At 39.8% G+C, this 72,089-nt stretch overlaps 1 protein-coding gene and 3 pseudogenes across 1 annotated transcript; all 4 read left to right on the top strand.

Annotated features, from left to right (window-relative positions):
- Positions 1-222: 222 nt before the first annotated feature.
- On the top strand, positions 223-1,194 carry LOC143540092 (uncharacterized). The gene has a single exon (XM_077033244.1). The coding sequence runs from the start codon at positions 223-225 to the stop codon at positions 1,192-1,194; it is 972 nt and encodes a 323-aa protein (XP_076889359.1).
- A 29,240-nt stretch (positions 1,195-30,434) lies between these two features.
- On the top strand, positions 30,435-32,703 carry LOC143540071 (phytosulfokine receptor 1 pseudogene; annotated as a pseudogene).
- Positions 32,704-43,935: 11,232 nt separating this feature from the next.
- Positions 43,936-45,618, top strand: LOC143540090 (phytosulfokine receptor 1 pseudogene; annotated as a pseudogene).
- Positions 45,619-47,518: 1,900 nt separating this feature from the next.
- LOC143540043 (phytosulfokine receptor 1 pseudogene) lies at positions 47,519-49,689 on the top strand (annotated as a pseudogene).
- The last annotated feature ends 22,400 nt before the right edge of the window (positions 49,690-72,089 follow it).

Here is a 72,089-nt window from a genome sequence, read left to right as displayed (position 1 = left end):
ATATAAATTTTATAATATTAACAAAGATATATAAATCGTGTCTCAAATTTCATTCCATTAAAAACTAAATTATATTCACAGTTTATGAAATCTAATTTATGATAAGATTGAATTCAATAACATACATCACCAAAAAAAATAGTATCTATTATACAAGTATTTGTGTTGTCGTCTTATTTTCATAGTATTTAACTCAATTGTATTGCTATTATATAGTTCGCTATGACAAATCTTGCAAAGCTTGAGTTTTTAGCTCTTGACATTACCGGAAAAAATTATTTGTCATGGGTATTGGATGCTGAAATCCACTTGGATGCTAATAATCTTGGTGATACAATTAAACAAGGAAATAAATCAACTATCCAAGTTAAGGCAAAAGCCATGATTTTCTTACGTCATCATATCCATGAGGCTTTAAAAACTGAATACCTAACTATTAAGGATCCACTTGTCCTTTGGACAAATTTGAAAGAAAGGTATGACCACCAGAAAACGGTAATATTACCGAGAGCTCTTTACGAGTGGATTCACTTAAGATTGCAAGACTTTAAGTCTATAACCGAGTATAACTCGACAATGTTTAGAATCACGTCACGACTGATTCTGTGTGGTGAAAACATTACTGATAAGGAGATGTTGGAAAAAACATTTTCCACTTTTCATGCTTTAAATATGTTGCTGCAGCAACAATATCGTGAAAGGGGTTTCACCAAGTATTCAGAGCTTATATCTTGTTTGCTTGTGGCCAAGCAAAACAATGAGCTTCTCATGAAAAATCATGAGACCCGTCCAGTTGGTACAGCCCCATTCCCAGAAGCGAATGTGGCAACATATAATGGCCAAAGTGGAAATCATGGACGCGGTCGTGGTCGTGATTACCAACGTGGTCGTGGTCATGGTCGTAAACGGGGGAATCATCATGGTGTTCAGTTTAGAAACCCAAAAGCCCACCAAAAATGGCATGGTAATGAAAAGAAATCTAATGATGAAAAGGGTAAAAAGAAATGCCAAACTACACCAAATGCATGCCATAGGTGTGGAAGTAATAACCATTGGGCTCGTGCATGTCGAACGCCCAAACACTTGGTGGAGCTTTACCAACAATCCATCAAAGGCAAAGGAAAAGAAATTGAGACACATTTCACATATGATGATGGAAGTGTTGGTACATCCGGTGGTCAAAAAAAACCTTAATGAAGATACTCTCATGGATGTTGGTGACTTTACTAATGATGCAACTAAATTGGATTATGATGATTTCCTTGCTGATCCAATTAATTTGGATTCTGGTGATATTTTGGCTTATACAACCCAGTTGGATGCTTCCAATTTTTTTACATATGAATGATTTGGTTTAAGTTATGTTATTTGCTTGATGTTTCTTTAGACTTTATGTTTGACATTATGTTTTGTTTTGAAGCACACTAGACATTATGTTTTGAGATTTTTTTTATGCTTGAAGTATCTTAAATGTTTTATTTATGCAACTTTTATTTTATTTGAAGCATATGAAGTGGTTAACTAAACACCCTATTAATGGCGAAGATATATGTTTAATAGACAGTGCAACTACACATACAATTCTCAAGAAAAGGAACTATTTTTCTAATTTAGTTATAAAAGAGGCAAGCGTTAGTACTATATCCGGTAGTACAAAATTAATTGAGGGTTTTGAAAAAGCTTGTATTATGTTACCTGGTGGAACACAATTTAAATTTAACAATGCTTTATTTTCACCATTGTCTCAAAGAAATCTAATAAACTTTAAAGATATTCGTCTAAAAGGATATCATGTTGAGACAATAAGTGATGAGCATAATGAGTACCTTCAAATCACAAGTATGAAATCGGGTAAAAAGCATGTATTAGAAAAGCTACCCGTACTTGCCTCCGGTTTGTATTGCACTAAAATTATTGTAATTAAATCTAATATGGTCATAAACAAGAAATTTATGGACAAAGAAAATTTTATGGTTTGGCATGACCATGGTAATGTGTTAGCCAAGATTACACCCACTCGACCTCCAGTCGAGTTTAGAATTGGGTGGGGTTTGTCAAACCCAGTAGTACTACTCAACAGTGACTCGCTATTATACAAATACTAAACGGTTCGATGTTATGAAGGACTTTAGTTGTTTCGTTTGCCACTTAGCCTTACAAGTGATATATAACTAATAACAAAATCTAAAGCGTTTGGAGTATGTTATCTCCCCAAATAAAAAGCGTTTAAAAGAGTAAAAAGGAGACGTGAAACTCACTGTTTGCGAAGAATTCAAAAAAAAATCCGAGAAATGCGCGTCAAAAAAAATCCTCACTAGTGCTCTAAAACAAAAATGAGATTCTCTAAGTATTTAAACTACTATTGAGTCTCTAGACTCGGCACATAATACCTATGCATGAGATACGTTTCGTGTTTCGTTTGTGAATTATGTGTGACTCGACAAACACGTTGGTGACACGTTACATGTGCATACAACTACTTAAGCATCAAATACTAACATTGTACATTACTAGTAAATTATCTCCTCACAAGGGAAATTTAGTCAAAACATGGCAATTATCTATTAACAAACACGTTTCATGTATTTTCACATAATTCAGCAGCTAGTTTTATCAAGACAGATTTCTACTTGAAAGATTACTCTATTCAACAGATCATAACATATCAATTAATTCACTAAAAATCGTCACAAAAGCAAACAAGAGTTAGGTTTCCAGAACTATTTTTATTGTATTTTTATTCCACATAGTTTTCTCACAAAGACCAAAACATTACAGTAAACTCACAGCAGTCAAAATCATGCGCAACAAAACGATATTTGCTATTCCCGTTAAATGGTAAACTCAATTAATGCAAGACCAATTGAGTTAGATTCTTAACTCAATATTTTAACTTCCAGAAGTGGAACTAACCCATTTGGTCTTGTAGTTTATGAGATATGATAATTTCAAAACATCCTAACAGCAGACCTCACAAATCAGACTTGCACTTCAGTTTTGTAAAATAATAAAAGTTAACTTTTACATGTCCAAAAATTACAAACTTGTACTTTTTAGAAACTAGAATCAACCTAGTACACTGTAGTGTTAATAATTTCGACCAATTACCACATTAACATTCAGTTACAGTCGTCTAAACATAAATTTAACAATCTGTCCAGCACCAGTTTACATCAAAACTCAACATAACAACAATCTATGAATCATAATCCATGCATATAACACTCTAGACACAAGATTAACCAACCATGCATATCAATTTTACGTTACACACATAGTTAGGGTTTTACTTGAAAGTTTAAAATCAAAGAACAAGTAATTAACAAGCAATTGTAACACAACTAGTTATCATTTCACTAGCAAATCATCATCAAACATGCAATCAAACCCTAACTCATCTTATTCATCAATTTCGAGAATTAGGGTTTTGATTAACCCATTCAATATTAAAATTAAACACATAGAATGCATAGAGTAGTTGTTAATTACCTTCCTAGCACCTTAATTCTTCAACAAAACTTGAAACAAGGTTGTATGTATGTGTGTGTGTGCTCACGGCTGCCAAAGGAGAGGGAGAGGGGGTGAAGGCCGATCGGTTATGGGGAGGGGGTAGGGGGTTAGGGTTTTGTTATTATTTAATATTAATAATGTTACACAATGGTTCCTCTACTTCTAGTTGTTCAAACTCTAATGTAAAACAATAACTCTTGTCTCTTGCGTCTAATATTTCACATACATATCAAGTAACATATAGGTTAACACATAATTATCAAGTATTTATCGTTTGATATTTTTCGTTTGTTCACCAATGGTTTGAGTCAACTCGTTTGCGTTTCGGTGCAATCCCGAAAGACTACATGTGTAGTGATTGTCGAGCGTCATTTAAAACCCTAGTTTAAATGTAATGAGATGTGCGTTATAGTTATAGTGATCTTAAGTTTGAATTGACGGAGTTTGGATTAACGGAGTTAACCTGAAATTGACGAGTGTCACATCATTCCCATGTTGAAAGAATTTTCGTCCCGAAAATTTGAGTCAAGTCGCGATGGGTGTCTGAAAAAGCAAGAAAAATTTTCAGTTTGTCATATCATACCCTAGTAGAAAGAAATTTCGTCCCGAAATTTAATTCATACCTCTGGTGATTTCTGACGGTTTGACGGCTTTCGCGGTTTTCGGTGTTTGGTCAACCCTTCAAAAATGTGAGGATACTTTTTCATCATTTGGTCCTCGCGTTCCCACGTGAACTCTGGTCCACGTCTTGAGTTCCAACGAACCTTAACGATTGGAATTTTGTTGTGTTTGAGTGTTTTGGTTTCCCAATCCAAAACTTCGACTGGTTCTTCGATGAAGCGTAGCTGTTCATCAACTTGCAACTCGTCCAAAGGGACTGCTTGGGTTTCATCGGAAATGCATTTCTTCACATTGGATACATGGAATACATTGTGTACGATACTGAGTTCCGTTGGTAAATCCAATCGGTACGCTACTGGACCAATGCGCTCAGTTACCCGGTAAGGGCCAACGTATCGTGGATTGAGTTTGTTTCGCCTTCCGAAGCGAACTACACCTTTCCAAGGTGAGACTTTGAGTAAAACTTGGTCGTTCACTTGAAATTCAAGAGGCTTTCGGCGCTTGTCGGCGTAACTCTTTTGGCGATCTCGTGCTGCTGCCATGCGGTTTCGGATTTGAACAATCTTTTCAGAGGTTTCAAGTACTAATTCTGGACCAGTGATTTGACTATCACCCACCTCTGCCCAGCAGAGAGGTGATCGACACTTTCTTCCGTACAATGCTTCAAACGGCGATGCTTTAATGCTTGCGTGGTAGCTGTTATTATACGAAAACTCTACCAAAGGCAAGTGAGGTTCCCAACTTTTTCCGAAATCCAACACGCATGCACGCAACATGTCCTCCAAGGTCTGAATGGTGCGCTCACTTTGCCCATCCGTCTGAGGATGGTATGCTGTGCTCATATCAAGGCGGGTGCCTAGTGCACTCTGTAGTGACTTCCAGAAGTGCGAAGTGAAACGGGAATCTCGATCAGATATGATTGAGACAGGCACTCCGTGTCTAGACACTACTTCTTTCATATAGATGCGAATCAGTCTTTCCATTTTGTCTGATTCCTTGATTGTTAAGAAGTGTGCAGACTTAGTCAACCGGTCAACGATCACCCAGATGGTATCGCATCCCGTCGGTGTTTTGGGTAATCCCGTGATGAAATCCATGGAAATGTGTTCCCATTTCCATGTTGGAAGTTTCGGTTGCTGTAGCAGACCAGATGGTTTCTGATCTTCCATTTTGACTCTTGCACAAGTCAAGCATTTGCTCACGTAGGTGGCAATGTCGGCTTTCATGTTTGGCCACCAGTAAAGTGCCTTTAGGTCATGGTACATTTTATCTGAGCCAGGGTGAATGGAATATCGGGACTTGTGTGCTTCGTCCATCACCAGATTCCTCAAGTCTCCGTATCGAGGGACCCAAATCCGGTTTTCGAAATATCGGACACCGTCCGATTTGGTTTCAAGCTGCTTGTCCATGCCCCGCATGAGTTCTGATGGGTGGTTATCGTCTTTCAAGGCTTCGAGTTGAGCATCACGAATCTGATCATGTAAGTTGGCGTGAATCGTGAGTTGTAATGCTCGCACTCGTCTAGGTTTATCGGTTTCTTTTCTGCTGAGAGTATCGGGCACTACATTGGCCTTGCCAAGGTGGTACTTGATGGCACAGTCATAATCCTTAAGTAGCTCGACCCAACTACGCTGTCGCATGTTCAGCTCCTTCTGATCGTAGATATGCTGGAGGCTCTTGTGGTCGGTATAAATGGTAAACTTGGTACCGTACAAGTAATGCCTCCATATATTAAGAGCAAACACCACAGCTCCGAGTTCCAGATCATGGGTCGTGTAGTTCTTCTCGTGGATCCGTAGTTGTCGAGAGGCATAAGCTATAACTTTCTCGAGTTGCATCAACACGCAACCGAGACCCTGTATCGATGCATCACAGTGCACTTCAAAGTTTTCTGTTCCCTCGGGGAGGGCTAGGATTGGGGCGCTACAGAGTTTGGTTTTCAACAGTTGGAAAGCAGATTCCTGCGCATCACCCCAATTGTACTTAGTACCCTTGTGAGTCAATGCGGTGATGGGTTGAGCAATCTTTGAAAATCCCTCGATGAAACGTCGGTAGTAGCCAGCCAGTCCTAGGAATTGTCGCACCTCAGTCGGAGTCTTAGGTGCTTCCCAGTTTTTGATGGCCTCTACCTTGCCGGGATCGACATGGATACCATTATCATTGATCACATGTCCTAAGAAGTGAATCTCGCGAAGCCAAAATTCGCATTTCGAGAGTTTAGCGTATAGTTGTTCCTTCTTTAGCAATTCTAGGATTAACCTCAAGTGTTCTTCATGGTCGGTCTTGTTCTTGGAGTAAACGAGGATATCATCAATGAAAACAATCACAAACTTGTCAGGTACGCTTACGCCTTGCATACTCTGTTCATGAGATCCATAAATACAGCTGGTGCGTTGGTTAAGCCAAAAGGCATAACCGAAAACTCATAGTGACTGTACCGAGTTCTGAATGCCGTCTTTGAAATGTCTTCTTCGCGCACTCTTAATTGATGGTAACCAGATCTCAAATAGATCTTCGAGTAGTAACTCGATCCTTGAAGCTGGTCGAACAGATCATCAATTCGGGGTAGGGGATAACGGTTCTTGACCGTAACCTTGTTCAGCTCCCGGTAATCGATGCACATGCAGAAAGTCCCATCTTTCTTTCAAACAAATAAGACAGGAGCTCCCCATGGTGATGAGCTGGGTCGGATGAAACCTTTATCCAACAAGTCTTATAGTTGAGTGGACAACTCCTGAAGCTCCGCCGGTGCGAGCCGATACGGGGCTCGTGCTATGGGTGCAGCACCGGGGGCTAATTCGATTTGGAAGTCGACTTGTCAAATAGGTGGGAGTCCAGGCAAATCCTCCGGGATGACTTCCGGAAAATCTCGCACAATCGGTATGTCTTCGATTCGCTTCTCCTCCGTGGGTTTCTCGACAATATGAGCTAAAATCGCCAGATGACCCTTTCGTAAATATTTCTGCTCCTTCATGAGGGTGATGACGCTTGTAGTCATGCCGCTCTTCTCGCCCTGGATCGAAATGATTTCGCCGGAAGGGGTAGTGATGTGGACTATCTAGTCGTGACATATAATCTCTGCTCGGTTCTCGGATAGCCAGTCCATGCCGACAACGACATCGAAACTACCCAGTGTAAAAGGTATGAGGTCGATATCAAAAGTATGACCCGACAGTTTCAACTTACATCCCGCAAGTACATGAGTTGTTTCTATAGACTTACCGTCAGCTAATTCAACAGGAAACTTAGCATCTAACGGGGTTGGAGTTAAGTCTAAGAGTTTACTAAATGCTTTCGATACAAAACTCCCATCAGCTCTAGTGTCAAACAAAACAGAAGCAGAACAGTCGTTCACAGGGAACTTACCGGTAACCATATTCGGATCGCTGCGGGCCTGGCCCGACCCAATGACGAAAGTTCTACCTTTACCACTGCTCCCGCCACTGTTATTGCCTTCATTGTTCTCATTCTGCTTCAGTTTGGGACAATCCTTCCTGAAATGACCCTCCTGACCACACTCAAAGCACCCTTTCGTTGTTGCAGGCTGTTTAAGAGCACCCTTAGTGTAAGGCCCCGTTACCGGTAACCCTACTTTCGTGTTGGATTTACTCATAAACACAGTTCTAAATATCAGAGTTAATTAAAACATTTACGCGGAATATAAAACTTTCATAAAACTTTACATAATTCATAACTTGTCTCAAAACATTTATTGTCTTTCACATTAAAGCATTAAAATTAACACATCATAGGTCTTCAGATGCCAGATTCTTGTTCAGTGCCATGTGTCTCCTCAAGCGAGCTGCCTCATCCTACTCACCTGCGTGCATACTAAAAGTCAGCTACGCTGAGTGAGTTCTAGATAATCACATAATCATACCATTCACATAACATTATATTCTTTCATTCATACTCTTATACTTTCATACTTTCATACTTTCTTACATTCATACTTTCTTACTTTCATACTTTCTTACTTTCTTTTGTATTAACTTACTTTCATATCTTATGTTATAAAGAGCATTACGCCCTACATTCCTCGAGTATTATTAGGGCTCGGTACCCTCTTTCCTCGAGTATTATTAGGGCTCGGTACCCTCTTTCCTCGAGTATTATTAGGGCTCGGTACCCTCTTTCCTCGAGTATTATTAGGGCTCGGTACCCTTCTTCCTCGAATATTAGTAGGGTTCGGTTCCCTAGTTCTCGAATATTAGTAGGGTTCGATTCCCTCTTCGTTACCATACAACCGTACATCATACCTCGAGTATTATTAGGGCTCGGTACCCTTTTCGTAACCATACAACCATACATTATCATTTCTTTCTTCTATTATCTCTATCATGTTCATACACATAAACATACATAACATACTTACCTTATACATAGCGTTACAACCTGACAGTACGTGCAATATCCGAAGATCGTTCACGTACCATCAAGCAATCATTCATACATTTCACATTATCCACATAAGGCGTACACTTATCTCTTAGGATAAGTGTATTAACAAACATGTTGAGTATGCACACAGCCCCGAAAACATAACACATAAATGGGGCTAGAAACTCACCTGAACACGGTTACGTTCTCCGTTGATCGTAATCCCTTTCTTCAGTTGTGCACGGCTGACTGTATAACAAGTATACATATCAATTTAACTATCACTACTTATAACATCTTTCTAGTCTTAATTACTACCCACAACGAACGGGGGTCCGGGGGCAGCGCCCCTGGCAGCGGGGTCTAGGGGCGGCAGCCCCTAGCAGGGTCCAAGGGGCAGAGCCCCTGGCTGGGGTCGAGCTGCCAGGTCAGCTTGGAAAAATTTTATTTCCATTAACTGTCTTAACACATTTTTCATTAGATTTTAAATTTATTTTCTAAACGAACTTGGCTTTAGGCGAAGTTAAACATCAGGCGAACTTAGCTTTAGGCGAAGTTAAACCTCAGGCGAACTTAGCTTTAGGCGAAGTTAAACCTCAGGCGAACTTAGCTTTAGGCGAAGTTAAACCTCAGGCGAACTTATCATCAGGCGAACTTAAACCTCAGGCGAACTTGTCATCAGGCGAACTTAGCTTGCAGGCGAAGTTCATCAGGCGAACTTAGCTTGCAGGCGAAGTTCATCGCTTGAAGGCGAAGTTGCCCAGATGAAGGCGAAGTTGCCCAGATGTCCGCTGTTTCGGTTTCTGATCAACATTTCGGGCAATTTTAACACCCTTGTTAAGGTTCAATACTACCCACTACACTTCCCGACCATTTTCGGTCGTTTATACACTAAAAGCTCGGATCTTTAAACTTCCAAGATCAAGAATCATACCTTTTGAGCTTGTTTGGATCTCGTTATCTTGGTATCACCACTAATCTTTCTCTCTTACCCGGACCTCGCTCGATCCTTCCTTCTTTCTCGGCCCGGCCGGCGGCGGTTTTGGGTGTGCTTGGTGTGTGTGTATGTGTGTGTTTAGGAGAGTGGGGGAAAATGAAGATATTTTGGGATTTTGGGGGTATTTATATCCCTGAAATCCCATTCTCATTTAACCCATCTCAATTAATCCAAGTCCAAGACCCGCTCCTTCCCCGACATTAATCAATTACGCGAAATCACTAAACATAACTTCCTTTATTCATCATTAAAATTTTAGGATGTTACAAGTCTTCCCCCCTTAAAGAGGTTTCGTCCCCGAAACCTAACTATTACATACACAAACTAGGGTAAAACTTGCGCATCTCATCCTCGGCTTCCCAAGTAGCATCTGATCCCTTGCGGTGTTTCCATATTACTTTTACCAAAGGTATAATCTTGTGACGAAGCTGCTTCTCCTTGCGATCAACGATCTCTATCGGTTGCTCGATGTAGTTCAATTGTTCATCAACCTCAATGTCCATTAATGGCACGTGAGACGTGTCATCAGCTAGACACTTCCTCAGATGAGAAACATGGAAGGTTGAATGAATTCCTTCTAACTCATCGGGTAAATCCAGTTTATAAGCTACTTCACCCACACGACCTACAATCTTGAACGGTCCAATGTACCTCGGACTCAACTTTCCTCTTTTCCTAAAACGGATAATTCCTTTCCAAGGCGAGACCTTGAGCATCACATAGTCACCCACGTTAAACTCAATTGGTCGTCGCCGCTTATCTGCATAAGACTTTTGTCTGTCTTGCGCGGCTTTCAATCTTGCTTTGATCTGATCGAGCTTTGAAGACGTTTCTTGAACTACTTCTAGGCTTCCCATTTCTTTTTGACCAATCTCGCCCCAACACACCGGGGTTCTACATCGTCTACCGTAAAGCATCTCAAACGGTGGCATACCAATACTTGAATGGTAACTGTTGTTATAGGAGAACTCTGCCAGATGCAGATGATCATCCCAACTTCCACCAAAATCTAAAACACAAGCACGTAGCATATCCTCAAGGGTTTGGATCGTCCTTTCGGACTGTCCATCAGTTTGAGGATGATACGCCGTACCGATGTTCAACCTCGTCCCCATAGCTTCATGGAATTTCTTCCAGAACCTCGAAGTAAACCGTGTATCTCTATCGGACACGATCGATAACGGTACTCCATGCTTGGTTACAACTTCCTTGATGAACAAGCTTGCTAACATTTCTGACGAGATGGCCTCTCGTATGGGCAGAAAGTGAGCACTCTTGGTCAAACGGTCCACAATCACCCAGATGGTATCATGTTGCTTAGCTGTACGAGGTAGCTTAGTTATGAAATCCATGGTGATGTGTTCCCATTTCCACTCAGGTATCTCTAGCGGTTGCATCTTCCCATAAGGCTTTTGGTGCTCGGCCTTGACTTGTAAGCAAGTTAAGCACTTACTAACATAATCCACTACATCATTCTTCATTCCTGGCCACCAGTAATCTCTTTTCAAGTCTTGGTACATCTTTGTAGCTCCAGGATGGATTGAGTACCTTGACTTATGAGCTTCATCTAAGATTCGACTTCTAAGATCACCATGGCGTGGAATCCACATACGGTCAAATCTAGTTTTAACTCCATGAGTGTTTTCCATCAACTCATCTTGCTGGCCATAAATCCTTTCTTTCTTTACTAACCCTTCGTCTACTAACACTTCTGACTGCACTTTGATGATTTCTTCAAAAAGACTTGAGTTCATGATCAACTTATATGACTTCACTGTTGCAAGGACTTCCTCATTCTTACGACTTAACGCATCAGCGACCACGTTAGCTTTACCGGGGTAATACCTAATCTCACAGTCGTAATCCTTTATCAATTCTAACCATCTTCTCTGCCTCATGTTCAGTTCTTTCTGTTCGAAGAAGTACTTTAAACTCTTATGATCGGTATAGATAGTACACTTAGTACCGTACAGATAATGCCTCCATATCTTAAGAGCATGCACTACAGCTGCTAACTCCAGATCATGCGTCGGATAAGTACTTTCATGGACCTTCAACTGTCTAGACGCGTAAGCTATCACCTTCCCCCGTTGCATCAACACGCAACCTAACCATTGATGCGAGGCATCAGCACAAACAACGAAATCCTCGTCGCCATCGGGCAAAGTAAGGATTGGAGCTTGCGTGAGCCTCTTCTTCAATTCTTCAAAGGCTTCTTCCTGAAACTTTCCCCAACTGAATACTATCGACTTTCGGGTCATACCGGTCAGCGGTGCGGCTATCTTGGAGAAACCTTCGATGAATCTCCTATAGTAGCCAGCTAACCCTAGGAAACTTCGTATATCAGTCGGATTCTGCGGAGTCTTCCAATTCGTTATCGCTTCAATCTTAGCTGGGTCCACGGTAATCCCTTCAGGATTAATCACGTGACCTAAAAATTGCACTTCTCTTAACCAGAACGCGCACTTCGAAAACTTGGCATACAACTTCTCTTTCTTCAGAGTCTCAAGTACCTCTCTCAGATGCTCAGCATGTTCAGACTCGCTCTTTGAATAAACCAATATATCATCGATGAAGACGATAACCGACTTATCCAACATCGGTCGACACACCCTATTCATCATGTCCATAAATGCTGCAAGAGCATTGGTTAGACCGAATGACATTACGAGGAACTCGTAGTGTCCGTACCGCGTTCGGAACGCTGTCTTAGGGATGTCTGCCTCTTTCACCTTCAGCTGATGGTAGCCTGATCTGAGATCTATTCGTGAGAACCAACTTGAACCTTGCAGTTGGTCAAACAGATCATCAATCCTTGGCAACGGATATCTATTCTTTACCGTAAGCTTATTCAACTCACGATAGTCTATGCACATCCTCATACTTCCATCCTTCTTTTTCACGAACAATACTGGTGCGCCCCACGGGGAAACACTCGGTCTTATGAAACCTTTGTCGAGGAGTTCTTGCAGTTGTGACATCAATTCTTTCATCTCGGACGGTGCTAGACGGTAAGGCGCTTTTGCGACAGGTTGGGCTCCTGGTATTAAATCTATCTGAAATTCTATCTCTCGCTCTGGTGGCAACCCCGGAAGATCCTCAGGGAATACTTCTGGGTAGTCGCGCACAATAGGAACATCTTTCATTTCTTTCGTCTCGGCCGTAGCGTTGACGACATACGCCAGGTAGGCACAACACCCTCGCCTTAGCAAACCCTCGGCTTTCATCATCGAAATGACATTAAGCCCAGAACTTTTCTTATCACCATAGACCGTTACCGTGCTACCATCCAATGACTTTAACCTTATAATCCTACTCTTACATACTATCTGAGCCTCAAACTCAGACAACCAATCCATACCCAAAACCACATCGAACCCTCCCAAGGTCATAACGTACAAGGTAACAGGGAACTCATGTCCCTCCAATTCTATCCTACAGTCCTTAACCATTTTCATTATTTTAACCGAAGTGTCACTAGCGGTTTCTACTATAAGGGTCTCAGACACTCGGCAACATTTTATTTTAGCTAGTTTACTAAATGGTGTGGCTACGAAACTTTTGTTTGCGCCCGAATCAAATAATACAGTAGCGGAAACACCGTTCACTAGAAACGTACCTGTGACAACATCCGGAATCTGCTTGGCTTGTTCTTGGGTCAACATGTAGGCTCTAGTTCTTGGCCTAGCTTGATCGGCATCCTTCCTTCTACTACCTCCAGCTTCACTCTCGGTACACTCCCTAGCAAAATGACCCGTCTTACCACACTTGTAGCATGCAGGCTTAGAACTGCACTCATGAGCATAATGACCTGCCTTCCCACACTTGTAGCAAACATTCGACCCAAATTTACATTCTCCGGCATGTATCTTTCCACACTTATGACATGTATCCGAACCCCTTCCCCACCTACACTCACCACTGTGCGCCTTGCCACAAGTCTTGCACGACCTGTTCTCCCAAACTCTCGGCTGCTTGTTCTTAGGGTTCCACATCTGGGTACCGGGTCGTTTAGCAGGAGCGACCCCTTTCCTCTCTTTCTTCTCATCTCCCACCACCACATCATCCGCAACCAAGTCTGCGTAGACCATTTCTGCGAGTTCGACAGCAGAATCGAAAGTAGTAGGTTTACTTGTTCTGACTAACATGCGAACTCTCTGTGGTAATCCCCTCACATAACACTTGATCCTTTTAGCCTCAGTGTTGATCATATCGGGCACCAACCTAGACATTCGATTGAACTCGGTGGTGTACTCACGATGCGTCATTGTCCCAGCTTTCAAATTTAGGAACTTCATCTCCGCCCTTTCAACCTCGGCGTCAGCACAAAACTTCTTCATTACTAACTCCTTCAGGTCGTCCCACTTCATTTCTTTGATCTCTTCACGGGTCTTCCTCTGCTCCACACTCTCCCACCAATACATAGCCTCATCTTCAAACGATTGGGTGGCATAACCGACAGCTTGATCGGGACGGCACTCGCTAATGCGGATAACCTTATCCATGGCGGTTATCCACTGAAGAGTAGCGATTGCGTCTCCTAAACCAGTCAGCTTAGGCGGGTCACAACCTTTGAAGGACTTATAGTTGCAACCGCCTCGGCCCTTCTTCCTATCATCATCTTTCACAGACCTTACCTCACTTGAGTCACCCCTTTCCCTCTCGTCATCCTTCCTACCATTACCACCTGCCCCTTCAACAGTTCTTTCACGGCTTCCAGCAGACCTTCCCGGGGTAATATTTTTCACAGCAGTGGCTACAGCTTGAACAATAGCTGCTTGAATTGCAGGATCCAGTTGAACTCCTTCATTGTTTTCCGGGTTCCTTCCCGCTGCGCTTCCTTCAGCTTCAGTGTTGGAAGCGGTCTCAACCGAAGGTTGCTAGACACGACGAGGCCTGCCGCGTCGTCCAGTGCGACCTCCAGCTCCAACAATGTCTCCGGCTCCAGCCATCGTATTCTAAAAGGGAAAACACAAACATCATCATTCAAGGAACTATTTAGTACAAGGATAGCAAGGCTAACAGGTAATAACAGTGGCCAGCTGTGACTAGCTGATCACATTGCTTTCCGTGTCCTATACACTTCCCTTTATGAGTCTATTTGTGCTGGTTCTACTTAAGTAATTAGTCAAATCAACAATCAATTATTCCTATCCCTTTTGTTCACATATATTTTCTTTCTCATTAACATATATCATTTAATCATACAATTTACCTTTACTAATCTTGCTTGAGCGACACATGGCATTCTTGGACTGGCATCTTCTTTCATTTCTTACTTATATCCCATACTCTGTTCGAGTCTAAGCATGTAGGATGCTTAAATCTCTCGAACTTTGCTCTGATACCAACTTGTAAGGCCCCGTTACCGGTAACCCTACTTTCGTGTTGGATTTACTCATAAACACAGTTCTAAATATCAGAGTTAATTAAAACATTTACGCGGAATATAAAACTTTCATAAAACTTTACATAATTCATAACTTGTCTCAAAACATTTATTGTCTTTCACATTAAAGCATTAAAATTAACACATCATAGGTCTTCAGATGCCAGATTCTTGTTCAGTGCCATGTGTCTCCTCAAGCGAGCTGCCTCATCCTACTCACCTGCGTGCATACTAAAAGTCAGCTACGCTGAGTGAGTTCTAGATAATCACATAATCATACCATTCACATAACATTATATTCTTTCATTCATACTCTTATACTTTCATACTTTCATACTTTCTTACATTCATACTTTCTTACTTTCATACTTTCTTACTTTCTTTTGTATTAACTTACTTTCATATCTTATGTTATAAAGAGCATTACGCCCTACATTCCTCGAGTATTATTAGGGCTCGGTACCCTCTTTCCTCGAGTATTATTAGGGCTCGGTACCCTCTTTCCTCGAGTATTATTAGGGCTCGGTACCCTTCTTCCTCGAATATTAGTAGGGTTCGGTTCCCTAGTTCTCGAATATTAGTAGGGTTCGATTCCCTCTTCGTTACCATACAACCGTACATCATACCTCGAGTATTATTAGGGCTCGGTACCCTTTTCGTAACCATACAACCATACATTATCATTTCTTTCTTCTATTATCTCTATCATGTTCATACACATAAACATACATAACATACTTACCTTATACATAGCGTTACAACCTGACAGTACGTGCAATATCCGAAGATCGTTCACGTACCATCAAGCAATCATTCATACATTTCACATTATCCACATAAGGCGTACACTTATCTCTTAGGATAAGTGTATTAACAAACATGTTGAGTATGCACACAGCCCCGAAAACATAACACATAAATGGGGCTAGAAACTCACCTGAACACGGTTACGTTCTCCGTTGATCGTAATCCCTTTCTTCAGTTGTGCACGGCTGACTGTATAACAAGTATACATATCAATTTAACTATCACTACTTATAACATCTTTCTAGTCTTAATTACTACCCACAACGAACGGGGGTCCGGGGGCAGCGCCCCTGGCAGCGGGGTCTAGGGGCGGCAGCCCCTAGCAGGGTCCAAGGGGCAGAGCCCCTGGCTGGGGTCGAGCTGCCAGGTCAGCTTGGAAAAATTTTATTTCCATTAACTGTCTTAACACATTTTTCATTAGATTTTAAATTTATTTTCTAAACGAACTTGGCTTTAGGCGAAGTTAAACATCAGGCGAACTTAGCTTTAGGCGAAGTTAAACCTCAGGCGAACTTAGCTTTAGGCGAAGTTAAACCTCAGGCGAACTTAGCTTTAGGCGAAGTTAAACCTCAGGCGAACTTATCATCAGGCGAACTTAAACCTCAGGCGAACTTGTCATCAGGCGAACTTAGCTTGCAGGCGAAGTTCATCAGGCGAACTTAGCTTGCAGGCGAAGTTCATCGCTTGAAGGCGAAGTTGCCCAGATGAAGGCGAAGTTGCCCAGATGTCCGCTGTTTCGGTTTCTGATCAACATTTCGGGCGATTTTAACACCCTTGTTAAGGTTCAATACTACCCACTACACTTCCCGACCATTTTCGGTCGTTTATACACTAAAAGCTCGGATCTTTAAACTTCCAAGATCAAGAATCATACCTTTTGAGCTTGTTTGGATCTCGTTATCTTGGTATCACCACTAATCTTTCTCTCTTACCCGGACCTCGCTCGATCCTTCCTTCTTTCTCGGCCCGGCCGGCGGCGGTTTTGGGTGTGCTTGGTGTGTGTGTATGTGTGTGTTTAGGAGAGTGGGGGAAAATGAAGATATTTTGGGATTTTGGGGGTATTTATATCCCTGAAATCCCATTCTCATTTAACCCATCTCAATTAATCCAAGTCCAAGACCCGCTCCTTCCCCGACATTAATCAATTACGCGAAATCACTAAACATAACTTCCTTTATTCATCATTAAAATTTTAGGATGTTACACTTAGCCGCTAGGTCTCCCCTACAGTCCTTGGCCTGATGACCCAATTTGCCGCATCGCAGGCACTTGATACGGTCACATGGGCCAGAATGGTGATAGTTGCACTTGTTTCATTTCGGGTACTTTCCAGCATAGCCACTCGAACTCTGTCCGCCACCGTTGTTGTTATTGTTGGAACCCTGATTATTGATGTTCCGAGCGAGTTCGGATTTAAGGTGGTGTTGTTGATGTGGGGGGTTCGATGATGAGGACCTGGTGTTGTCAAACTTTCTATTTCCATTCCTAGAGTTGATGTTGTTGTTGTCATTGCTTGTGTTATCACGGGTTTTGGAGGTGGAACCTCTAGGTGGTAACGCACCTTGTGCCACTGCTTGGTCCGTCAGTTTGTGGGCTATTCGGATCGCTTGCTGAATTTTAGCCAGTTTGGAAGACGTCACCATACCCTGAATCTGGGGTACCAAACCATCGATATACATCTCGATTCTCTTACTCGGCGGGTCAACCATCCGCGGACACATCACCGCCAGTTCATGGGAATGGGTGGTGTAGGCTTCAATCTCAGAACCTACCATCTTTAACGCCCAAGATTCCGATTACGGCTTCGAGATTTCCTCTCTAGGACAATACTCTCCTCGCATCATGTTCTTGAATTCTTACCAGTTCATAGCATTTGCCAACTCCAACCCAAGAATTTTCACATTAGAGTTCCACCAGGTGAGGGCGGAATCTTGCAATGTTCCAGCAGCAAACTTGACCCTGCTGGCTGGTGGACCGTTACACATCTCGAAAGTTGACTCTTCCTTCTCGGCCTAACGCAGGAAACCTATGGCTCCCTCAGTTCCGTCAAATGAATTAGGCTTGCAGTCTAGGTAGTTCTTGAAAGTACAGACTCTGGCTTGACCTCTGGCTTGATTCTGAACGTGCGCAGCTAGAGCTGCCGCCGCATGATCATTAAGTAGGGTTTGGAGTTCTGCTGCGGTTAGGTTAATGTTACCGCGACCATGACCAGCGTTTCTTCCAGACATCTAGGTGTTATCATCATGAGACGTCGTCGCCTGAGAACACGTCCGAGTGTGCATCCTCCTCAGTATCTTCCTCGGGTTCTTCCTCAGGTTCTTCTGCATCCGGGGCAATCTGCGCCCCTAGTGTGTCGCAACGGGCTAGAGCTGTCGCTGCAAGGGCTCTTGCACTAAAAATTTGGTCACGCAAATCTATCATCTCTGCTTGCATTTTGTTCATTATCTCCATTTGCTGAACATGAGCATCCTGAACTTCCTTCATGGCTTCGGTCAGAAGGAAATTCTCTCGGACATCGATTCCATTCTCTTTCAATTCTCTCACGTTTGCTCTAGTCGAGTGCATAATGTCAACCTCATGATCTAAACAAGAAACGAGGGTTGCGAAAGCGCGCTCCATCGGGAGTGTCAGGGGTGGTAGCGTTTTGAAGGATGTAGGACAACCAGGGAGAGGTAGCGGTGGAACTTGCACACAGTAAACGATCCGCTCAACTAGACTCGGGGTACCAACTCCAGTGACCATTGTCCTCGTACACGTCTCCAGATGGACGATACCTCTTCGGTGCGGGGGCTGCTAGTGCCGGGACTACTCGGGGTGGTGATGAGTTGGGAAGATGCGGTTCCTTTCTAGGGGCGTGAGACATCGGGTCGGATGATGATGACGATGGCGTCGACATCCTTACAGGATAAGTCATGTATGGGTTACGCGCGTACGAATGAATGAGGTTAAGAGATAAAGAAAATGAGTAACTAAATATATATCATATCTATATACTTATATGCAGCGTGTAAGATCATAACTAATGGGTCGTTGCGGTTATAGTCTAGTATGCATGCAATTCTAGTTCACTATAACCAATGGCTCTGATACCAATCTGTCACACCCTCAAAATCCACTAACGGAGTTTTACCGTTAGAGGGTGTGAACTAACAGGATCGGAATCATTAGTTATAATCAAACATCATATTCAAAGTATTTAAACCACAAATATTAAAGTTTAATGAATGCGGAAGCGTAAATCATAAGCCAAGTGTTGCGTCACGCAGGACGACTTAAAACCAAATTAATAAAAGTTTAAAAGCAAGTTTTCAAAACGATAGTGTTCAATAAAATGCATGTCCCTATACCGCGCGCCCGCCTTGGCTACCTGAGAATAACATACTAAAAGTGTCAACACAGGGTTGGTGAGTTCACATATATAAATAAAGGAAAACGTTTGCGTTTAAGTGTTTGCGTTTGCGTTACCATATAATGTTAAGTCAATTATATATCAATAGGTAGCTAGCCTATAAAACAAGTATTACTAAGTGTTCGACACCGAAGCTGACTGTTTATCATATGCCTTGCCACCATGTCAACCACGACCATGGTAATGTGTTAGCCAAGATTACACCCACTCGACCTCCAGTCGAGTTTAGAGTTGGGTGGGGTTTGTCAAACCCAGTAGTACTACTCAACAGTGACTCGCTATTATACAAATACTAAACGGTTCGATGTTATGAAGGACTTTAGTTGGTTCGTTTGCCACTTAGCCTTACAAGTGATATATAACTAATAACAAAATCTAAAGCGTTTAGAGTATGTTATCTACCCTAAATAAAAAAAGTTTAAAAGAGTAACAAGGGGACGTGAAACACATTGTTTGCGAAGAATTCAAAAACAAATCCGAGAGATGCGCGTCAAAGAAAATCCTCACTAGTGCTCTAAAACAAAAATGAGATTCTCTAAGTATTTAAACTACTATTGAGTCTCTAGACTCGGCACATAATACCTATGCATGAGATACGTTTCGTGTTTCGTTTGTGAATTATGTGTGACTCGACAAACACGTTGGTGACACGTTACATGTGTATACAACTACTTAAGCATCAAATACTAACATTGTACATTACTAGTAAATTATCTCCCCACAAGGGCAATTTAGTCAAAACATGGCAATTATCTATTAACAAACACGTTTCATGTATTTTCACATAGTTCAGCAGCTAGTTTTATCAAGACAGATTTCTACTTGAAAGATTACTCTATTAAACAGATCATAACATATCAATTAATTCACAAAAATTCGTCACAAAAGAACACATGAGTTAGGTTTCCAGAAATATTTTTATTGTATTTTTATTCCACATAGTTTTCTCACAAAGACCAAAACATTACAGTAAACTCACAGCAGTTAAAATCATGCGCAACAAAACGATATTTGCTATTCCCGTTAAATGGTAAACTCAATTAATGCAAGACCAATTGGGTTAGATTCTTAACTCAATATTTTAACTTCCAGAAGTGGAACTAACCCATTTGGTCTTGTAGTTTATGAGATATGATAATTTCAAAACATCCTAACAGCAGATCTCACAAATCAGACTTGCACTTCAGTTTTGTAAAATAATAAAAGTTAACTTTTACACGTCCAAAAATTACAAACTTGTACTTTTTAGAAACTAGACTCAACCTAGTACACTATAGTGTTAATAATTTCGACCAATTACCAAATTAACATTCAGTTACAGTTGTCTAAACATAAATTTAACAATCTGTCTAGCACCAGTTTACATCAAAACTCAACATAACAACAATCTATGAATCATAATCCATGCATATAACACTCTAGACACAAGATTAGCCAACCATGCATATCAATTTTACGTTACACACATAGTTAGGATTTTACTTGAAAGTTTAAAATCAAAGAACAAGTAATTAACAAGCAATTGTAACACAACTAGTTATCAATTCACTAGCAAATCATCATCAAACATGCAATCAAACCCTAACTCATTTTAATCATCAATTTCGAGAATTAGGGTTTTGATTAACCCATTTAATATTAAAATTAAACACATAGAATGCATAGAGTAGTTGTTAATTACCTTCCTAGCACCTTAATTCTTCAACAAAACTTGAAACAAGGTTGTATGTATGTGTGTGTGTGCTCACGGCTGCCAAAGGAGAGGGAGAGGGGGTGAAGGCCGATTGGTTATGGGGAGGGGGTAGGGGGTTAGGGTTTTGTTATTATTTAATATTAATAATGTTACACAATGGTCCCTCTACTTCTAGTTGTTCAAACTCTAGTGTAAAACAATAACTCTTGTCTCTTGCGTTTAATATTTCACATACATATCAAGTAACATATAGGTTAACACATAATTATCAAGTATTTATCGTTTGATATTTTTTGTTTGTTCACCAATGGTTTGAGTCAACTCGTTTGCGTTTCGGTGCAATCCCGAAAGACTACATGTGTAGTGATTGTCGAGCGTCATTTAAAACCCTAGTTTAAATATAATGAGATGTGCGTTATAGTTCTAGTGATCTTAAGTTTGAATTGACGGAGTTTGGATTAACGGAGTTAACCTGAAATTGACGAGTGTCACAATGCCCGACAAGGAGACATTGGAATGGGGTCAAACAAATATTTCGATATCTCCAAGGTACTAAAGATATGGGTTTGTATTTCACTAACCAATCGAAAACAAGTTTGGTTGGTTTTGCAGATGCAAGTTATTTTTCCGATCCTCATACAGGTCGATCTCAAACTGGATATTTGTTCACATATGGAGGTACTGCAATTTCATGGCGTTCAGTAAAGCAGACAATCACCGCTACTTCATCTAATCACGCGGAAATAATAGCAATCTATGAAGCTAGTCGAGAATGTTTTTGGTTAAGGAAGGTAATACAATATATTCGTGGATCTTGTGGTATTTCTTCCGAAGACGAGGGGCCAACCGTTTTACACGAAGATAATGCAGCATGCATTGCTCAACTTAAGGAGGGCTATATCAAAGATGACAAAACCAAGCATATTTCGCCAAAGTTCTTTTCCACACATGATTTGCAAAAGAGTGGAGATGTTATCGTCCAACAAGTTCGTTCAAGTGACAATTTAGCATATTTGTTTACCAAATCACTCCCGACCTCAACATTTAAGAAACTGGTTCATGGGATCGGGATGCGTCGACTCAAGGAGCTTAACTGATTCTCATCAGGGGGAGAAAATACGCGCTGCACTCTTTTTCCCTTAGCTAAGGTTTTGTTCCACTGGGTTTTCCTGGCAAGGTTTTTAATGAGGCAACATAAAGCGTATGAAGTTGATAATCAAGGGGGAGTGTTATGAATATAGATATTATTATGTTTCTTATTATGATTATCAACCACCAAATATAGATTAGCTTGTTCCTTAAGTTTTCCTCCTCTTATAAATACCAATTGGTATTTCATTATAAGACACACCAATTAATAATATAAACTTATTCTCTCTCTAATTCTCTTCTCATCTTCTTGCTAGTAGGCTTGTTATAAAACACTTATTATATTATTGTTTGGTCACACGGGTGTAAAAGAACCAAAGTGAAATGAAGATTCTCTTGTTCATGTTCGTGTTTTTGGGATGAGCAAAACCAAATTGGTATCGATTTGGGACAGTTGATCTCAAGTTTTGAGTTTTCGGTTACGGTACTTGTATTTTTTAAATTTTGCCATTAATACCGGCACAAAAAATTTGAGAAATTAGTCATGGTATTTTTCGGTACCGGTAGTGGTACCCGCTCATCTCTGGACAGTGTTTTTTTAACATTCATATTCATGTGTTGATTTATACAAAAGTTAATCACACAATACTTGTATATGTTTCTTTTTGTTTTATAGTTTATAATTTTGCTTGTATCTATACGATAAGATTAGAATTGTCGATAAAAAGGACAAACAACTTTTAATGAACAAGCATAAACATAAAAAAGCATTAACGAACATAAACAGACGTAAGTAAACACATTATTCAATGTTCATAACACAATTGAAAACACTGACTATGTTCATGTTCGTTTTTTTTCATATTTGTTTATTTATTAAACGAATAAATATAAACAAATTTTGTGTTAAATAATTTACGTTAAATGTTCGGTTCTTTAATGATTCCATTTAGTCATAAAAATAATTTAATATTGGTTGTTTTGATCAACTTGTTAAAGGGACATGTGTGGCATCCACTAGGACCGCTATTGCAATTTGCAATATCCTACTTTTGGAATACCTAAACATATTTTAAAGCAAGGTATTGTATTTAATATTATTAATTTAAACGGGTATCCTATGAGGCTATGAGCAACTTTATCATGAGGGCCTATGTAGGGACCACGAATAATGCCCATAGGCATGGTATTATTACTATTAATAATAATATTGATCGATTGATATTCATATAGCTACATTGAACTAAAACCAACTTGATCATGGTGGACCTTAGACTATGGGTAATGGGGGTGGACAGGGGGACGCGGTCCTATGTGGCAATGTAGGTGGCTCGCGCACACCACTACACAACCCAAGTGAACAGGGGCGCGGACGGCTCTCGTGGTCCGAACCACAGGGCTTGATCAAGCTTTTGAGCAAGGGTGGAAAGGGGGGGCGCGGTCAATAAATTGGGGGTGGGCAATCAACCCCAACTTCACCCTGTGGGGCTTGGTTGAGAGGTTTTATCCAGTGCCATGTCATCGCCTACGTGTCGGGTTTTGATTGGCTCACTTGGGGCTCAACTAAACCCCATTACCCTTAGCCTTATGTAAGGACATGAATATGGCCCATAGGCCATAGGAATGTTTATAACATATTTAATTAAACCAAGTGGTTCGGTTTATAAACATGGAATATTGGATTTAATTACAGGGATGATCCTAGTGAGGTGATTTTTGGTTTTAGCTCTAACTTTATAAGTTTATAAACGTTAGGCTTATGGTCTTTATTCTTCACTCGACTATAACACTTTTGATTCTTCACAGTAAGGTGGCATTTGTTTTCTAGAAAAAAGTTTTGCGGGACTTCTTCTGTCTGCACCGCACATATATGAGCTTCTGCAGAGTGTTTGTTTTCTCGAAAACGTTTTATCAAAACATTTGTGCTGGTTTTTCTTGGTACAGATTTAACCCAACCTCTTTTTTACCTCTTATAAGCTCAAAAATCATTGCTCTCATTCATAGACAGCCAACCCTAGCCACCACCACCCTCGCTCCCCTCCCCCACCCCACACACACACACACAAGCGTTGCCCCAAAACATCCCCTACTCCACCGATCGAAATCCAACACTCGAGGCATAAACCTACTGTACCCTGCTTCGCTACCCCTTGTCCCCGTTGCTCTCCGCCATCGCCTGCCGTCTCTTTTGAACTTTTCGACGCTGATTGTAAGTGAAATTAACAGCCTTTGAATTTTTTATTTGCTAAAATATTCTTGCGATGAAATTGAAATTAGTCATTAGGTTTTCGTGTATTTGAAAATTGAATTCAATGTATATGGCATTTTAGAACTCATATTGAAAAGACATAGGTTTGATTTTCTCTTGAGGAGATTGAATCATTAACCATAAACTAGAGAAGTGTAAGCCGAAAGGTCATGTCGTAAAATTTGGTTTGTTTAAATTTCAGTTTATTTTAGTGTAACACCTAGAAAATTTTCATACCAATTTTGAAAAATTAAGAAGTTGAGGGACCAGTTAGTCATTAAGCTAAAATAAAAATATAAAAGGCTCACGTCCACATGTGGTTGATGACTAATTGGTATGGGATGACATGTGTCAACATAGAATGACTCGTCTCCTCACGAAGCGACATGTGCTGATAACTAATCAATATGGAATGACATGTGTCAACACAAAATGACACTTGCCATCACAAGAGTGACACATGGCAATCGGTGGCGGTAGGGATGGCAACGGGCCGGGTATCGGTAATCCCATGCCCATACCCGTTTGTAAAACCGTGTCCCATACCCGGCCCATTACCCGTCGGGTATTTGTCGGGTAATTACCCGTCGGGTATCGGGTATACCCGTTGAGACTTTCAAGTACATTTTATATTCATTATAATTATTTTATACATCTTATTCATATAACAATTATTACAAATTTAAATATAATGCACTCCATATATATAAGCATGACAATAAATAAATAATATCATTATAATTTGTATATAATTTTTTATATATATGCTTCATAACCTATGAAATACAAAGAATTTTGCGGGTATATGATTCGTGTAAATGGGTATGTGTTTTCGGGTAATCCGGCCAGGCATCATCTAATCCCAAACCCGGCCTGTAGCCGCGAAAATTTTTAAAACTTAATCCCGTACCCGACCCATACCCATCGGGTTTCGGGTATACCCGTCCCATTTATTTCGGGTTTCTAGTATACCCATTGGGCACGGGCTTTTTTTACCATCCCTAGGTGGCGGTCAACGATCCAACCAAGGGTGTGAGAAACGACTATAAATAATAGCCGGCCACGGGCTGCTTATTTGTGACTCCCAAACACCAAACCATTCCCATTTTCTCAAAGTCTGTTCCATCCTGACGTCATTCCGGAGTTCGAACGGTTCATATGCCGACACCGTACGTGTAATCGAACTTGTAAGGCCCCGTTACCGGTAGCCCTACTTTCGTGTTGGATTTACTCATAAACGCAGTTCTAATATCAGAGATAATTAAAACATTCGCGGAATATAAAAGCTTTCATAAAACATTTCATAACAAAACACATCTTGTCTTAAAACAACATCTTGTCTTTCAAATAAACAAAACGTTAAACTTAAACGTCTTGAGTCTTCCGATGGCAACCTCTTATTCAGTGCCACGTGTCTCCTCAAGCGAGCTGCCTCATCTTACTCACCTGCGTGCATACTAAAAGTAAGCTACGCTGAGTGAGTTCTAGTTAATCATACATTATACAATACACACCAACTTATATTCTTTCATTCATACTTTCATACTTTCATACTTTCTTTTGTATTAACTTGCTTTCATATCTTACGTTATAAAGAGCATTACGCCCTACATTCCTCGAGTATTATTAGGGCTCGGTACCCTCCTTCCTCGAGTATTATTAGGGCTCGGTACCCTCTTTCCTCGAGTATTATTAGGGCTCGGTACCCTCTTTCCTCGAATATTAGTAGGGTTTGGTTCCCTAGTTCTCGAATATTAGTAGGGTTCGATTCCCTCTTCGTTACCATACAACCATACATCATACCTCGAGTATTATTAGGGCCCGGTACCCTCTTCGTAACCATACAACCATACATCATACCTCGAGTATTATTAGGGCCCGGTACCCTCTTCGTAACCATACAACCATACAACCATCCTTTCCTTCTTTTATTAACTTTATCACATTCATACACATAAGCATACATATCATACTTACCTTATACATAGCGTTACAACCTGACAGTACGTGCAATATCCGAAGATCGTTCACGTACTAACAAGCAATCATTCATACATTTCACATCATTCATATAAGGCATACACTTATCACTTAGGATAAGTGTATTAACAAACATATAGAGTATGCACACAGCCCCGAAAACATAACACAGAAGTTGGGCTAGAAACTCACCTGAATCCTGTTACGCTCTCCGTTAATCGTTATTCCCTTCTTGAGTTGTGCACGGCTAACTGTATAATATTTACATGTATCAATTAACTACTACAACTCATGTTGTATTTCTATCTTTATATAACCCATAACGAACGGGGGTCCGGGGGCAGAGCCCCTGGCAGCGGGGTCTAGGAGCGGCAGCTATTACCATTAACTAGTCTTAACACATTTTTCATTAGGTTTTTAATTTATTTTCTCATTTGCTAACTCAGCGAACTTATCATTAAGCGAACTTAACAATAAGCGAACTTAACATTAAGCGAACTTAAGCATAGGCGAAGTTAGTGATCGGCGAAGTTAACCCTAGGCGAACATATGCCAGGCGAAGTTATCATGGGCGAACTTATCACCAGGCGAAGTTATCAGTTAGGCGAACTTGGCCTTAGGCGAAGTTATCAGTTAGGCGAACTTGGCCTTAGGCGAAGTTATCAGTTAGGCGAACTTGGCCTTAGGCGAAGTTATCAGCTAGGCGAACTTGCGTGCAAGCGAACTTGCTTGCAGGCGAAGTTCGCTTGTAGGCGAAGTTGTCAGCAGCCGCCGCTGTTCATCTTTAATCCCCAAAATCCTTAACGTTTTACCGAGAAATCCATGGGTATGGTATTTGACTAACCCGCGATCATTCCTATGGTCGTTTTTGGATAAGGTTTGACCCGAAAACACGTAAAGTTTGAACCTTTAGGCTTAAAACGTTCAATAAGGTTTTCTTTAACGGGCCGCTCATAATCGCAAATTCGTTAGGTTCATTTTAACAACAAGTTTGCCACTTTAATACTAGTTTAGGCCCGATCTACTATGGGTTTAAGTCTCAAGACTAACCATTCATGAAAACGTAAACTTTAACATGGAGAACATACCTTTAACGCGTTTGAAGGTTACGGTATAGGTTGGTTACGAAAGTTAGGTCTCGAATCTATCTTGTATCACGAGAATATATCCAGAATCGATGCTTGTGTGGCTCGGATCTCACCTTCACTCTCGGCCGAAGGTTTATGGTGTAGGGGTGTGTGTGTGTTTTTGAATGTGTAGGGATTTGGATGGAAGAATGAAGATTTGGGGTTTAAGGGTGGTTTAAGGGAGTATTTATACTCCTTAAAGCCCATGGACCTAAGACCCATTACCCTTAATCTATCTCAATTAAATCCAAGTCCATGATCATTTCTTGTTTAATATTAGCTAATATTATTAAATGCCCGACCATTCAACGAAATCTTTCTTTATTTAATATTATAAAATTTAGGATGTTACAGAACTGCTACTCGTTCATTCTTAAGTGTTATACCCGCTTTAAGATAGGAATTATGCTTAATTCATTTCAATACATAGCTTAGACCCTAGTCGAGGTATAGCCTAAACATTAGAAAGTTTTTATAAATATATTTAAGTTTTATATATATGATGTTTCCAAAAATAAATATTTTTTTATTATTAAGCAACATAAAATTTTACATACAAAGTTTATTGTCAATTGACGTTCTTCTAAAGAAAAAAAACATTACTTTTTTTGATAAATGATATTTATGAATAATTAAACAGAAAAACATGACATGCATGTAGTAACTGGAAGGTGAACAACATCGTTAGTCGAATATTTTGTCTAAGGAAAATAATTTGTATAAATCACAATTAACCCGGGACCGTTTAGTTTTATGGAGAAATCGATAAGAGTGTTCGAACCTATTAGGCCAAAGCATGTCACACAAAGCGTCATAAGAACCAAAATCTTTAAGTAATTATTTTGAGAAAAAATGATTATTATATAAAAACAAATGTTTATCAAGGTTTAAAGCTATAAATCAGACTGAATGTTTGAAGTTAGAACATTCGATATAGATAAATTATTAAACTATTATTGTCGAACTATAGGTCCAAGGTAATTGTTCATCAAGTACAAAAAATTGTTAATTGAACAATTCATCAAAAGGTGAATACGCCCAACTCCTTTTAACTTTTTAATTGAGTCAATTAAATAAATACAAAAGTTTATATGGGATTACGGATCGCTAAAACTTTAGTAGTCGCTGGCTCTCAGGCTAAATTTACGTGTGGTTGGATCCATACATATGTGATTAAAGGGTAGGCATATCCTGCCATACTTAGTATCATGTCCCTACTCATTGAGTTGGTCTATAGGGCGGTTAGGGCTTGCCAATGTGATATATTTGGTATGCGTGGTCTATATGGTCGTTGAGTTGTTAAGAGTGAAGCTAAATGTTTATACGAATGGTTTATGTCAACGTGTTCACTAGCAATTGTTGTTGACGTATTTTATAAAATTGTTTTATAGGTAGTTAGTATGAAGATGTAGTAGATGATAGAGGATATAGTCGTTAGACATATTTGATGGCTTAGTTTGGTTTTAATTATGTAAAAGATGTAAATTGACGTTTAATAACTTTAATGTTTTGTAAGACAATACCAATGTTTAATTCCCAAGTTTTCTATAAATGAATATTTTAATGTAAAAAGAATTCCGCTACGCAACAAATACTTTGATATATTTTCAAAACATGTATCAACTATCGTCACACGCCTAGGCCCAAAGGAGCCGGATGTGACATTTAACGTTTTACAGAAGTTAAAAAACAAACAACCTTCTTATTACAGACTACAGACCTTTGGTCCACCTTTTCTTCTACAGAGGTCTGCAGATGTGGTCCTTAGACTGTAGACATTTTAGTTCTTAATAAACAATCTGCATTAGTTAATATAAACTATGAAAAGGTAATAAAAAACAGTTTGATGTCTGGATTGCTACTTTAATACTATTGTTTTGCTACGTTTCTTGTCATAATGTTAATCGTCATTTAAAAAAAATAGCTTATATAATTCGTTAGGGCCTACGAGTCAATTTCTTTCGGCTTGACCAAAGTATTTAAATATTTAGTGTTGACCTGTACGCGTACACAAAATTACTTAAAAGTAACATGTTCATATAATACTCAATACTCAAACATGGATGTTCACACATCACTTCTTCCACCTCTCGAGCCACAGACATCTGCGTATATTGCGGACGCTTTATGTTTATTTATACCACTTTGGCCAATTATACCCCTTTCACCATTTTAGTGTTATAGTTTAAGTTTGTTATCCACTTTTTATTAAGTTGAATCTCAAAACACTTGTTAAATACCTAAAATAACTTTTGTTTATACCACTTTGGCCAATTATATCCCTTTCACCCTCATAAATCATGCCTCATTTGTAAAAAAAATATGTTTGGATAGATTTGGTGAGCATGCCCTCCACTGTAAGGAATTATCGGGATTCAAGTATCGTCACGACTGGGTTAGAGATGTCTTATGGGATATGCTTAGGCGTGCTGAGATTTAAGCCAAGAAAGAAGCACATGTTAACTTTCTGACTGATCCGCGAGAGAGGAGATCTACCATGCGTCCTGCGGACGTTCTTGTGTTTGGATGGGCATGGGATAAGCATGCGCATGTAGACCTCACTGGGGTGTCCCCGTTGGTGTGTCTGAGAGACAGTGGCTTCGTTCCGGGACAGACGGTTTTGAGGGCCGAATCTAGGAAGGTTGTTAAGCATGAGGCAGCGTGCTTGGAGAATCAGCACGTGTTCATTCCTTTTGCCTTCGACACATTTGGATCCCTAGCTCCCGAGGCGGTTCACTTTTTGGAGCGGGTGCAGAAGGTGGTCCACAGTGACTCGCAGAGCCTGAGAAACCAAGGATTGATCTTTAGTAGAATAGGCTTTGTGATTCAAAATGGCATAGCGGCACAACTTGTTGCTAGCTTACCCATTATCCAGATTAGTTCGGTTTGTGTTTATATGTGTAAGAAATATATTATAATAATAAGAAGATTATATTAATATTTTCCAATTTATCATGATGGATAAAGTAAAAGTGTACTTGTTACAACATACCAAGCGTGAAACTCGAATTCCAGCCACGTGAAAAAACACATCCAAAGTTCTAGACACACCACTAGCTGAATACTCCAAACAACTTTATCAATTCCCCATGAATTGACCTCGATTGACAAGAATCAAATTAACAACCCTACTATCTACAACTCTCAAACTTGTACTTTCATTCCTAATTTGTCCATCTTTCAGGTGAGTATGATGTAAGTATGTAACACATCAATACAATCCAAATTCTTCCAGGTACTAATTTCCTTAATCTTTGAAATGAACATATTCTGGTTATATGCAACTATTATCCTTATAAGGTTTTCAGCACAAGCTCACTTCAACTCCAACTCCACTTGCAATCCCAACGATTCGATCGTATTGAAACGGTTCATGGACGGAATGGAATCCCGCATTGAATCCTGGACCTCAAACTCCTCCAATTGTTGCGATTGGGACGGCATCACTTGCGATTCATCCGGTAAAGTTATTGCATTAAAGTTATCCAAGAAAAAACTAGTCGGTAACTTATCCGATTCGTTATCCGACTTAGACCAGCTTAGAACACTAAATCTATCAAGAAATCTACTCAAAGGCACTCCCCCAGTTTCAATATTCCACTTGCCTTATTTACAAGTTCTTGATTTAAGTTCCAATGAGTTTTCGGGGTCTTTACCGGATAATATTAATCTGCCTTTGATTGAATTATTAGATGTTTCTGATAATAACTTTGAAGGTCCAATTCCATCAGGTTTTTGTATCAACTCGACTCGAATTCGGGATCTTAAATTGGGGGTGAATTATTTTGATGGAGAGATCCCATTAGAGTTTGAAAAATGTAACTCATTAGAACACCTTTGTCTAGATGGGAATTTTGTGACTGGGATTATACCGGAGTTTTTATTTAGATTGCCAAAATTGTTACGCTTGTCTCTTCAAGATAACGCGCTAATCTGTCAGCTTCAGAATACTAGTCCTTCAAATCTTGAGTATTTAGACGTCTCGTTGAATTATATTTCGGGGAATCTGCCTGATTTCTTTCACACTTTTCCGAATTTAACTTATTTTGCTGCTCATTCGAACAATCTTGAAGGTGGGATACCGTTTTCACTAGTGAATTCTCGCACTGTTTCTTCGTTGATATTAAGAAACAATTCGTTTTCGGGTTTGATTGAGCTAAATTGCTCGGCGATGGTGAATCTAATGTTGCTCGATTTGGCTGATAATGAGTTTACAGGATTGGTTCCTAATAATCTTCCTTCGTGCCCGTTATTAAAAACGATAGATCTTGGTGGAAACAATCTCACAGGGCAAATCCCGGAAAGCTTTAAAGGCTTTGATTCATTATGCTATCTTTCGTTATCAATGTGCAACTTGAATAACTTATCTGGATCACTTCAGATTCTTCAAACATGCCCAAATCTTACTACTTTGATCCTTAGTCAAAGCTTTGACCATGAACAAATGCCTTCTGATGCTAATCTACATTTCACAAAGCTCAAAATTTTAGCCATCCCCAGTTGCAAACTCACGGGTACGATTCCCGTTTGGTTAAACGGGTTAACCAAGTTAAAGATTTTGGATTTGTCATTGAACGAGTTGACCGGGAGCATCCCGTCCTTTTTAGGAAGTTTGCAGTCTCTGGTTTACTTGGATTTATCAAATAATTATCTAAATGGAACAATCCCGAAAAGCTTAACTCATTTGCCTGATCTTCGGTTTCATGACAACACGGTAGAACTTTCGGTAGAGGTTCCTATATTCATGAGAAGGGGTATGAACGGGAACCCGTTAAGATATAGTTATGGTATTCGATTTCCACCGACACTAGACCTCAGCAACAACTTCCTCTCGGGCCCAATCTGGCCCGAGTTTGGAAACTTGATAAACTTGCATGTCTTAAACCTTAAATACAACGAGTTATCGGGTAATATTCCTAGTAATTTGGCAAATTTGACCAGCATAGAGACTTTGGATTTGTCACATAACGATTTATCGGGTGAAATACCGTTTTCTTTGGTTAAACTCGGGATGTTATCAAAGTTTAGTGTCGCGTATAATAACTTGACCGGGATTATTCCTTCTGGAGGCCAGTTTTCGACCTTTTCGGTTTCTAGTTTTGAAGGGAACCCGGGTTTATGTGGTGAGTTTGTTTTAAGCTGTGTGAAAAATCAAGAATCATTGCAAATTCGGGAACTTGAAGAGATTGAAGAGTCGATTATTAGTTTGCCTGTTTGGACCGGGTTTGGATTTGGCTTCCTTTTGGCTGTCATCATGTTTCTTGGTGTTCCAAGATTTAGGGATAAACATGATATGGATAAATTTGAGTAATTTGGAATGTGTAATGTATGTAATATATATAATGTGTGTTTGTTTAAAGTTTTGTGAGTTATTATTAGCGTAAGTGTATTCCAAATTATACAGTGCAATTGTATAGGAGGATTTGTTGGCCTAATATTCTATATTAGTATTAGGCTTTTGTTTTTAGTCGGTGTATTACGTACTCAGTACGTTTATTTTGTATGGTAAAAGCCCAATGGGCAAACCCACTTAGGCCCATGTAATGACCTAGATATGGAGTATATATACTAACTTATACTTCATATTCTAGTCAACTCTTCAAGAAAATAAAACAACCTACTTCTCAAAACCTCTCTTTTCTCACTTTTGAGTTTGCAAAACTAAAATTCGAGATCCGAGTGTTGTTAGTGATTTCCGCTAACTAACAACACGCATTTATCCGAGTAAAGTTGTTAGATCTAAAAAGGGGACCTACAGGATTCTTAGTTTCTTTCTTTTTTGTTTTTTTAATAGATTGATCCATGCCTTATTGTTTTTATTAATTAGATAATAACTTGACTAGTTAGCACGTGGTAAAAACGTTTTAGGTGTTGTATAATATGATACACATTTTTAAATGCCTCAAAATTAAAAAGAGCTGTTGTGGTCCCATTGTTGTTGAAATGGCTTGTGACATGAAGGGTGGCGTGGCATTTTAACAGACGAATAAAAACAAAATGAAAAGGTTGCATTATTTGATAACATTCTTTCAATCCTTATCATTACACTGCTGTCATCTTCAATGTTGGAAATATATGCTTGGACTGGTCATAAAAACATTCAAAACACAAACTGATTGTTATTATATTATTTTAACTTTCTTTTTAACATTTAAGCATGAGCAAAAACTAGTGAGTGATGTTGATGGAAAAGATGATAGAAGTACCGCAAAGGGGATGGGCTAGGTTTTTAGTGTGTTGGAAAATTAGTGGAAAGAATATCATATATATGGTCTACTTCTCACACATAAAGAACATCTTGTTTTTGCATTGCACTTTTATTTTATGACTATTATAACTATTAATTAGTATAATTGAGAACTTTTGTGTCATAAAGATTTAGGTAAGACTTTGAGTATTTATAAAGAGTAAACTGCAATTTTAGTCCATAAGATTTGTCTAAATCTGCGGTTTTAATTCAATAGTTTTAAATTTGAGATTTTCGTCCATGTGCTTTCATTTTACTTGCAATTAAACCCGAATTCACTAACTCTGTTAAGTCTGGTCGTTAAACCCATCGGCGTACCCCTCACATGAGAGACAATTTTGTCCTTTTTCTCCCAAACTAAACCTCAGTCCTAATTCGCAAGCCCCTCACGTGAAGGGCTAGGTTGTATTTTGGGAGAAAAAGGGCAAAATTGCCCCTCACGTGAAGGGTACACTGATAGGTTAACGACCAAACCTAACGGGGTTAGTGAATTCGGGTTTAATTGCAAGTAAAATGAAATCACAGGGACAAAAATCATAAATTTAAAAATACTAGACTAAAACCGTAGATTTGAACAAACCACAGAAACGAAAATCACAGTTTACTCATTTATATAATTAGTTTCAAGAGTTATTCAAATTGTTGTGTTGGTTTGATGGTTGATGCAATGCTTCTCAGATTTTGTCCCCATTGTATGCCCAAGTTCAAGTCCCTCTTTGAGTTGTAGCTTTCATCTTTTGTTGGTTTTTTTTTAAGTTATCCATCTATGTATTGATTAGGTTTTATTTGTTTATTTTTTTTAAATATGACAATTATTTTTTATGTTTAGTTTGCGTACACGTGATGAACCTAACTGATACCGATAGAATTCGTATCGAGTTGTCGCCGTAACGCAATGTTTTTGTCTTAATATTGGTAACTTGACGTAACTATTTTTTAGGTTATAGTTCCGAAACATAACAAACGTCAATGGTACCGACAAAATTCAACGACTATGTTTTATCGACCGAATAAAGTTGTTTTAAATATGTATAATGTTTGTCTCATATGTTATAAGGGTATCACTACCATACTAGGTGTTTACTAATTTTTGTTTTCGGGTTAATGTATGTATAGGTACGAACCTAGCTGATACCATCAGAATCCGTGTCCATCGCCGTAACGCGTTGGGTTGCTATCTAGTTATGACTAAACTGTGTTCATGGGTCGTAACCAGAATTTTACAGCGTGAGGAATTACAAGTAGAGTGATTCACAATATATAGAGATACATCATACATTAGAGTTTTTAACTAGAACCAGAAAACCAAACGAGTTTTAAATTATAAAAGAGAATATGAGCTAGCCCAGAAACCTCTGGTGTCTTTGATCTTCACTAAGTCAATTGATCTTCGTTAAACCAAGCCCAAACCTGAGAATGAGCCTCCGCAAACCCAATAAGCGGCGATATGGCTTATAGACAACTACATTCCACATGCATGTGTAGGAATGTAGTTACAATAAAATAGTAAGTTATCTATAGTTTTATTTACTACCATGTTTAGAATCCGTGTGATACACGATGTTATTCGAATAATAAAAATATAAATAAATTTAAACAATAAGTGCATAATCTATATGCTAGTGAAGTAATTAAATGAATACATTGTTGAACCATACGTATAGAGTTTGAAGAATATGAGACAATGATATAGCTACTAGACAATCATGAACACACAAATATTATCTGGGTGCTTTTAAATAGATTAGATTATTAGATAACTAGGATTAGGTTTTCGTTTTCTTGGTTGAGAATGAAAACTTTATTTTATTGTAAGTTTGAGTTATTTAATTTGTTTTTGAAGGAAGAATGTACAAAATTCTATTTCATCGGTCAATATCAACAAAATTTCCACTTAATCCACTAATTTCCAAAAATGTTTACTGAAAATCCCGTCGACTCGCCACCTTTTCGATCATTAATCAACATCATATTTAACCAACAAGAATACACCACAAATCCATTTTCCCTAGTTTATATTAAAAAAATCCCATCCACTTAAGGGGATTTTCATGACGAGTCAACAGGATTTTCTGACGAGTCGACGGGATTTTCAAGCTAGTTGACCAGATTTTCTGGATGAGCTGACGGGATTTTAATACGCACATGATTTTGTGACAAATCAACATTAGAGCTCTGTTCCCGAGTTTAATTAAATAAAAGAAAAGAAAGAAAAAAATTTCTTTTTATTTTCTCCCCCCCTACCTTTTCTTTCTTTCTTTTCATGAAAAGAAAACAATTCCTTCCAACTTACTATTTATTTCTTCTTATTTTTCTTCTATCTGCTTTCTTTTCTTTCATTTAAAGAAACTCGGGAACACATTTTTCCAAATCTCATTTCTTTTCCTTCTTTTAAAAGAATCTCTGGAACACAATAATTTTTTTTGCTTTCCCTCATTTTATTTCTTTTCCATCAATAAATTAACTCGGAAACACGTAATAGGAGTTATATATGAACACTCTTGGAAAAATTGGGTCAAGTAGATATTATTTTGTTAACTTTTACTTTTAGTGTAACAATTTTTTAATTTTCATTCTTAATAATCACTCATGATTTGACCTAAAAATCTTAGAGACCGATTCATAAACATTTTATTGTTTCCAATGATAAAGATTAAAACTAGTAATAAACTGAAACAGTTAACAAACACATAAAAATAGAAGATAATTATGATCTTGAAATAAGTTCCTATACAAATGATAATAATATTATGAACCTACGAATCGAAAGAACTTAGGGATTAAACATAAACACACTCTCCAACAAATGGATCCATAACAGCCGAACCAATAACATCACTATCGTTCATGTTCTCGAGCATAATATGCACCGGGCAACTTACTCTAAACTGCGATCGACGTCTATAAATACCAAATAATCCATCTTTCCATACCACTCGTGCCGTAACTTTAACATTAATAAACATATTCCCCGCTGTCTTGTCCTGGGCCAAAGCCAGTGCAAGACGAGGGGTCATGGGAACTTCATTCCCATTGAGGTACGGAGACCAACCCGTGACGTCCAATAAGGCTAGGTACATGTGTTAGGTATTAAATAGTATAGGACTAAAGTGTAAATGTCTATTAGTTTAGGGTTAGAATTGTAATATGTTACTATACATATACATGAGTCGTGAATGAGAAGGGTATCGATGATTTGAGTAAAACTTCTTCTTCTCTTGTGTTCTTCTTCTCATAATCGATCATATTACCATTTGATACGTAACAAGTGGTATCAGAGCAGTTCGAACCTCTCGGACGCTCTTCCGTCAATCAATTCATAGCGCGATCAATTAGAGATCAACAATTTACAGCAACAATCAATTGGGGGTCAATTCGTTCTGGGCAGCAATTCAAGAACAACAAGCAGCAATTCGATTCGTTCTAGGCAGCGATTCAAGAACAACAGGCAACAATTGATTGAGAAACCATCGATTGTTGACGATTCAACAATTGAAAGGGTAATACATGCGACAATTTAACAAGCAATTCAACAATCAACATCAACATCATCAGTTCACAGAGGGTGGCTCATTAACCTGCAATTAGGGCAAAACAGGTTCTTGACGGCAACAATCAATGTAACAATGGTGTTCTTGTGTTCATGTGGGGGTTTGATATGGGAGAACAAGGTTCATGTTTGTGCGACTCGTAGGTGTTCTTGTGGTTGGTTACAATACGAAGGCAGGGGCCATTGTTGTGGTTACATACCAGATTATTCAAAACCACCAACTGATTGGGAACTTTACAGTGGTTATAGATGTGTTGATGAATGGATGGGATCATCAACGTGGGGAAAACGAAGTCCTCGCTTATTCAAAACCAAATATAAAGAAACAAGAATTCTAAATACTGTATCATCCATGGATGACATCAAGAACTTACAACAAACAAGTTCATTTCAAGAATACTGTAATTCATTTGATTTCCTCATTACTAAGGTGTTGCTAAGTGAGGATTATGTTGTAAGGCTATTCGTGGAGGGTCTCAAACCTGAAATTGAATGGTGGGTTAACTTGTTGAGACCAAAGACACTTGAGGAAGCATATGAAAAGGCAAAGAACCATGTTAATTTTCTTGCAATTTGTTTTAGCAATAAAAAATTAGTGAAAACAAGATTCAGACCATTAATGAATCTGAAAATGGGGTTGAGGTCCAAGAAACAATTGATCAAGAATCCATTGATGTTAATGATTCAGTGGAGAGTGGAAGGGTAATTGATAATGATGATTTAAGAAAGAATGGAAGTGATAATAAGACTGCATCAAAGGAGTTTAATGAAATGTATGGGAATGTTAGAGGTGAAATAAGGGAAGATATGGATGAGGATTCAAAATATGGTGAAATAGAAGTTGGCACTAATAAGGAAGATATATATGAAGTATACCCATTCGATGATAAAATGATTATTGAAGTTTCAATTCTTGTTCCTAATGAAAAATGGGATAATGAGGTTCCATTGAATGAACTGGATATTAAGTCTGTAATAGAAATGAATGGGATGAGGAATAAACAAAACAAAGAATTTGAGTTTCTAAATCAAAGATTCGTCAAAGAAAATATGTTCCTTGTACCAAGCAGTCCACTATTTCCCACAAATGATACTACAGTAACAACTTGTGATGATGTTATGGGAATTAAAAACGAGATTGATATATTAAATAAGAATGTTAAATTCAAAACTTCAAAGGAAGTTGCTGTAGCAGAAGTTGTTGTTGCTTGGAGAAAACAAATGATTGAAAATGATGGATTGAGACAGGAAGGTGAGAAGACGAACAGTGACGTTGATTTTGCTGATTTTTCAAATATACAAATTAAGATGGAACATTTTAGCATTCACATGAATGGTTGTCACACTCATTGGTTAGACAATATGATGTTCAAGTACAAAAAATTAGGTGTGAGAAGATGGCTAGTTAAGTGGAAACGTAAGAATATCGTCAACGACTTAAGGTGTTACAAGAAATACAACTGCAAGAACCTCAAACAGGTGTGCAGCCTAATGTGAAATTCTTATTTTGTACTCAAACAACAGATTACATAATAAGAGTTTGTATAATCACAACTTGTAGAAGCACAATTAATGAATTAAGTTTCATGTGGGAGGCACTTTCCGTCACTATGTTTCCAAGGGTAGAAATGTCAACATGTAGTACCGATGAGAGTGGGTCACTTACTGTTGAAGTAAAAGAGTTAAAAATTGAGATAATCCTAGACATTGTTCATTTGATGATAATAAATGAAGTTAGAAAAATTCGTGTTCTACGTTTGGCTGATGAGTTTGCACAAAACTTTATACATGGTAAATCACCAATGTTCTGGTTGGGGTCATCCTGTGCAATCCTTGTTGTACCTTCAGTTTTATCATCTGGGAGCACCCATGATTTCATTTCAATTATGTTCCAACTAATGGTGAGCTATGCGGACATCTTAATTCACTTGATCACCACCTTGCGTGTCACTTATGTCTTTGAAGCCAAAACTGTAAAGCAATACATTGTTGACTCATGTTGTACCGGGCCTACTACAATTGTTATATTTGTTTATCCAGGGGCACCTTTTATTGAAGTAACCAGACAATGAATTTTTGTTATGGGAAAGAGAATAAAAAATGGTGCAGAGCAAATAACGAGATCCACTGATCTTACTATAGTTAATCAAAATTATTATCTTGTGTATGCTGCTGAAATGAAGGTAGTGATGATTGAGAATTATGAACAGTGGAGTTGGTGTTTCAACATGGAGATATTGCTCACTATGGATAACAGTTTTGCTTTAGCATCAGTTAGTTTATATGGGTATATATTTTTCTTCCTATTGCAAACTTGCTGCAAAAGTTATAGAAGTTGGAAATTTGGTATGGAAAAGTTACATAGTTGGGATGATCAGAAACTACATATGCTCAGAATGGTTCAAATGATAATTCGTAGTTGTGATCTTGATGAAGCACAAGAATTTTCTAAGTTTGGCTTTGATAGTTTTGATTAATTTTTTTTTCTTTTTTCCTTAGAATTTTTTAGGACAAAAATCTTTTGAGGGTGGAGTAATGTTAGGTATTAAATAGTATATGACTAAAGTGTAAATGTCTATTAGCTTAGGGTTAGAATTGTAATATGTTACTATACATATACATGAGTCGTGAATGAGAAGGGTATCGATGATTTGAGTAAAACTTCTTCTTCTCTTGTGTTCTTCTCATAATCGATCATATTACCATTTGATACGTAACAACATGGGAACAACCATTGTTGGCAGTGTGATCTGTTGTCTCCTGTATAACGCGTAAACATTAATATTGACTAAGTGGAAACCGATATCTTCGTGGTTGCTGCATGAGAGGGTGACTACAAGGTTGGAGGTGAGGGTGGAGGTGGTTATGGAGACGTTGAAGGCGTAAATTTTGACGTCGTTGACGATGATGGTAGGCAAGGGGCCCGGGATGACGAATATGACAAAGGCCTAGCCCAATAAAGGTTAGGGTTCATGATGGTAGCCATGGAGTCCCTATATAAGGAGCCTTTATCATTCATTGAAAAGATCTTCTCTTGGACCCTTGGCTCCCACATATTTTTGTGTCTGTAAACAAGAGTTCATTCTCTTAGCAGTCACCTCCACACCCCCACTTTTCTATGACAGATCTGAGTAACCGGAGAAGAAGATCAAGGCGGTGGTTCGTTCATATTGAAGACCGGGGAACTTGGACATGGATCCGACCTGGATCCATTTCATGTTTCTTCAATAACCAAAACACATTCTTTTTTCTTTGACCAATTCACCAAACAACCCCTAAAACTAATTATCAAGCATTTATATAGGATGGAAAAAATTGACGTGAAAATGGTTATTTAATTTGAAGGTTGGTTTAAACGTCAATTCTAGTCAAATATGGTATTGCTATGGAATGATTACTTTCACACGAATATTACTAGTTAAGAAGGATTATTTCTTTTTTTCGGCCAGAATGAAAATTTTATTATTATTTCACTGGAATTAAGTTTGAGTTCTTCAATTCGTTTATAGGGAAAACTGATTAAAATGTCTATTTTATCGGTTAGTCAACAAAATGGTCACTTAATCCACTTTTTACAAGAATGTCAACTGAATATTCTGTTGACCAGCCACCTTTTAAATTATTCATCGACGGCAACATTTAATCGATAAGAATTCGCAACTTGTTCATTTTCTCAGGGTTTAAAAAAATATCTCGTCGAGTAGACAGAATTTTCTAAACAAGCAACGGGATTTTATGGGCAAGTTAAAGAAATTTTCAGGATGTGTAGACGAGATTTTCTAGCTAGTCGACAGATATTCTTGTTGGCTGAGAATTTAAGTCGATTAACAATTGAAAAGTGGTGAGTCGTCGAAATTTTCAAAGAACATTCTAGAAAAAAATGGGTCAAGTAAATGATGTTTTGTTGACTTCGATCAATGAAATAAACATTTTGGTTATTTTCCGTTGTTGATTCTATTTATAAATGAAATACATTATTCTGAATAGATTTAGATGATATATAAAGTTATCCATGACATCTTGAAAATTGGGACTTATATTGACTATTTTTTAAGCTGGTGAACGATGTTTAAAGTTGAGTTTCGACGGATGTTAAATTTTAAAACAAAATAAGTCAAATCATGGTGATTTGATTTGGAAAAAGCGAAATTAAGTTCATCGAAGCTAAATTTGGACTAACTAAACAACAAATTTACGTGCAACATACATACACACATACTTCGTTTGGCTCCGTGCATCCGTTTTAAAAGGCAGAAAGAGACACGAATCGTTCTTGATTTACATCAAGAATACCCACCAGGAGTCCAGTTACAAGAATATTAAAACCGTAAACAAACCATAGTTAGGATAAAAACTCTTACCTTAAAAGCCGATTGATTGTAGAGGATGACTCGACTATTGAGTGCCCAACGTATCAACAGTGATGAATTCTAGTCCTTACACACGAACCACCACGACTTGAACCCTGTTAGTCTTGCTCTTGCCTCTCAATCGCAGCCTCAAAAAAGCCAAAGTCCAAACTCAACCCATCTTCTTTTTGCTTGCCAACTTCGAGCTAACCAGAGGGGCAACTTTCTTTTTTTAAGTGTTTTCTCCAATTGATCCCCTTGCCATATACTTTTAATCTAATGTTGAGCAAACCTAAATCACAACTACCTTGACCCAAAACTTTCTAAAGCACAACTCATTTGAAAATTAAGGTGGTTTAGAAACATTGCAAACAATTAACTAGATTTAGGTTGTGATTTTGAATTCAAATCTTTTAGTTTAACAATAATTTATTTATTATTAAAACTAATTATATATAATTTTGAAAATGATAATGTAATTAATTTATAATTCGTAAGTTATAATGATCATATTAATCCCATTAAGAGATGACAGGGCACTCATATATGCGGGTAGGGTGCATGGCTTCAAACCATATGGCAACACCACCGCCACCTCATGTGGGCAGGGTTCATGACTTCATTTCATGACAAATGTTTGTCACATAAAATTGATTCGTTGTTGAGTATTGGAGAATTAAAATGAATTAATAAAGTACTAGGATACTTGTGGGTAGATAGTAATTTTTGGTTTGTGGTTAATTAAGGGTAGAAATGATGTGATAGTACGGGATTGACCGGTACATGTGTTGGACTTAATTCCCGTCGTTGAGTCAATGGGGCGGGTTGGGCCGATCCATAGATCCTATATGGATTGGTGTCTTGTTTATCAAGTTGAGCATGTAACTTGGTTAATTTACAATGAATAAATTACTTGGTAAACAAGTCAAGCCAATGACTTTGATTACAAAGAATTTATTTATTAATTATTGTATAAATATGTTTTTACTAATTAGTATTTGAGTATGATAAAGAGTTTGTATTCTAGTCTAATTAGGTTTTCATGTTTAAATTAATATATATACCCGAGCTTGTCGGTTGTATCATTATGAGTAAAGTATTGTAATTTTCAAGCTAATGATAATTACAAGGATCGAGCTTATGATCTAAATCTTCGTTTATTGTGTTTATCGGTCATGGTTACCAAGCTTCAACATGGGTAATACCCATGAATGCACATTCCCCCTGATGAATGTTTATTCTAAAATTATCTATTTATTTACTTAATATTAATTTCTTAGTATTATTCCTCCAAACAATAATGATAAATATTAACGGATTATATATTGCAATAGTTATTTCTCTAAACAGATAGTCACCATACTAATTTGTGTTAAACTTAATTAGAGATCATTATTCATTATACATGACTCTTTAGGATCAAAGCTCAATGGCAACACTGTCATATATGTTGATAGTTGGGCCTACTTGTTCGTTCTCATCCAGAAACGATTAAAATTCAAATTTGCAATTATAGTTTGATTGCTGTGGTTGACTGGTTGGTATATGTCCTAATCGAGACTTGATAATAACTAATCACCATCGTATACATGATAACTACCAAAGTCATCATTTTACCTACTTATTTTTTCTTTTAAACGACCAACAAATATAGAATTACCTAGGTATTTTATACAGGGTGATCCAATGACAAAAAGTCACCGACAGTTGGCCCAACGTAGTCGTATGAAGCCCTTAAACGCCTATAAGTTATCTCTAGTTACGGAGAAAATCCACCCGCCCGAAGGTTGAAATTTGGTGACCAGGATCGATAAACACAAAAACGAAAATTTAGATCATAAGCTCGATCTTTGTAATTCTCATTAGCTCGAAAATTACAATTCACAATTCTTAAACTCTCTTAATGATATAACCTACAAGCTCGGGTATATATACTAATTTAAACTTGAAAACCTAATTAGACTAAAATGCAAGCACTTATCATACTCAAATACTAATTAGTAAAAACAAATTTAAATAATAATTAATAAATAAATTTCGTGTTGTCCAAGTCATTGGCTCAACTTGTTCACCAAGTAATTTATTCAATGTAAACCAAGTTACGTGATCAACTTGATATACAAGACACCAATCCATCATAGGCTCGATGGGTCGACCCAACCTGCCTTATTGACTTGAGGACGAGAATTAAGTCCAACAAAGGCCCACTGATGGTAAAACCCGGACAACCTTAGGATCCAACTGAATATCACAAAAATCTCGGTCTTTCTTAATTGAGTTGCCCATGTCCAGATCTTTTTATTTACTATATTTAATCAAAACAATCATACATTTTCCCTCCCTTTTTCTTTCATGTCTCTCATATTTAATCACGTTTATAACAATGTCTACAGTTAATATTCCCAGACAACTTTGTCCCACCACTGATGTTCAAATTTCGTACATTTACTCTCTTGGACTCATATAATATCTTCTAAATCACTGGACATGATTTAACGATCAAACCCAGATATTAAATCATATTATTCCAATCTTCCAAATGAATGTACTTCAGTTATGTGTAGCTGCTATGTCTTGTGGGATTTTAGTTACAGCTCACTTCAACTCCACCTGCAATTCCAATGATTCCATGGCATTGAAACGTTTCATGGACGGAATGGGATCCGCCATTAATTCGTGGACTTCAAATTCTCCGAATTGCTGTGATTGGGATGGTGTCACTTGTGATTTCTCGGGTAAGGTTATCGAATTAAAACTATCCAAGAAAAATTTAGTCGGAAATGTGCCCGATTTGTTAACCGATCTAGACCAGATTAGAACAATAAATCTATCTCGTAATTTACTCAAAGGCACTCTCCCAATTTCAATATTCCAATTGCCTTATTTACAAGTTCTTGATTTGAGTTCCAATGAGTTTTCTGGTTCTTTACCAGATAATATAAACCTGCCTTCGGTCCAATTATTCGACATTTCTGATAATAACTTTAAAGGTCCACTTCCATCCAGTTTTTGTATCAATTCGATTGGAATTAAGGTTCTTAAGTTTGGGGAAAATTTCTTTAATGGTGAGATTCCATCTGAATTTGAGAATTGTGGTTCTTTGGAATGGCTTTCTTTAGATGCAAATTTGTTTTACGGAATCATACCGGATTATCTATTCAGTCTACCAAGATTGTCTAGATTGTATCTTCAAGATAACAATCTAATCGGTCAGCTTCATAATAATCATCCCTCAAATCTTGTTTATTTAGATGTTTCAATGAATGGGTTTTCGGGAAATCTGCCTGATTTCTTTCACACCTTTCCGAATTTAACTTATTTTGCTGCTCATTCAAATAAGTTGAATGGTGAGATACCAGTTTCACTGTCGAATTCTCGCACCATTTCTTCGTTGATATTAAGAAACAACTCATTTTCGGGTTTGATAAGTTTAAACTGCTCGTCGATGATCAGCCTAGTCTTTCTTGATTTGGCTTTTAACAAGTTTTCAAGATATATTCCTGATATTTTGCCTGCTTGCGCATCGTTAAAAACCATATATCTAGATAGGAATAAGCTGACGGGACGAATTCCAGAAAGCTTCAAAAGGTTTAACTCTATATCTCTTCTTTCCATCTCAAGGTTAAACTTGAATAACCTCTCTCTTTCCTTCCAAATTCTTCAACATTGCCATAATCTCACCACTTTGGTCATCACACAAAGCTTTATCAATGAACAGATGCCATCTGTCGCGAACCTACGGTTCAAAATGCTTGAGAATCTTTTGATGCGAAGTTGTAATCTCACGGGTATAATTCCCTTGTGGTTAGATGGTCTAACAAAACTCAAGATTTTGGATTTGTCATGTAACCAGTTGAACGGACAGATTCCCCTCTTTTTAGGAAATCTAGAGTGTCTTGGTTACCTGAATTTATCAAACAACTATTTAACCGGTGGCATTCCAAAAAGCCTCACTGAATTATTGGGCCTTCGGTTCCTTAATGTCTCGTTAAGGAATCCTTTGAAGTTACCTACGTTCAAGAGGCGTGGGATGAGTGGTAAAATGGTGCCATACAGTTACGGGGTTCAACTTAGACGAACACTAGACCTCGGTAGCAACTCTCTCACGGGTCCAGTCTGGCCCGAATTTGGAAGTCTTGTGAATATAGAGATTTTGAATCTAAGATACAATAAGTTATCAGGTAATATTCCAAGTAGTTTGGGGAAATTATTCAGGATATAGACTTTGGATTTGTCTCATAACAATTTGTCTGGGGAGATACCTCACTGTTTGGTACAACTACATTTCTTGTCAAAGTTTAGTGTTGCGTATAATATTTTAAAGGGGCCCATTCCTTCTGGAGGCCAATTTTCGACATTTTCAAACTCAAGTTTTGAAGGAAACGTGGGTTTATGTGGTGAATTCTTTACAAAATGTGATAAAGTTCAAGATTTGTTGCAAAATCAGGCATCTAAGAATAAACAAGTTTCTATCACTAATTTGGTTGAATGGGCCGGGTTTGTCATTGGTTTCCTTTTCTCGGTCGTTGTGTTTCTTGTTATTCCAACAATTCGGGAATTTCAGATTGGAGAGATATGAGTAATTAGTCCTTTGTTCATGTTAAAGATAGGGTAAGTGTTATTTTCTGTCTATGTGACATGTTATAAAGTTAAAAAATTTGTATATAACTTTCCTCAATTACACTGTTTTCACCTTTATATACCAAAATCTGGTGTGCCAGTGATAATTATATTTATGTTTGTAGTTGTTATCATTCAGTTAGTTAGTTGTCGAGATAGTAGACGCCGCCATGTTTCAGTTTCACTTTATGTTATATAGAAAATGTAACAGAACACATGCATTTTCACATTTCATTTGTAATCCCTTTCTCTGGTATTACCGTCATTCTCCTTCAAAAGACCATTGCCATTTTCAACAAATAGCCATGGATCTGGTTATTCAAGTCTCGATGTTTCAAATCTAGGCCAAACGAAGGAAGGGACAGTGTCGATTATAAACGGGAAGGAACAACTGAGTTTACAGAGCCGGCTATAGGGTATGGCGGGGTAGTCGACGGCCACAGGCCCGACACCTCGCTAGGCCCGAAATTTTTTATCTTTTTTTTTAAATTATATTCACTTTTATGAAAAAATATATGTATATTCAATGTTTTAACACAATTACATAACCACTAGCTTGGTCTAGTGATAATGGGTATGACATCTCTCTCTCTCTCTCTCTCTCTCTCACACACAACTTTAAAACTCATAACTTTGAGAGGGGAGATGTTAGGGAGAGCTATGAGCACTTTATTTATAACTCTCCCACCACACATTATCAATGGTCAGTGTAATAAAAATTCCTTGCCGTCTTACGAGCTGGCGTATGGACTTCTGATTGAAAGAAATGAGGGCGAAACTAGATTTTTTATGATTACTTTTAAAAAAGAATTTATCAACTATGACTATTTGGTAATTTACCCTTTGCGTTTCTATATAATAGTAATCATATGATGCATTTCAAGCCACACACATGATTTTTGTTTGTTTTCAAACCAAACTTTTGACTTTCCTTTTTTTTTTTCTAAAATTTATTTTTCGTTTGCATGTTATTTTGTCAAAGTCGCCTGTTCTCCATCTATTGCCTCTTCTCGTTTTATTATAACTCATATACTATTTCCTAGAAGTTGCATAGAAAGTAGCCCTTTTGAATAAATATTTTTAATGGAGTCTATTTATTTATTAGAAGTTACTTCATTTCAAAACTAATTTTAATTCATATGCTTTTTAACTTTTATTTTAACTGTAACTAGGAGAACTGAACAAAGAGGAAGAACCTAGGATAACAATAAAAAAAGCACTGAAATGTTTAAAGAAGGCAAATAGAGCTTAAAACGTGTTCGACTGTTTTAGCACCGAGAGCATTGAGTGTTGAACGATTTTAAGAGATGATGAGAGGATACCGAAGCTGCAATTAGAAAGTGAAATGTAAGAAAGACTGGAAAGTATTACAGTTGACTACAACCCAAACAAAGACGATTGACTTGTGTCTCCGGGTAAAAAGAACAATCAAATACACAAAAGAGAAACAACTTTTTAAAACTAGAATAACAAATCTCCATTTATCTAATGGATTTCTCGCTAAAATCCGAAGCCGTTTGTTCTTGTTCTTAGTTCTTATTTTTCAGTTGGTCTATACTGAAATGATGGTAGTTTTGTGGATATGGGTATTTGTTCTGTTCTCTCTACAAAGTCAGGTTTTTGTGATCTCACAGAACCTCCTGACATGCAATTCCGATGACTTAAGAGGATTAGCGGGTTTCATGAAAGGATTGGAATCACCAATTGATGGATGGCTCTCTTCTTATTGCTGCAACTGGGCAGGCATCACTTGCGATTCCTCTTCTGGTAGGATTGTTGGATTACAACTCCCGGATAAAAGATTAGCTGGCCAGTTCTCTGATTCAGTTTTCTATTTACGACACCTTACAACACTCAATCTTTCCAACAATTACCTTTTGGGCCCTCTTCCGATTTCCGTCTTTCATCTCATCCATTTGGAAACACATGATTTGAGTGCGAATGAATTTAATCAGGTTTTACCGGTTAGCATAGATCTGCCTGTACTTCAAGTATTAGACATCTCTGATAATAACTTCAGGGGCTTGCTTCCATTTGGTTTATGTGTTAATTCCACCAGAATTCGAATTCTTACTTTCGCCAAGAATTATTTTACTGGAATTATTCCACCGCAGGTGCGGAATTGCATTTTTCTTGAAAATCTGTCTGTTGCTTCCAATTCTATTTCTGGTATGATCATACCCGATTTCTTACTCAGATTACCAAGATTGAAGGAGCTGGCTCTTGATGACAACGCGTTCACTTCCATCAGCGGAATTGGTAATTCCTCCAGTTAACTGGTCCGTTTACACATTTCGTCCAACAGGTTGTCCGGAAATATACCTGATATCTTTCATAACTTTCCGAATTTGAGTCATTTTTCAGCTCATTCTAATAAATTGTCTGGTATGATACCTCCATCTTTGTCAAATTCACAGACCATGTATTCTCTAAACTTGGGAAACAATTCTTTGGATGGTTCAGTTGATTTTAACTGTTCGGTGATGGTTAATCTTACCTCACTTGATCTTGGCAGTAATAACTTTTCTGGTACAATTCCTGCAAATCTTGCATCTTGCCACAAATTAAAAGCTTTAAATCTTGCAAGAAACAAATTCATCGGCCAAGTTCCAGAAAGTTTCAAGAACTTTGAGTCTCTTTCTTACCTTTCACTTTCCAATTGCAGCTTTAATAACCTCTCATCAACTCTTAAAATCCTACAACACTGCCCTAATTTAACTGTATTGGTACTCGCCATGAACTTTCAGACAGAACAGCTGCCATTTGATGATAGTTTACAATTCAAAGCACTCAAGGCTCTAGTGATTGCCAATTCCAGGCTCACAGGTAGCATTCCGTCTTGGTTAAACAGTTTGAAACAGTTGCAGTTGTTGGATCTTTCATTTAATGAGTTGACAGGAACGATTCCAGCCTATTTAGGCAATTTTGAGTTTCTCTTTTACTTGGATTTATCAAACAATTCCTTGTCTGGAGAGATACCCAAGAATATAACACAGTTACAAAGCATGACTTCAAGAGATATCTCATTAGAGGAACCGTCACTGGATTTCCCGTTCTTCAGGAATAGCGACAAGAGCCGTAGAGGGTCAATGTTACACTTACAGTACAATCAGATCATGAGATTTCCGTCACTCTTAGACCTCAGTAACAACATACTTAGTGGCCCAATCTTGCTGCGTTTGGGAACTTGAAAAACCTACATGTTTTGAATTTGAAACACAACAGTTTATCGGGTACAATTCCGAGCTCTTTATCAGGTATGAGGAGCATAGAGACGCTGGATTTTTCACATAAAAATTTAACAGGAACAATCCCTTCATCCTTGGCGAAACTAAGTTTTTTGTCCACATTTAGTGTCGCTTTTAATAATCTAGAGGGAGTTATTCCTACTGGAGGCCAACTTTTAACCTTTTCAAACTCTAGCTTCGAAGGAAACTCCGGTTTATGTGGTGATTTTTTCGTGAAATGTCAGAATAATCAAGACTCGTTGCAAACTCCGGCATCTGAGGATGGAGATAATGATGATGATAAAGAATTCCCCATCCTTTGATTTCTTGTGTTAACCGGGTTTGGAAGTGGTTTCCTTCTCACTGTCATATCATTGCTAGTTGTTCCCATAATCAGCATATCATATTAGCCTTAGATGACGTTATAGTTTCGTTACACGAATAATGACATTATAGTTTCGTTACACGAATAATAGTTTCGTTACACGAATAATGACGTTTGAGTAGAAGGTAATGAATAGTGAGTTGTTTCTACTTGACGGTATTCTGAGATCAATACTAATTGTGGTTATCATTTGATTAGATTTATATACAAAGGTGATAGTCTATTATAGATTGTCTCATTCATTTTTGGGTTAATCATCTATTTGTACTTTATTTATAATAATGATTATAATGCAAATGCTTATATCGTATTAGAAGGTATTTCCTTCTTTTTTTTTCTCTCCTTCCTATACCTCTCTATCAAAACCACTGTAGGATCTTAGTTGGTCTCCATCCTTTGTCTTTCTCTTGTCGTTTTGGTCATGCCTTGTGGATACGTTTTACTGAGTTTATGACATAATATATGAAATTACCAGTTCACTACCACCGACTTAACGGATAAAAATAGACGGGGTTAGAAAAAGGTATTAAAATGACAAGTTTAACGTGAAGTGATCATTTGCAATAAATTCAAAAACGGTACTAAAGTTGTGTAATTAAACAAACCACAGGTACTAAAAATAAAATGACGCTTAACTCTTACAAAAATATAAAAAAGATACAAATCTAATAAATCAGTTAACCAGTAACTTCTTAAATAGTTTAAAGGAAAGGGTGAATATTTATCAGAGGTGTTCAAAATTTGATTCGAATTCGAAACATTCGTAATTCAACTCGATTCGAATTCGAATATGAAGATTCCAATTCGATTTCAAAATATTCGAATTCGATTCGATTCGTATTCGAGTATAGTAATCGAATACAAATTCATGATTTTTTATTCGATTCAATTCGAAATTCGAATTCAAATTATATAATATATTAATATATATTTAATTTTTTAATTTGGGTCAAATCCTTAAATAATAAATATTAAAACATAATAATAAGTCCCAATAACTCATACTAATATTTCTTAATTTTGTCAATACTTAATTTTGAACTTATTTACATGTGGTATTATAGCTACTTTAATCTTATATTTATGTGCTTTACATCGATGATTATGATTTTTGAAGTTTTTGACATATGTGTCAATTTAAATTTATTCGAATTCGAGTTTCAAATATGAATAGAATCGAATTTCGAATATGGGATGTAATACGAATACGAATAGAATAATACAACTTTTAAACGAATACGAATCGAATACGAATCTCAGCAAAAAAATAAATTATTCGATTCGATTAACTTGAAAATTAGTTATTCGATTCGATGGACACCCCTAATATTTATATCTTAACCCAAAAATATGAACAAATTAGGGAAAATTCTAAAAATGATCCAAGTTAGATGAGAGATTCCAACTAAATGCTTAAAATCTAGGAATTCTCGAAATGTCTGTTATTTAAACTATGCGTGAAGTTTAGGTTGATAAACAAATCATGCGTGAAGATTAGTTTGGTAACTAAATCATACGTGAAGATTAGTTTAATAACTAAACTAAACTATGCATTCATACCAATTCGAAATTGTGTATCCCTACCATTTTAAATTTATATGATTATAATCAATATAATTAATTGTACTTATTTTTTTGTTATTCTCTAATAACTTTTAATATATAAAGTTTTATAAAATTTCAATTAAATATAGCGTTGATACATGAAGAAACGTGGATCGGCTCACTGGTAGACGATCAACTTTCCTCGGGTATGAGTATGCTATTTCACCGATGGTTCTCCGGAGTATGAATTCTTCCACCTACAAAACGAGCAGCACCGTGAACTTACCCCTCAGAAAGGGACAGAGGGGTCCTCTTTGGGGTAACCCTCCGGTGTGAGAATAAGAGATTGTAGGAGAAAATAATAATAATCTGAGAGTGAGTAAGGAATTGGAATGTATTTTCTTGCTTACCTCCCCTTGTGGAGGTGGTGTGGTACTTATAGTGTTAGGGTTTCCAATGATTGGGCTCAGATCCCATTAGGGCCTTTTTGGCCTTCTCCTATTGCTTTGCGCCACGTGTCCTTAGGACACCTGGTGCTTTTTCATTGATTATTCTCTGACCCAGGTATTTCACCTGACCCATGTGCAATCACGTGGTAGCACATGGGTTTTGCTGAGTTGTCCACCTTTCATTGGCAGCTGTCAACATCAGCATATTCTTATTCCTTAAAGGATACCTTCTGGAAGGTTGTCTGACGAGCACAATCAAGGTTGTCCTTATCCTGATTTGGATAAGGACGAGGTTGATTATGTGCATGTGTGATATGCGCCTATCCTGAGGATGCGCGAGGTCTTCTCTTTATTCTCACGCGCAGATGTTTCATGCGCAGATGTGATATGCGCAAGCATATGTAATATGCGCCACGCGCAGATGTGATATGCGTGAGCATATATGATGCGTGAGCACGCGCAGATGCGCCACGCGCAGATGTGATATGCGTGAGCATATATGGTGCGTGAGCATGTGATACGCGTGAGCATATGTGATGCGTGAGCATATGTGATGCGTGAGCATATGTGATATGCGTGAGCATATGTGATATGCGCCATGCGCATAGGTTTTGGCTTTGTGCCTTCATGATATCTTGATTTCAAGCCTCTTGTCTATATCTTGTGGGTTGACCCGCCCCGCTCGATGTTAAGGCGGGTACATACCTCTTCAAGCCCCCCCAGTCTAATGTGTGTCTTGTCTCGCGCGAGCGAGGTAAGATAGATATTAGACTTAATAGTTCTCTTTTAATAGGGTTTGTCTTTTCCTTTTTTATTTCTCATCGTTGCGCGAAATTCTACCCTTTTGGTTGAAATGAATCGTCCATGTACGTGGTTGGTTGGTGCTGACATGCGTCAGAGATGGAGACATGTGTTAGACTTTTCGTGTACTCGAGGTGCTACAGTTGCCTTTCCTGTCCCCTCACACAGTGTCAGGAACACGTGTCGCGCTCGTGTTGGCCTGCACCTGCGAGTGGGGGCGCGTGAACTCTGATCAGTACCTGTTTCGTTCCCTTTTATGTCCCCTCACACAGTGTCAGGAACACGTGTCGCGCTCGCGTTGGCCTGCACCTGCGAGTGGGGGCGCGTGAACTCTGATAAGTACCTGTTTCTCTCTCTCCTGGGCCTATAAAAGCAAGCCTTTTGAGTTGTTATTCTTCATCTTCATTGTTATTTCAGAGCTTTTTCTTTCCTTCCATTTTTATTCCGATTAAGAGCCTGTCTTTTGCTTCCAGATTTCCGTTCTTGAAGTAACCTCTGTTTGATTCACAGTTGTATGTCTGATAACCCAGACGCCACAATCTCCCCCAGCAAACGCCGTGTAAAATCATTAGTCATGTCCACTTTGAAGAAGACCGGCAAGGGAAAACGGGCTACCGAGGCCTCGTCGGAGGAGGTGGGGAAGGGCAAGACAGTGAAGAGGTGGGATGAGATTCCCTGCAAATTGAGACAGTCTGATTTCGACAGTCTCATCGCCTCTCAGGGTTTTCTCCCTGAGTACGGCTGTCTGCTCCCGGCGGCCGATCCGCCCACCGGCTATATCTCCTTATACTGCCATTTTTTCACTCACTGCAACCTTCGTCTCCCGATGACAAGGTTTATGGGTGCGCTGCTTCAATTTCATGGGATTCACATATCCCAAGTCCATCCTTTTGGACTTGTGCACATGACTCATTTTGAGTTCATGTGCAAAGCTCAGCGCGAGGAGCCCACCCCTCGGCGCTTTCAATATTTTTATAAGCCAAAAATCCAAGATTCTTGGTTCTCGTTCATTCCTCGCAGTCAGAAGGTCAAGTGCTGCACTGTTTCCTTCAAAAGCCTTCATGACTGGTCTGTGAAATTTTTTTATATTAAGGCTGGTGTGGTTCCCATCCGCATGACCATGCGCGCGATCACTTCTGCGCCCACGGATGAGAATGTTCTTAAAAACCCAACTGGCGCATGGGTTAATAAGTTGACTGCTGAACCATCCCCCGCCAAGAATATTTGCGAGGAGGCGCTGGTGGGGGTTGGTATGAGCAGGAGGTGGACCGACAGCGCGACTGAGCCTGTTATCCAAGTTGATGGCTTATGTGAGTTATTAGCTCATTGCATTATTTCTGCACGAATATAATTCGTTTTGCTGATATCATTTGTCTTGTTTTATGTAGTAAGCAAGGAGTACGTCCATGCCGCCTATGATGAGCATATGGATGGTGGCTCTGTCGCGCTGGGCGCTGGGGAAGTTGGTTTCCCCAATCGCTTCGATGATATGTTCATCCCTGTTGATTTGGGATTTTGCTTTGACAGCGATGCGCCTGGTAGGCCTTTGTACTTATGCTTATGCCTTTAGAATACCAAATTTGGTTAACATTTCTGTTGCACGTATTGTAGATGCGCTCGAGAACTATGAGCTGGAGCTCGCGGAAGAAGAGGTGGAGGAGGAAGCTGAGGTGCCACAACTCAAGCGTAAAGCTAAAGGGAAAACTGGCGCAGGGGCCAGTAAAAAACAGAAGAAAAATGATGCCCCTGTTGCTCAGGATCCTCCTACTCAAGCGAAGGGACTTAAGAAAACCAAGGGGTTTACCTCCAAGTTTTCCTTGTCTTCTTTGCCTCAAGGTGTGGGCAGTCCTCCTGTCCACACGAGGTATGGTGCCGCCACCTCCTCTCTTCGCGCGGCGGAAAAGGGAAGCGGCGCTGCGCCTGCTGTTTCCTCTTCTCCAACAGGTATACTTTGTTTATACTTTATGGTTTTATGAGCGTGATTCCGATAGAGTTATTAATGAATCTTTGCTCACTCAAATGTTTGTAGAGCCGGCGACCTTGGTGGATCAACCTCAGGCGCAACAAGGTACCGAGGCTGCGCCGAAGGTTGCTTTGAAGTCCCCTGTTTTACCCTCGAAAAGGGGGAAAATGGACTTCATGGCGATGTTTAACTCGCGAACGGCGGTGCGCCAAGGTATATATTGCGCTTTTATTTTCTGACTTTTTTCTTTTAGATCAAGTCATGAATCATTTCTCTTTGTTGGTTTTTTCATAGGAATTATAGCTGGCACACATGTTGGTACATGTGTGTCAGTAGTTCATAGTCTAGCATTTGTAATCGAGTCTGTAATGTAATTATGTTTATGATTATGTTTATGTTTTTGTAACAAGCGAAGTTGTCAACAAGTTCGCTCAGGCGAACTTGTTGAACAAGCGAAGTTAAAGACAACTTCGCCTGAGGCGAAGTTAAAGACAACTTCGCCTGAGGCGAAGTTGTCGTGTCTATTTAAACTGTTCGCTGTAACAGTTTAAGTGGTTGGTTAGGTTTTCGTTTCAATTGTTCAGTTCGAGTGTTACGTGTTTGCTAGTCAGTGTCTGTAATAGTGACCTCGAGTCACGTGTTCGGTTATCAATATAACGTGTTCGTTCATTGCTCGTGTGTTTGATTTACATATTCTGCACTCGTATCTAACTACGCAGGGATTCCGCACCTGCGCAGATAGCGACATCCCGTGTACGATCCGTCCAGGAGCCTACAATTGGTATCAGAGCCATCGGCTCGATTGTGAGGTTCGGGATTTCACGCGGGTGTAGAAAACGTCTCGTTTGACCTATTCGCGGGACGTGTTTTTATTGGGATTGTGTTTTACTCGTGTTTGACAGTCATTTGCAAGCCATAACATCGATCGGAAACTGCTAGATTGACGAAATCAGATCTGAACAGTTTCCTTGTTCATCGGGCGAAGTTACCGTTCTTCAGGCGAAGTTGCCGTCACTGGAAGTAGGGTTTCGGCGAAGATATAAGGATTAAGCGAAGTTAACCACAACTTCGCCTACCTCCTAAGTTCGCCTAAGCGAAGTTATCCTCAACTTCGCTTACCACCCAAGTTCGCTTACCTCCTAAGTTCGCTCATCCTAAGCGAATTTAAGGCCCAGCGAAGTTACACTTTCCAGCGAAGTTAACTTTCAAGCGAAGTTATTCTTAACTTCGCCTACTGTGCTGTTTGGAAGATTTTTTTAATTTTCGGGTTTTCGGGTTTTCGCAAAGATGTCGTCAATTAACATCTCCGATTTAGTCAAGATGGAAGTAGAAGCGGGGTCAGCCACTAAGGCCCCGAGGTTGATGAAAGGAACTGACTTCGTGGCATGGAAGGACAGATTCATCCAATACATTAGATACCAGGATGCAAAAATGTGGGTGTGCATCCAGGATGGATATATCCCCCCAACTATGCAATACGAAGGTCGTGATGTGGTTAAGAAGTATAGCAAAATGGAGGACGAAGAAAAAAAAATGTATGAGGCCGAGAGCAAGGCCCATGCTGCTATAACAATGGCACTTCCTCAAGAGGTTCTCCATACGTTCCGAAAGTACACTTCTGCGAGAGAGCTTTGGGATGCTCTTGAAAATAGATTCGAGGGGAACGTGGGTATCCGTGCATCAAAGATTAAACTTTTGAAGACTCAGTTCTCTGTCTTCAAATATTTGAAGAACGAATCACTGGATGATATTATCACCAGATACTATCATCTAATGACAGAGCTTAACAATTATTCGATTGCTTACCGAGAAGAAGAGATCGTTGAAAAACTTCTCGATGCTCTCCCACCGAAGTGGGAAATGTACACCGTTCTTATGAGGGTAGACAGAGACTTTCCTAATTATGATCTGGAAACGGCAGTAAACAAGCTCAGAACTTATGAGCTTAATATGGTTCGAAAAGAAACACCAACAGATCAGATACAAGACCCTGGTATGTATGGTGCAAAGGTTAACTCAGGCTCAAGTTCTAGGCCTGAATCTGCTGCTTTTTACTCAAAAGGGGAGTCAGGTCCTGACTCTTCTCATGAAGGAAACATTTCTGTGAACTTGAACGGTGATGTCTGTTTCGTTGCTGGAGGATCAAGTACTTCAAAGCCTCAAGCATCCACAAGTGGTTTCTCTGCAAATGCCTCAAGCAATAATTATTCCAAGATGCCTATGAGTGTAAAATCTGCTGAAGAGCAGTTTGCAGTCTATGCATCATTTATTGCTTCCTATGAAAACTACATCCAGGGGAAGATTGTGGACCCTGCTGTTCTGGATGAGGATTACGACCAGATCGATGCTGATGATCTGGAGGAGATGGATTTGCAATGGCAAATGGCAATGATTGTGAGGCGAGTTCAACGGTTTATGAAGAAAACTGGGAGAAAGTTTGTTGGTGGTAGGCCTGGATTCGACAAATCTAAGGTAAGGTGCTATAATTGTCAACAATACGGGCACTTTGCCAAAGAATGTAGAAATGAGAGGGTTGAACGAGGACAAGGTCGGCCTACACAACACTTTGGAGTTAACAGAGAGATTAATGCCATGTTGACCAGAGAAGCAGGTGAGTACAACTGGAACCTGCATTCAAATGAATCTGGTGAGCAGGCGAACATGGCTGAGGCTGAAGTTGAAGAATGTGAGAAGGTTGATGGAAATGAGAAAGCTACTGAAGAAGAAACAGCTTTCGTGGCAGATGACAAGGATAATCGCTCCGAGGTAAGTAATAAGAATATTTGTACTAATTGTGAGAATTTGTCTGAGCAACTAACAACAATAACTGATCAGTACGTCCGTTTAGATGCTGATTTTAAAACTATTAAAGAAGATCACCATTTTACGAAAGCAAGAGAAAACAGTTATAAAATTAAGATAAAAGCATGTGAAAAAGACATTCAAAGCTTAAAAACCAAACTTGCTGAGAAAATTGAAATAATTGATCTTAGTTATGAAGTTTTAGAAGAAAAAACTAAATTGATTGCTGATCGGGATAAACAGATTGCTGACCACCAGGTGAAGGTGGTGGAACTGAACCGCAAACTTGAGCAGTTCAGGAATTCCTCGGCCATCCTTGATCACCTCGTGAGTGATCAAGGTACCTCTGCAAAGAGGGGAGGAATCGGTTATCACGAGGTTCCACCACCCTTTAACCACAACTATACTTATAATCCGAGTGTTCAGAAATCTGTTGATTTCGAGGTTACTCAGACAACTCCCATCAAGGTTACAAATATAGAACCAAGTGTTAGCTGTGGCGAAACGAGTTCGCCTGTTTCAAATGTGAAAGTTTCTGTCTCGAGTCCAGTCTCATCGGAATCGGATAAGTTGTCTGAATCTGGTCAGACAAAAGAGAAGGTAGGGTTACCCACCGGTGGAGATAAAAATAACATTTCTAAAAAGAGTTCTCCACTCAATCCGTACGTCCCACCTTATGTGAGACGAACGGCTGGTAACACTGCCTCTACATCCAAACCAACATTTGACAAGAAAAAGGAGAGTCGGTGTTGCTTTAGATGTAACAAATTAGGACATCTAGTTGCAGATTGCCCTCTGAAGCCGAGATTCAGAGGTGTGAGGCCAAATAAAACTGAGGATAAGCGTCATTTTGTTACTGCTAAAAATGAAAACTTTTCAAAGTGTCAAAATGTAACTAATTCAAGTTTTTATAAAAACAAACCTCAGTTTTTCAACCAAACCACAAGATATAACACTTTCAATTCATATAGGTTTGGGAGGCATTACATTCAATCTGCAAGGAGATTTCCTAACAGGACTTACAGAAATTATCCTGATGCTAACTTGAGAAAGCCAGGGTATGGGACGTATCGATCCAAGACCAATTGGTCTTGGGTCCCAAGATTCTAACTCTTTGTTTTATTGTGCAGGAACAGTTGAACAGGGCTGCCAACAATCTTTGGATTGTAGATAGCGGCTGTTCCCGGCACATGACGGGCAACAAACACTTGTTGCAAGACTTAAAACCTGTTCAGGGTGCAAGAGTTAGTTTTGCTGGTGAGAGCGGAGGAAGGATCACTGGTAGAGGAACAGTGTCGAATGGGAGAATGACATTGGAGAATGTGAATTTTGTGGAGGAATTAAAGCACAATCTGCTGAGTGTGTCGCAGATTTGTGATAAAGATTACACTGTCCATTTCACGAAGAACGAAGCGATCGTATTAAAGCCTGGTTTTCAGATACCAGACGAATGGATAGTTATGAAAGCTCCACGTGAAACGAATACATATGTGATGGATATGAGGTCTACTGAAATGGCCACCGGAGAATCTTGTTTAATGACCAAAGCAAGCGAATCAGAATCAGAATTGTGGCACTGGAGAATGGGACATATTCATCTTCGGAAGATGAACTTCATTGTCAAGAATGGGCTTGTGATGGGCGTTCCCTTAAAAAGTTTTAACTTTGAAGACAAATGTATAGCATGCAAGAAGGGAAAACAACACAAGAAAACCCATCTCACCAAGAAGATCAATTCTATTGCCGGTACTCTAGAACTACTTCATATGGATCTCTTCGGTCCAGTGAATGTAAAAAGTCTAGGTGGTACTTCTTACTGCTTGGTGATAACTTATGACTACTCGCGATACTCGTGGGTATATTTTCTGAAAACAAAAGATGAGACGGCTCAGATGGTGAAGAATCTAATTACAAAAGTTGAGAACGTCATGAGTAAATCAGTTAAATACATCAGAAGTGACAATGGGACAGAGTTCAAGAACTTTGAAATGGAAATCTTCTGTCTTCAGAAAGGAATTGAACATCAATACAGCGCTCCGTATACTCCGCAACAGAATGGAGTGGCTGAAAGGAAGAACCGAACGTTAATTGAAGGAGCCAGAACTATGCTGGCAGACTCGAAGCTTCCTGTGATGTTCTGGGCTGAAGCAGTTGCTACAGCCTGCTATGTTCTGAATAGGGTGTTAACCGTTAAGAGACTTGGAAAAACTTGTTACGAGCTTATGCATGGAAGGAAGCCCAACTTGTGCGGTCTTGAACCGTTTGGGTCTCCTTGTTCGATTTTGAAGACTAATTCGAAATTTGGTGAAGTAGCCGATGAAGGAATCTTAGTCGGTTATGTAGTTGGGACTCCCAACAGACGGGTCTTCAATACTTCGACTTGCAAGGTGGAGGTGGTTTGTAACACCGACATTACTAGTTACCAATCGCCAAAACCAAGCAATGGACCTGCTGAGCTTTTCGACTATGTTAAGCTTTTTAAGTCGTTTAACGTACCTGATTTGGAAATTTCTGAAGAAGACGAAAGAGCTGTGACGAAGATGATACTTGATGAGGAAGAGAATATATTGCAACAACAGCTGATTGAGAAATCTCAACCTTCCACATCAAACACTATCGGTACCCCTACTGCCTCGACTGAAGATGAATTTATTAATCCTTTTCACTCTCAGCCAGAAACAACCATTGATGAGATCTCTTCAAATTTGGAAGATAATCTGCATGTCGGTGCTGTTCCGACCACGAGAATTCACAAAGATCACCCTTTGGAGAATATTCTAGGTGATGTGTCCACCGGTGTACAAACCAGAAAAAGCTTGACTGAGCACACCTGTGTTTATACAAGCATTAAGGAAACGGGTATACTGAACGAATGTTTGTACTCCTGCTTTATAAGCCAGATTGAACCAAAGAATTATCAAATGGCTTTAAAGGACAGCTCGTGGGTCGAAGCCATGCAAGAAGAGTTGGCTCAGTTCGAAAAGATGGAAGTTTGGACTTTGGTTGAAAAACCAAAGAATGTGCATGCTATAGGCACAAAATGGGTGTTCAAGTGCAAGAGAGATGATAAGGGAATTATCACTCGAAATAAGGCGAGGCTGGTTGTTAAAGGTTTTAATCAGCAAGAGGGTATTGATTACAATGAGGTGTTCGCTCCTGTCGCCCGGTTAGAAGCGATTCGATTGTTTTTGGCATTTGCTTCTTTTAAAAAGATGAAGGTATTTCAGTTGGATGTGAAGAGCGCGTTCCTAAATGGGAAAGTTGATGAGGTTGTGTATGTTGAGCAACCTCCGGGTTTTCCTGACCCAGACTTTCCTGATCACGTATACAAGTTGAGCAAGGCGCTGTATGGATTACATCACGCACCTCGTGCCTGGTATTCAACGTTATGAGACTACTTGCTGGAAAATGGTTTTGAAAGAGGATTGATCGACAGTACTTTGTTTGTGAAGAGAGAAGGAAGTGACTTCCTGCTGGTTCAAGTCTACGTTGATGATATCATTTTTGCGGCATCAAGAGTATCCATGTGTCAGGATTTTGAGGCTGTCATGAAGAAACGATTCGAGATGAGCGCTATGGGTGAACTAACTTTCTTTCTAGGATTGCAGGTTGATCAGAAGAAGGACGGGATGTTCGTTCATCAGACGAAGTACGTTCATGATGTGCTGAAGAGATTCAAGATGGAGGACAGTTCTCCATATGACACTCCAATCTGCGTCAATCACAAATTGGGCGCTGAATCAGATGGTGACGCAGATGTGGACCCAACTCTGTATCGGGCAATAATAGGTTCATTAATGTATTTAACTGCTTCTAGGCCTGATATAATGTTTGCTGTTTGTCTTTGTGCTCGTTTTCAGGCAAACCCAAAGGAATCTCACATGAAAGGTGTGAAGAGGATTTTGCGGTATCTCAAAGGCAAGCCGAAGCTAGGGTTGTGGTACCCAAAGGGAGGTGACGTTGAACTGGTGGCATATACAGATTCTGATTATGGAGGATGCAATCAGAGTCGGAAGTCAACAACAGGAGGCTGTCAGTTTCTTGGAGGAAGATTAGTTTCCTGGCAGTGCAAGAAACAGACATCAGTTGCAATTTCAACATGCGAAGCTGAATATATGGCAGCATCCAACTGCTGCTCTCAGGTTTTGTGGATTCAGCAACAATTGCGCGACTACGGTCTGAATTTCTTACTCACTCCTATTTTAATTGATAACATTGCCGCCATCTCAGTAATTAACAATCCCGTGAAGCACAGTAAAACTAAGCATATTGACATTCGTCATCACTTCATACGGGATTGTGCTGAGAAGAAACTGATCAAGATCGAAAAGGTTGATACACTGGAAAATTTTGCTGATTTGTTTACAAAAGCGTTTGATAAATCCAGATTTCAAAACCTAATTGAGCTGAACGGGATGATCAATCCCGAGTAACCATGTCTTTGTGTTTTATTTTAAAAAAAAAAAAAATTGTCATTATTGCTTAAAAATTAGTCGGTTATCTCAGTTTGATGGACATATCCTCGGATATGTTTTGGTCCTCGTTTCGACTTAGAGAATGAGGATCGCCATTAACCAGAAGACTGAAAGTGATCGGGGCAGTTATGACATGTGTTCTTTCAGTTGCTGAAAATTAGTCGGTCATTCTTAGTAAGAAAGACACATACTTGTATGTGGTCGGTCCAGTTGATCCATTGGATCTTCAGGATTGCCGTTTACCTGAAGACTTTGACGTGATCGGGGCGATTGAAATCAAAAATTTTATAGGGAAATGAAATTACTTTTCAAGTCTATTACTTCGTATGAAGTAAATGTGCTATGTTTAACAGAAAATTGATCCAACCTTGGAAAATGATATATTTACTGATTGTGTGTACTTAACTAGTGAAGTTATTAGGCTTAAAAGGCTTTAGAACAGTCATTGTATGTCATGGTAATTTTTATGGTGCGTAAAAGTGTATGTGATACTAACTTAAACTACTCGAATTTACGTGGAAACTCCTTAAGAGTTTTGTATGTCTTCATACATATCTTTCCGAATGATAGGCAGAAAAGCGACTACCCAGTCATACACGAGCCCGTGAGTGTTCTGATTCCCGTGAAGAAAGCATTGCAAGACACTGCAGTGATCCAGATTCGGGACTTGCAGTGGTTTAGTACTCCGAAGTCTATAAGTATGTATAGTTAAAAAAAAAATACATGTATATTTTTCAGTACTTATGAGTCATTGTAACAATCAAGACTTCTCAATTCTGGAGTAAGAAGAGAACGGGAAGCAGACAACAAGTATCTACAAGTTAATCAGACACTATGGGTCGAAGTCAATTCGGGGTGACTTGGGTATAGCCAAATACGCTTTGAGAATAGATAGAAGGCATCATTATCTCTGAGTTGTTGCCCACTTAAATTTTGAGCTTAACTGAACCTTAATCCGTATCACAGAAACGATGAAAACCATTTAAGTTATTTACATGCTTACAACCTGTTTCTCTATGTCATAATACAGCTAAACACGGATCCAAGTGATAGTCACGTAGTTAGTATGATTCCTGTTAGGATCTTTTCTAAAACGCAGTGGTCCCTGACTAGACTGAAATTTGATCCCTTATTTCGTTAAATTTTTATAAGTTTTTCTATTTTTGTAGTTGGATTATCTTATAACTGGTTACTTGGACATGATCATTTTTGTTTAACTCTTTTTGGAAGCTTCTAATGTTAAGTGCAAGATTCTTCAAACTTAAAGGGTTGATTTTGAAATTACGGGCGAAGTTGTTGAATCAGGCGAACTTGTGCTTAACTTCGCCAAGGCGAAGTTAAGCGTAACTTCGCCTGACCAACACTGACCCTATATAAGGACTTTTCAACAGTAAACAGTATCATTATTTTCAACTTATTTCCGGCGAACTTACAAAAATTCCGGCGAACTAGAGTTATTTCCGTTTTCGATCTTTGATTCCGGTTTCTATTATTCAGTGAGGGTATGTGTTGTCGATATCCTTCATAAACATACTCGTTCTTTATAGTTTTCACCCGGTTCGAGACCTCGGGTCGTCGGTCCTTCAAAACCAAAATTTTTCAACCTTGTAATACGTGTTCATGGACGAACTTTTCGTCCTAATTCCATAAATATGTGTTGTTCTTCACTACTGGATCTTCAAATCGTCCGAAATCATCGGATCTAGACCCTTTGAATCTGAACAGTCGCCGTTTCAGATTCAGGCGAAGTTAGGGTTTAGGCGAAGTTATCCACAACTTCGCCTGAAGCTTAATTTCGCCTGTGGCGAAGTTATCCGTAACTTCGCCTTGAATTCAAGTTCGCCTAGGGCGATGTTGTGCTAAGGCGAAGTTATCATCAACTTCGCCTATACCAATTCACTTAACAGTTTTTAGACAAACTTACAGATGAAGCGAAGTTGTTCCCAACTTCGCCTCACCTTTAAGTTCGCCTGTACAGGTTTAATCACAACTTCGCTCGTGGTACAAAGCGAACTTGTGAGTTGCTTAAACGTTGTCTAACTTGTTTCGTTTTGTGCAGATATGGCTGCTGTTGGCGGTGCTGGTGGTGACGACGGTGATGATCAACGACAGTTCTTTCCGGCCCATAACCAGTACATCACGCTAGATCCAGATGCAAGGGGTGTGGAAGACTACAGGGAGATAATCACGTTTCTCCAGCGCTCAAGGATCTTTCATGCGATCACAAATACCCTGCCCATTTCACTGCCTAACATAGAAGACTTTTGGCAGACGATATTTTATGATTGCAGGCCTGAGCCCCCGGTGATGCGAGCAACCGTAAATGGTCATGCTATACAGTTTTCTTCTGAAGATATACGGTTGGCTTTGCAGTTTGGAGAAGAGACAAGGGATGACCCAACGGAGTTCGTAGCTCCTTTTCGTGATGGAGCGTACCTGAGGATGGGTTATTCAGGTCCGTTGGGGGACACACAGAGGAGGAAAGGTTTTTTACTGGATCAGTGGCGCTTTCTAATGCATGTATTGATCGTATGCATGTCTGGGAGGAAGGCAGGAACTGATGGGATGGGCGCGACGATGCAGTCTGCCATGATTGCCCTGACTTACAACCGACGATATTCATTTAGTCAGCTGATATTTTACGAGATTGATCGTCAGAGGAGGGCTGTGGCGCGCGAGCGATTTACTATGTATCCTCGGTTCTTACAGATGATCCTCAATCATGTCGCTCCGTCGCTACCGCAGAGACGCCCTATAAGATACGTCGAATGTGTGACGAAACGTATCTTCGCTCAGTGTCGGACTTCGAGCACACGTAGCAAGCCTGAGCTGCGTCCCAGGCATACTCCACTGTTTGGGTATCTTATCAACCCGGGGTATGTTCCTGCAGGAGGGGACGAGTTCAGAGACCCACAGCCACATCAGGCGGCAGCACCCCATGCTGTACCAGCTGCGCCTGTTGTATCTACTGTTGCCTCTGCTGCTGTGCCAGCTGCTGCATCTCCTGCTGTGCCTACTAATGAAGATGTCGATCTTGATGCTGCTTTTAGCGGCCATGGATTGTTTGATATGGATGTCTCAGGTTCTCAGGTCATGGAGGTTACTAGAGCAGTTACTTCGGTAGCTGACTCCGATCTTGACGAAACATTTGCTGAAGCGAGACGACTGATGGTGTCTCGGGAGAGAACGACTGGAAAGAGGCCGAGAACTGTTGACGAGGATGATGAGGAAGTTGATGAAGAAGAAGCAGTTCAACTTGTGCTCAGGCGTTCGAGAAGAGAACGGACAGGTATGGGTTCGGGAGCTGGAGAATCTTCAAGGCTGGTACGATTTGCTCCACCTGCCTTGTCTGGTATGTCTCTTATTCCTTCTACAGCACAGGTTACTGCCGTCGAGACGTCGGCCCCAGCAGTTATGTCTCTACCACCCCAATCGCTTACTCCACCGGTGGTAGTTGCACGATTTGTTGAGTCGACCGTCACTACTACTGCAGGGTTACCAAGTGTACCACCTGCGGTCACTTCTGCTGCTGATGTCCCGCCGACTCCAACGCCTACTTCTGACTCCGAAAGGATTGCATCGCTAGAGCGGATTGTTACTGAACAGACAAAGACCATTCAAAGCCTAGTGGAATCCAATCGACTGCAAGCCTCCCTCTTGGTTGAACACGGGAAAGTAATAGATGCCTTCAAGGCATTCTTGGCATCTCATGGGGAGAAGACTTGTAGGGGAGATGAGTTGAGGACAAAACGGAGAGAAGATCAAGACGATGATCCCAATGCACCGGAAGGTGCAGGTGGTGAGCTGCCAAGAACCTCTCAGGCTCTTGGGGCTTCCACAGCTGAGGGGGAGTCTGCAAGCGCAGCCGGTGACGACGTGGTAGATGTTAATGATGTTGCTGATGTTGAAGATGTTATAGACGCGTTGAAAGAGCTGGATGAGGATGATGATGAGTTTATGATTGAAGAAGATGTGCTGCCGGTTGATGAGATTGAGAAGATCGGTGAGCAAATTACTGTTGAAAACGTGATAGAGGAAGGGGAGATTGTAGATGACTCCGTGGAACACGAGATTCCGGAGGTTGAGAGACCAGAGTTGGGTGATGAGAGTGTGGTGGAAGATACTGAATGGGAGGAACAACCGAATTGGAAGGAAGGTTGTGCTCACTGGTTCATAAAGACGAAGAAGCCGGCGATCCCTAAGATGTTCAAAACAAGTTACAATATTAAGGGATACGCAGAAGCAAAGAAAGGTATTATCTGCTGGATATATGATGAGCAGCTGCGGCTCTTCGTGATCAAAAGATACGATGGAATTCAGTACTTCAGGAGAACGTTGAGATCTTTAAACACACTGCCTGAATGTGAGGTAAAAGATTTAGCCAGATTGGGATTGATAAACCGAAGTGAAGACAACATGGCTAGAATCATCGGGAAGATCGTGTGGAAGGAGTGTATTAAGGAGAAGAAGTTTGAGCTGATGAGACCACAAAAGGGGAAACTTGTCGAAGACAAGGATAGGGGTCTGAGAGTTGATGGAAAACCTTGGATGGTTATGAAATATAAACCGATCCGGTGCCTTAAAGAAGTACCGATGAAGCTCATGCCCAAGGACGTGCTCAAAGACCTAAAATGGTGGTTCGTGGACTGTGAGACAGCGGAGGCGGTAATGGAAGATGAGGATGAACAAGAAGTGCTTAGGGTTTACGACCCGATGCATCTTGTTAATCTATCGCAGGCTGATCTGAAGGTGCTCAACGAGAAGAAGATCTTCTACATTCCTGCTTGGAAGGATCAAGCTAGGAAATATCAACGGGTGGTGTCGGTGTGTGTTAGAGAGGGAGCGCACGCGTAGAGATGCAAGATTACAAGACTCAAGATTTGAAGATCAAGATATGAAGCTACTGCCAAGGGGGAGTCTGTTGGTACATGTGTGTCAGTAGTTCATAGTCTAGCATTTGTAATCGAGTCTGTAATGTAATTATGTTTATGATTATGTTTATGTTTTTGTAACAAGCGAAGTTGTCAACAAGTTCGCTCAGGCGAACTTGTTGAACAAGCGAAGTTAAAGACAACTTCGCCTGAGGCGAAGTTAAAGACAACTTCGCCTGAGGCGAAGTTGTCGTGTCTATTTAAACTGTTCGCTGTAACAGTTTAAGTGGTTGGTTAGGTTTTCGTTTCAATTGTTCAGTTCGAGTGTTACGTGTTTGCTAGTCAGTGTCTGTAATAGTGACCTCGAGTCACGTGTTCGGTTATCAATATAACGTGTTCGTTCATTGCTCGTGTGTTTGATTTACATATTCTGCACTCGTATCTAACTACGCAGGGATTCCGCACCTGCGCAGATAGCGACATCCCGTGTACGATCCGTCCAGGAGCCTACAACACAAGCTGCTGGCGGCACTGCTGGCGCCGGAGCCAGCGCCGTTGGTTCTGCTCCTGCTCCTGCAAGCACTGAATCTCCCCTCATTGGAATTACTAAGGAGCAGGAGACTGTTTTACGCGCTGATCTAGCGGCGTCGAGACCTCCCTCACCTCCTCCTGCGCGCAGCCCTCCTCGCGAGACTGGTTTTGATTTTTCCAAGTCGCAGGAGAAAAGACCTGTTACAGAAGATGATGAGGAGGTCAATTTTGAAGACTCCGATGGTGGCCGCGCAAGCCCTGTAGCGCCACGAGATTTCGTGGCGCAGCCTTCTCGTGGGGCTGGCGCTGACTTTTCTGCTTGCTCTCCGCAGGTATAAGTTCGTTTTGCTCCGCTGCGCGGACTTCCATATTAGTGTTTAGATGACTAGAACGTTGCTTTGTGTTTGCAGGAAGCCGATCACATATACCGCCCGAGATGGAATATTACTGAGGATAGCTCATTTCAGTCCATGGGTGTGTGTGAAGATTTCTGGGCTCACTCTGTGCCTCCAGCTGAAAGGAGGTTTCAGGAGGACCGCGCTCGCGTGGACTTGCTCAATGACCATCTTTTTGCTGGGTCTGCGTTCTTTGCTGCCTCCCAAGAGCTGCGCTATGATTATGTAAAGGTGCGTGATGCTCTTGCGGAGGCCAAGCAAGAGGCTAAGGTGTCTGCTTGGAATCTTTCTGACGCTCGAGAGAGAGCTGAGAAACTCCAAGCAGAACTCAGCGAGAACCGAGCAAGTGCCAACGCTGCCTTCGTGAAGCGTGGGCATGAGCTGCAGGCTGCGCGGGAGAAGCTGCAGGCAGCAGAGGCGGATGCGGCCAAGTACGCGCGGCGAGTGCGCGATTTGGAGCTAGATGCAGAGGCGCGTGATCAAACTCTTGTGCAGGCTATCACTGACAAATCTTTATTAGAGAGTGAGGTTGCGCGCCTGAAGAAAGAGCTTGAGGCCGCGCGGGCAGAGAAGGATGAAGCCCTGGCGACGGCAGCGTCTGGCCAAGAAGAGCTCGATGCTGCGCGAGCGGAAAGGAATGAGGCCTTGGCGGCAGCAGCGTCCGACAGAGAAGAGCTAAAACAGACCAAGGAAACTGTTGAGTTGTTAAACTCTCAGATTCCTGCTCTTGAGACGTCTGTTTCTTCCCTCGCGCAGGATCGCCAATGGCTAGTCTCACAGGGTATGACTCGTTGCGCTTATGAGATGAAATACTCAGACGAGTTTCAGACCCTTGTGATGGATTGCAACGCTGCCTCGCGCTTGGTGGGTCGAGCTGAAGGGTTTAAGGATGGCTGTGAATATAGCATGCTGAAGAAGAACCCATCCGACTACCCTTATCAGCTCGACGTCGTCTGCGCTGACATGGCCGAGGTGGGGGAGAAGTATTTGAATACTCCCATTCCCATCCTTGGGCAGGTATTTTAACCTTAATGAGTTTACCTTGACTTATTTTCCTAGTCTTTTTGTACTTATACTTTTCCTTATGATTTGCAGATAGCCTCGCTTGCTGATCAGCCCGATCTCGGCGCTCTAAAGAAATTACTTGACGAGTGTGAAGGGGCTGGTGGCGGCGATGATGGCGCGGGCAATGCTGCCTCTGCTAGCGGCTCTGGCGTGGCCAAAGGACCCGCTCCTGACACTATTGTGATAGAAGACGACTCCATTCAAGATGAACAGCTTGACTATGGCAAGTTTGGAGATGACGAGGAGCGGGCTGCGCCAGATGCTGAGGGAGGTAATGATGAGGGCGATGAAGAGGCTGACGTTGATATAGAGACTTGAGAAGCCCTTCATGTTTTTTTTTTATTTGTAGTTTGTATCTCATCATTTTGTAAATTTGTAAATTTCTATGTTTTGGAATGAAATTTTGTTTTTCCCTTATTCGTATCTTGCGCATTCCCCATTCATCTCTTTATATTGCATGTTTGCTTGTTGAATATAAGATATGCTTGCACGTTGAAATTTGAACAAGGTTGTAAGGAAATTATTTTACTTAATCCTTGTCATATTTTAAGTGATTTTGCAATATCTTGACTATGTTGACACGTGCCTTGGCGTTTCATTATTCCTCTTTTGCGCGACGTTATCGCGCATTTATTATAGGGAATTATGAGTTTTTTTTAGCCTTTACGTGTCAGTATGTGTTACTCTGATATCCATTACAATTCCATGCGCGATCTCGACCTGAGACCTTAACAACTATGTTTTGGCATGTGCTTTGCCTTAGTTGTGCTTAGGTATTTTTATGGTCTAGCTGCGCAGCATGTAGGATGGATGTTGTGAGTGATTTGAGCTAAGGCTCGTATTATTGGGCTAAGGCCCTGAGCTAAGGCTCATATTATTGGGCTAAGGCCCTAACGTTTTAGAGTTAAAACTCGTTAACCGCGTTTGAGCTTGAAGCTCGCGCATTTATGTTTTACTTCGTTTTATTTTTAGTTTTGATGTCAATACAATGTTGTCATATTGCTCAAAATTAATAAAGGGAAGTGTGAAACATGTATGCAAAAGGTAATAGAACACACATTAAGAGAAAATAGCGCTTATCATTATTCATAATGGCTTAAAAAGCCTTGATTACAAACTTGACAATTTTTACATGAAACATTTTCTAAGCTGTGCTGCGTTCCATACGCGCGGGATCTTCTTTCCATTCAAATCTTTTAAAGTGTATGCGCCTTTTCCCAATTTTTCCGAGACTTGATAAGGTCCCTCCCAGTTGGGGGACATTTTTCCCGGAGGTATTGCGCGGCTAGCTTCATTGTTCCGAAGGACAAAATCGTTCTTCTTGAAGTAGCATTCTTTCACGCGTTGATTGTAATATTTTTCTAGTTTTTTCTTGTATTTGGCTTCACTGATGATAGCCGCCTCTCTACGCCCTTCAAGTAAGTTGAGATCCAACCTCCTTTCGCGCTCGTTATCAATCTTACTCATCATGAGCACTCTATGGGATGGGCATCCAATTTCTGCTGGAATCATAGCCTCCGTTCCATAGGTTAGGCTGAACAGGAATTCGCCATTGCTGGTTTTGCTTAATGTCCTGTGCGCCCACAGGACATTAGGTAGCTCCTCGACCCATGAATGGGATTCTCCCTCCAACCTTTACTTCAGCCCATTCAGCAACCTTTGGTTCGCGCGCTCCACTTGGCCATTCCCCTGAGGGTGGTATACTGAAGTGAAGATTTGGTTGATGCGCAATTCCTTGAGCCAACTGGATATCTTCCTGTCGGTTAATTGTTTGCCATTGTCGCTCACAATTTCCATGGGCAGGCCAAAACGGCATATGATGTGGCTCCAAATAAATTGCTTCATCGCCTCGGCTGTGATTTTTGCTAGTGGCTTGGCTTCAACCCATTTTGTGAAATAGTTTACTGCCACTACCAAAAATTTTACTCGCCCTTGCGCTTGCGGTAGGGGACCCACAATATCGATTGCCCATTGTGGAAAGGCCATGCGGAGGTCACCGGAATCAAGTTGTTCTTTGGCCGCATGGTGTTTGGCGCATAGCTCTGACACGCTTTGCATTTTTGGATCTCTTTTAACGCGTCCAAGTACATGCCTGGCCAATAGTAACCTGCGCTCATTGCCTTGGCAACCACCATGCGCGGGCCAACATGTATTCCACAGATTCCTTTGTGTATCTCTCTGATCACATAGCTTGCTTCCTCAGCATCTAGGCATTTCATGAGCGGTCCAAGATAAGAGCGTCGATATAACTTACCATCAAGCAGTTCGTAGTTCTGCGACTTGTGTCTTATCTTCCTCGCCTGTGCGCGATCGTCCGGTATCTATCCCTCCTTCAAGAATTCCATTAATGGAGTTATCCATGATGAAGGTGTTGTATGAATTACAAGGACAGACTTCGCTCCCACCGACGGGTTGCTCATTACTTCCACCCTGACATCTTTGCCAAAGTGATCGAAGCTGGTTGATGCCATCTTACTCAGCGCGTTGGCAGACTTGTTTTCACTGCGCGGAATATGTATGATTCTGAAGAAGTCAAATTGCTCGATGAGTTTTCTCGCCTGCTCTAGATACAGAGGCATGGTGTTCTCCTTGGCATCATAAAGGCCATTGACCTGTGCTGCTACCAAGTATGAATCAACATGGGCCTCTAGCTTTTTAACTCCGAACTTGTGCGCGATGCGCAGACCAGCCAGCAGGGCTTCATACTCAGCTTCATTGTTGGTGCTCTTGAAATCCAACCTGATTGCGTAAGTATACTCATGACTTTCTGGATCCACCAGCTTGAGGCCTGCGCCGGACCCTTCATTGTTTGAAGCTCCATCAGTGAATAATCTCCAAACATTTTTTTCATTATTGGCTTGCGGAGGGTCTACCTCGCGCTAGCCTCTTCAATTTTTCCTTCAGGGATTTCTGCGATGAAATCAGCTAAGACTTGTCCCTTTATTGCTGGACGGGGCTTATAGGCGATCGTGTGCTCTCCTAATTCCAGCGCCCATTTTGTCAGCCTTCTTGAGAGCGCGGGACGCCGCAAGACTTGCTGGATGTTGTAACCAGTCAGAACTTCAATAGGATGACCATTGAAATATCTATGAAGCTTGTGCGACGCGTGTGTTAGTGACAAAACTAACTTTTCCATGATGGAGTAGCGCGTCTCAGGATCTGTCAGCACCCGACTCACATAATAGATTGGTGTTTGGATTCCCTTGCGATCCACCAACAACACTGCGCCGATGGCGCGATCTCCTGCTAACAGGTACAATGTTAGAGTTTCGCCAGGAAGTGGAGCTGTGAGCGCAGGCAGATTTATCAGACATTCTTTTATCTCACTGAAAGCTTGCTCGGCCTCAGGCGTCCACTTGAATTGGCTTTTCTTTAGGCAATTTCTCAATGTGTTAACAAATGGGGTAGATTTGCTTGCATGGTTCGCTAGGAACCTGTTAATTGATACCAATCTACCATTCAACTTTTGAACTTCCTTCATGGTGGATGGTGAGGGCATGTCAAGGATAGCCTCCACCTTCTCTGGGTTCACCTTGAAACCATCCTTAGTGACCATTACACCTA

Source organism: Bidens hawaiensis, unplaced genomic scaffold (assembly GCF_021521415.1).
Source record: "Bidens hawaiensis isolate Kalapana, Puna unplaced genomic scaffold, B.hawaiensis_p1.1 tig00012136_1, whole genome shotgun sequence".
NCBI lineage: Eukaryota > Viridiplantae > Streptophyta > Magnoliopsida > Asterales > Asteraceae > Bidens > Bidens hawaiensis.
This window is presented reverse-complemented; position numbering and strand designations above follow the sequence as displayed.

What these genes read in the sequence shown, in the direction of transcription:
- LOC143540092 (XM_077033244.1), top strand. Translation starts at nt 223, where the DNA reads ATGACAAATCTTGCAAAGCTTGAGTTTTTAGCTCTTGACATTACCGGA.